Consider the following 72089-nt stretch of genomic DNA (forward strand, 5'->3'; position numbering starts at 1 on the left):
GGTCAAAACTCTTCAAAATCGTTTCATTCGGTCAAAATTGGGCATCATATCTTTACCTGACAACTCTTTCATCCTTCCCGGGTAAAGATGGGCAGTTGTTGATACCCAATTTTTTTCTATGTATTTTTATATACAAAATACTTTCCAAATAGCATGTACATACATATATAAGCATTCCCAAGAGTTTTGGTATTTTTTCCTAATTTTTAAGATTTTAAAATCAATTTATTGTCTATTTTAAGCAGTACAAAATCCAATAATTATTCCCAAGATTATCATTTTGGTGAATAACTTATTTTATTCTTATATTTACACCAAAATATAATTAAGGTGATTTTTTTATTTTTTTTACAAATCTATTTGGTATTTTTAAGCTAAATTACATGTAATTGCAATTATAGCCTATTATACGATTAGTAGCATTTTATAATTATAAAATTATTTCCAGTATTTTTAAATTAATATTTATATAGTATTTGTTGGCTCAGTTTTTTTAATTTACTTTTAAAATTATTATTACTATTTTTATAAAATAAAAAGTGAAAATAGGCTATTTAACACTTAGCCCATTTCTATTTCAATTACAGCCCTTTCACCTTTCAATTTTGGCCCTCAATTTGACCCAATTCCGCCCCCAAATTAAACCAGCCCAATCCCTAAATTACTCGACCCCGACCCGATTAAAAAAACCACCCGGCTCCCCTTTGATTCAGGCCGTTGATCATTTTGATCAACGACCGTAATTCACCCTTTCCTTTTTAATTCCCAAACCCTCTTGACCTAATTCATTTCACCTAGATTCCGCCTTTGAACCCCTTCGTCTCTCAAATCCTCTCGAGCCTCTCTGAAACCCTAATCGTCTCCCACCTTATCTCACCATGTTTCCACCGGAATCCATGGCGTCTCCGGCCATGGATGGTCTGTACACATCCTTTCTCACCATCAGACCTAAACTATTCAAGGTTTTGAAGCCCCACTTCAATGGCTCTCTTCAGATCCTTCTCAGATCTGTAGATCTATGGCTTCTCCGGCCATTACCCCAGCATGTTCAAGCAATATGAGTCTTTTCGACTCAGGATCTGACTTTCCTCAAGACCTTTCTCATTTCTAGGGTTTTCTCTGCAACTCTAAGTCGTCTGAGGTTCTGTACTCGCCTATGTTTTCTTAGATCTGTGATATGTCTGGGCTTTACTTGAACTTTTTAAAGGTTTTCCCCAAATTCTCTTTTCAAAATCATTTAATTTCAATTTTAGGGTTTCTGAAAAAGTTTCTTCAAATATCTTTCCGATTCTTTCTTTTCTTTCTTCATGTGTATTTACCTATGTTATGCTCGTATTCTTTCTTTTCTACTATGCTTGAGTTTGCTCTCGTGTTTCCTTTCTATTATGCAAGATTCTTCTACTTTTGTTGTTATTCCTGTACTCACATGTTAATCCGTGTTGTTAATCCTTATTCTTTTCTATACGTGTTTATGGTTGAGTTCTTCGATTTTGTTCACTTTATTTAGCTCTGTTTGTGTTCTTGCTACGCATATTTCACCTGCTTTTGTTTAAGCTCGTATCATCTCTTTCTTCTGAACTTGTTTAAACTCCGAGTTTTCTCAAACATGTTCTCATGACCTTGAATCAGTTCTTTCTATCATGTATGTTTGTTTCTCATAAAGTCTTTGGAAGAGACTTCTGAGCCTCTTTCAATGACCTGCTCTCTCACCTCTATGTCTGACTCAATTCGAAACCGTAAGATTTAGGGGTTTCTTTAGCAAGTGATATTAGGGTTCCACTTTGGGACCCTAGGCTTTCGTACTCACTATGAGTCTGTAACTGAACTCAATTCCCTTTTGTTGTGACTCTAAGGCTTTCAATGTTAGACTCTTTTTCTGAGTAACTTGGCGATTCTTTTCGTTTGATTGGTATGCTTTATATATGTGAAATTTCTCTTTCAAAAGGTTTTTACCAACTGATTGATTGATTCTGAAATCCTTTTAATAAGGCTGACGAATTGTCACTGATTTTTCTTCGATTGAACCTCCTTTACCTTTCTTGACTTGGTTCATTCGAATTGAACCTATAATTTTGGTTTCATGGCTGTTTGATTGATTCACTTGCCATATTTGGCACAAACCGTGTACTATTGATGGTTTTCCTTAAATAACTTCTATGTATTTACCCCTTTTGTGCTACTTTGAAAGGTTTTAATTAAAATTTATTTCCTTAACTGGCTTTTACCCGTTGGAATCAGAATCCCTTAACCAAAGGAAGATTGATTTCAATGATATTTCCTTGACTTTCTTACTCGTTTTCTGCACTATAAAAGGGACTACCCTTCTGCACTTTTGAAACCACTTCGAGTTCAATACACGACACCTTCACATTACCAATCTTTAAACTTTCAATTCAATACTTACAATACTGCTTTGAACTCAATACTTCTTTCAATGCTCTGCTTTGCTTGAGATCTTTTGGAACTGCTTTCCTTACAACTTGGATCTTTCAAGACTACTGTTTTTACTTGTTTTCCCTGAAACTAGTATGTTCTGGTTTAATTTTCTGTCTCACCCCTATGTGTTTACTTCATAGCTTCAGCATTCCTGTCTACTTTACTATTGTTGTTGAGTGCTTAAACTACGTATGTCCTTTCTTTGCATCTGTTTCTATTGTGAATCCCTACCCCATATTCCCTTCTACGTGTTTGAGTTAAGGTTCTTGGCCTGGCAGTATTCAAATTACTGCCCAGGTCATAACCTGATCCATAATGGATCCTAACTCCTAAGATTTGGCTAACAGGCTGGTCAGGGATGTGCCAGCATTCCCAATTGCTGGGCATGACCACCAGCCTGCCATGGCTTTCCCTGATCCCCCTATGAACTTACACTTACTCTTAGATTCTTAAGTTCTGCCCCCTCTTATGAGCCATGCTTTGGGACCTTGAGTTCCTTCTGAACTTGGACATCTGAGGGCTGGCCCTTCCACACTGCACTATGATCTTAATTCTGCAATGTGTTTGTGGTGTAAGCACTGCCCGGAGCCCCTTTGAGACTCTTAGAAACTTTGACACATCCCAAGTATGAGAAAGGCTTTTGGAAATCCGATCCTGGAAGTTGGTTTATCTCATATTGTTGGACTTTGAGTCTTAATTAGGCTGTTCGGTTGTAGCTGGAACTTCTAATGTAATTTTTTACCTTTTCTTCTAAGTCATTCGGGTCTGTAATAATTTGTAATAACTATTGGGGATGGCTAGTGGAAAGGGATGGGATGAATGTATGCAAAGGGGTATATAACTTGCCTATAGGATTTTCTGATTCCTGCATTCACATAAACAACATGCCTATAGGTTACTTATAAATTTCTGCATCTTAGAAATTATGCCTATAAGTTCTGCATTTCTGCATATAGAAATCCTGTATCTAGGTTTCTACATATAGAAATCCTGTATCTAGGTTTCTGCATTTCTGCATATAGAAATCCTGTATCTAGGTTTCTGCATATAGAAATCTTGTATCTAGGTTTCTACATTTCTGCATAGAGAAATCCTGTATCTAGGTTTCTGCATTTCTGCATATAGAAATCATGATCATATGTTTTCTGCACTTCTGCATATACATGTCATTAGGCAAACAATCATAGGTTTAATAATAATCAACTTCATTCTAGATATCATGCCTATAGGACTCTCGCATTTTTGCAATCGTTTAAAACCCAATAACGCTTAGAAATCATGCCTATCGAAGTAATCAATTGAACTAGTTTCGCTATTCCATATCAGAGTTTAAAATCAGTAGTAATATCCTTTACAATCTGCAGAACTCTTGTTTATAAAACCAGTAATCCTTTCTTTAAAATTAGTATTGTTAGATGTCATGCCTATAGGTATCACCTAGGCAAACCATTAGGTGATCAATTAATTGTGTCAGTTTTGATAAACTACAATCAAACAAGGCTAATTCGGACTCCTCATCTGAGAAATATGTGATAAATCAGCCTGTCCTACGCTTTAATTCAGACCATAACCAGTATTTGAAGTCATGCTATATATTTGCTCCTCTAGGTGAGAGGCTTGATTGAGCCTTAACTGCTATTTGTTTTTCCCCTAATTGCTTATGTGTTTTGTTTGTCGCCTAGATTTTTTATCCTTTTAAAACTCTGAAAAGCCCCAAATCCCTCCCTTATAGGATTAGTAGTCTCAAATGCCTCCGGGACTGATAAGATTGGGACGGGTAATAACATGCAATAAGAAACGATACTATTTCGCGCTTTAATACCTTAACGGGGTGGGAAGGGTAGATATGGATATGATGACCGGTGCGCTAATACCACGTGTAGCCCCTCTTTTGAGGAGTGATTACCGGGTATTGCATTGATGTGATCCATATTATTTGTAAACCTAGGACTCCTTTCCTTTATTTATTTATTTTATTCTCAAAATATTTCTTTAAAATTTCTGCTTTCTTTACTTTTGCCAAACTCTCAACTTGCTTGCAATATTATGTGAAAACCCCCCTCTACTTGAGACTTCTATTTGCTTACTTGTTATTCAATGACAATTGTAACATGGTCGGGAACCACACTAGTGGATCTTGGGGGGTGCCTAACACCTTCCCCTCGAGATAATTTCTAGCCCTTACCCGAACTCTGGTTTACCAACTCGAACTCTTCTTTAGTGTCCTAATGCACTTTAATCATTAGGTGGTGACTCTTCAGCCCAAAAAACCCAATTCCCAAGAGGGAACGAGTTGTGCTCCCAAATGTCATGAACCCGATTTCGCCTTAGAAAAAGGGGGTGCAACACGTTCGACTTGATTCCGAAAGGATACGTAGGTAGCCTCTCTCTGAGGTTCAGTCACACCAAAATAAAAATCCAAATTCCCCCAAAGTTGAAACTGGGGCAGAAGTTATAATGGTTCGGCGGTGGTTTCGCCTGAGAGGTTCCAAAGTTGTAATTCAGTCAAAATTCTTTTTACCCCAAATCCAGTTCAAGTCCTTCCGATCAATTAGTAAAAAATTTCAAAATTGGAGGATATGTGTAATGACCCGGTTGGTCGTTTTGAGAAATTAAGCTCTGTTTGGCGGCGTAAGGTCCGGAACATCTTCATAATATGAGTATCGACTTACGTACATGGTTGAATTCAGTTAATGGATGATTCAGAACCAAATTGGAAGAAGGAATCTAGTTTTGGAAGTTTAAACGGTGAGAATTTGACCGGAATTGGACTTTTCACTAAATGACCCCAGAATGGGTTTTGGGTAATCTCAATAGCTTTGTTTGGTGATTTTGGACTTAGGCGTGCACGAATTCGGATTTTGAGGTCCGTAGTGTAATTTGAGGCATTTCGGTGAAAGTTGAAAATTTTGAACCCATAGTTGACTTTTGTGATATCGGGGTCGGAATGTGATTCCAAGAGTTGGAGCAGCTCTGTTATGTCATTTTGGACTTGTCTGCAAAATTTGGCGTCATTCCGGGTTGATTTGATAGGTTTCGGCATACGTTTTCGGAGTTGGAAGATTTGAAAGTTCATAGTTTGATTCATGGTGTGATTCATCGTTTTGGTGTTGTTTGATATGATTTGAGACCTCGAGCGAGTCCGTGTTAGGTTATGCGACTTGTTTGTGTGTTTAGACGGAGTCTCGGAGGACTCGGGTGTGTTTCGGATGTATTTGAGATCATTTTGGGCTACTTTGGATGTTGATTATCTGATATCTAGTGTTGTTCTTCATGTTTGTGAGGAGCCTATCGCGTTCGCGAAGCAACTCTCACGTTCGCGAAGAAGGAAATCTAGGTTGTACAGGTCTGACTTCGGAGGCTCATATCTCATAATCTATAAGTAATTTGGAGATAATCCAAAAATGAAAGTTGTAGCCCTTTGTATCTACTTTTTAGAAATGTAAATTAATTGGAACTTAGATTTGTATGCAAAAAGATATGGTAGTTACACTACAGTCTGTCCGGGGAGAGTTCGAAAATCTCTGCTTCAGAGGGTTGACTTTGGAAGATTATATCTCACAATATATAATGACTCAGGAAATGAACAACCTATGTAACTATAGCCCTTAGTATCTAGTTTTCAGAACATTAAACCATTTGCCATTTGTAGTTGTGTGAAAATAGTTATGACCATTATACTAAAGGCTGTCTGGAATGAGTTTGGAAATCGCTGACGAGGAATTTAGTCATCGCGAACGCGAAGCACAATCCGTGGGCAGGCAGAATATGTTTCCAAATCAAGGGTTAGACCATTTTATTCATATCTTGACTTGTAGAGCTCGGTTTTGAGCGATTCTTTGAGGGGTTTTCACACAAATCGACTGGATAAGTGTTCTTCACCTAGAATCTAACATATTCCATGATTTTATCTTCAGTTTCATCATTTAATTTGTATTTTGGGTTGGGAAAAATGTTGGTTTTTGAGAAAAATTCCTAAAATAAAAAATCTTGATTTGAGGGATCAAATGGTATCAGAATTTGATAAATTTTGTATGGTTGAACTTGTATCAGAATGAGTATTCGGTTTTTGTAAACTTTGTCAAGTTTCGAGGTGCGGGCCCGGGGGATCGACTTTTGGACCGATTTTTGGATTTTGTTAAAGATTGAGACTTTATGATTCGGAATAGTTTCTTATATGTTTTATTTGTATGTTGAAGTTAATTTGGTTAGATTTGAGTCGTCCAGAGGTCTTTTCACCCGAGAAGTGCATTTTAGAGTATCAGTTTGTCGTCTTTGAGATAAATTTCTTGCCTAGCCTTCTGTGGGGGACTTACCCTTGGGATTTGAGTCTATGTTGATTGTAGCTCATGTACTCAAGGAGACGAATGTGTGCCCGAACCTATTTGTGGAAAAATTGAGCTTTTAGGGTTCTTAGGTCCTTATATTCATTGTGTATGAATGTGTACTTGATATGCTTGTGTTTTTCACTTACTAGTTTCACCTCTACATGTTCTAATTTGATTTAATTGCTTATGATTCATTCTTATTGCCTATTTCACTCTTATTTTGCTTAACAAAAGATTTTTTCCTCTTCTATTGTCATGTTATCTTTCATAATTACTCGTCTTTATTGGAAATCATTATTATCTCCCCTGTAATTATTTAGTCTTAATTGAGGTTATGCTTATCTTCCCGCTGTTCATCCTTAATTAAAATTGTTGTATATTCATCGTAAATTACCCAACCTTAAAAGAAGTTTAGATATCCTATATTTAGTTGATATTTCCTTATTTGGAATTATTTGATTCATGTTAGCTTCCTTGTTGTTGAATTACATATTGTGGGATCGTTGCTTCATATTATTTTCTCCCTTGTTGAGTTGTTCTTATTACGCTTAGTATTCTCTATTGTTGTTATTCCTTATGAGCTAGTTTTACCGTCTCCTTGTGATCGAAAGTTTTTGAGTTGATTTACTTATCGTGTTCTTCTATATATTGTTATTGTTGTTTTTGTACTTGTTATGGTGATGCACGAGGTTCCTGTCGTGCGTTTGTTGATATTGTGATGCACGAGGTTTCTGTCGTGCAGTTGTTGTTATGGGATTGCACGAGGTTTCCGCCGTGCTATTGCTACTATTAATATATTGCACATGCGGCGTGACAAGGTGGGGTATGTATATATATGCTTATATGTGGGTTGCGCATGTGGCAAGACAAGGTGGGAACATTATGATGCACGTGTGGCAAAATAAGGCGGGCACTTATTATGTTATTATTTTCACACGTGGCGAGATAAGGTGGGCTATGTCATGGATTGATTGTGATGATTTGTGATGGCCTGGGGGCATTCTTGTTGTTTGATATTATGTTGTGGTACGCTTACCTGTATGAGCTTTATCCCGTGGAAGTTGTGAGGAAACATCTTACGTGCTATCCGTTCTTTTCCTTATGCTTATTAGCTGGTAAGAACTATGTTAAAGCACTTGCACAAGCATACACGTAGTCTAACACTCCTATTGATGTGAAATCCTCCTGATTTTGCTGAGTATAGATGCACACCCTTGTTTACTTGTTATATATGTGAGAGTGGCTCTAGTTAGCAAGTGAGTTGTCAGCATGACCATGAGGTGTGATGGGGACACATGATGCCAAGTGTTAGATTTCAGGTACTGGGACTCGTGAGCTGTAATTTGTCCGAGTTTTGGTACTTCGTGGAAATTGTTGGATAAGACCTGATGTGAACACTGCCGTAGGATCTGAGTTATTGCTTACCTTTATTGTATTGTGAATTTAGGATTTGGATTTGTATTTTCGCTCGCTCTTCTATGTCATTATTTTGGTATTTCCATTGTTACTTGCTATTTTCTTCCCTTGTTGTGATTGTAGTATTGTTAGCCATTTCGTATAGTCTTTATGTATACATCATGTTCCGTTGTTCCTATATTTGTACAGTTTATTGGATCAGTAGGTGTCTTGACTGTTCCTCGTCACTACTCCACCGAGGTTAGTCTTGATACTTACTGGAAAACGTTGTGGTGTGCTCATGCTACTCTTCTACACATTTTTGTTGTGCAAATCCAGGTATCGATCATTAGTAGCTGTGCGGATCATTTCTGAGGAGACTCAAGGTAAACCTGATGCTGCATTAGCAGGCTTCAGAGTCACCTTCTTACTTATATTCAACCGTTTTCACTCTTTTCCGAACAATTATATTTAGAAGTGGTAGCTAACTCTGTAGAGCTTATGACTTGTACTACTGGGTTTTGGGAATTATAAATTTTGTAGAGATTTCTGCTTCAAGACTGTTAAAATTCATTTATTATTGTGGTATTTTAGTATGCGTTAGGCTATCCTAGTCCCTAAGATTAGGTTCCATTACGATACCCAAATGGAGGGAAAGTTGGGTCGTGACAATATGGTTACTTGGATCTGATACAATCAAATAAAAGAAATAAAATGAGAGAGTCTTACTGGTGAAAACCCACACGGGCATCGTAAGGCGATGAAAAGCAGAGAAATTGAAAATGAGAGAGCCTTGTCAGTGAAAACTTGAAAAGAGCACTATAAGGCAACAATGAGAAGAGAAATGAGAGAGGTCAGTTGGTGAAAACCCACAGAAGGCGGCATTGATCGAAAAGAGGATCCTCACAATCATCAACATCAAACAGAGTCCTGGTAAGGTTCCTCAGTTTCCATGCAAAGTTGTGATGAATTTTTTAGAGTCGGACGGCTTACACAGATCAGGCATCCAGTCCAAAAGACATGTCATGTTCATTGAAGCCCGCATACACTCTAGATAAGTCCTTTGTTCTTTTCCCCGAAAGGGATACCTCTCGCCTAAATTCATTATCTATTCCATTATTTATTTTTTTATGAATCCCTTCTGGTCTAACTCTATTCCGAAACTAAGACAAAGAAAGGATGGTTAGACTGATTTACAGGGCTTTCGTTTGATACGAGCTAATGTGAAAAAAAGGCACCCAGTCGTTAGGGGCATCAAGTCGACCTCGACTGGTCATGGAAGCCTATGCTTCGAAATTAGAAACTCTTGGAAGGAGAAAATCAAATTGAAGTGCCTATAAAGGCAAATGAAGTTGAAAAGGTTGAGTCCCACATGGCTAACCGTCTCGGCAAAGGTTTGAAAAGCCAATGTACCCCAAATGCTCTAAAATTGAAGTTAGAAGAAAGAAGCCAGAAATGAAAGGCCTATAAAGGCTAAATAAAGTTGAAAAAGGTTAAGTCCTACGCGGCTAGCCGTTGCGATAAAGTTTGAGGAGCCAAAAGTTCCCCATTACTTTGAAGTTTAAAAAAAAGAAAAAAAAAAGAAAAGAAAAACAACAAGTTAGAAGGGAAGGGCCTATAGAGGCAAAATAAAGTCGAAAAGGTTGAGTCTCATCGACCAATCATCATGGCAAAGTCTAGAAAAGCCAGAGTTTCTCCAGGATCAGAAATGCAATCGGTATTCAGGAAACAACCAGCTGCATATGAAGGGGGCCGAGATCAAGTGGTTGAAATAATCAAGGCCACAAAACCAACCACCGTTTCAAACTGATAAATTGTTCTTTGTTTGAAAAATAGGAAACAGGTGCAACGCACCAGCAACCATGCAAGAAGCAGGTGCTACCAAAAAGAAACTGCGCAAGAGCTAAAAAATAGTTTTGCACAACAACTCCAAAAAGGGAAGTCTCCTCCAAAATTCTTTCCCGCATTTACTCATTCTATGAAATTAAAAAAAAAAGAGAAAAAAATGATGATGAAAATGAAAAAAAAAAAAATTCCATGTCATGGTAGTAGAGGGTCTCCAATCCCTAGCTGCATTTTTTCCAACATAGGGTCTCATTCCCTAGTTGATGCCGGTATAACCAGATGGCTTTTCTAATATAGGGTCCCACTCCTTAGTTGATGCCGGCATAACCCGATGACTTTTCCAACATAGGGTCCCACTCCCTAGTTGACGTCGGCATAACTCGATAACTTTTCTAATCGAGGGTCCCACTCCTTAGTTGATGCCGGCATAACCCGATGACTTTTCCAACATAGGATCCCACTCGCTAGTTGATACCAGCATAACCCGATGACTTTTCCAACATAGGGTTCCACTCCCTAGTTGATGCCAGCATAACCTGATGACTTTTTCAACATAGGGTCTCACTCCCTAGTTGATGCCGGCATAACCCGATGACTTTTCCAACATAGGGTCTCACTCCTTAGTTGATACCGGCATAACCCGATGACTTTTCCAACATAGTGTCCCACTCTCTAGTTGATGCGAGCATAACCCGATAATTTTCCAACATAGGGTCCCACTCCCTAGTTGATGCCGACATAACCCGATGACTTTTCCAACATAGGGTCCTACTCCCTAGTTGATGCCAGCATAACCCGATGACTTTTCCAACATAGGGTCTCCACTCCCTAGTTGATGCCAGCAAAACCTGATGCCAACATAGGGTCACCACTCCCTAGTTGATGCCAAAATAGGGTCTCCACTCCCTAGTTGATACTAGCATAACCTGATGCTAGCATAACCTGATGCCAACATAGGGTCACCACACCCTAGTTGATGCCAATATAGAGTCTCCACTCCCTAGTTGATGCCAGCATAACCTGATGCCAGCATAACTTGATGTCACCACTCCCTAGTTGCTGATTTTCCAACAATAGGGTCTACAATCCCTAGTTGATTTCATTTTAGATATAGGGTCTCCAGTCTCTAATCTCTTTTTCCCAAGGATACACAATCTTGATTTTTATTGCTTTCAATAATGAATTAGTATAGAGTTTTGGTTATAAATAACTAATGAAATTTTCCTAGTGAAAACTAGGGCAGAAAAACTTCGTTTGTTTGTTTGTTTTGGTGTCTAAGCAGGTTTTACCTCGAGGCACAGGGTTCGAGATGACCAAAAGAAGGAGTCTTAATCCAAAATAAAAGAAAAAAGAAGAAAAAGAAAAATAAAAAGAAGTGAACTTAAAGTGCAGAAGCGGAGAAAAGATGTGGACTGCTCAAGACGTGATTGAAGTCACAAGCTTTGCATGTCCTGCCTTGATCCGAGAAGTTGAAAAAGGAATGAACCAGCACCTGCAGCTGAGAAGCATCAAGACTTAGATCAGAGTCCGCATGAAGAACCAACCAAGACTCAAGATCAAGCTTCAAAAGACTCATAGATAAAAATCTTGTGACTCGTAGCTAATAGGCTTAGTTAGTCTTTTTAATTTTAATTTTGATGTAATAACAGGACCACGGACCGGAGCCTCGACGGAACCTCACTCGACTCTTGAATTCATCACTCCTTCATTCACGTCTGAACTACACGTGGCCTGATTCCTTTATAGCCAAGGATATGTAGGCAGCTCAAATACCAGAGCTCGGTCACATTCTCCTTTCTTTTAAATTTTGGTCTCTCTAAATAAGGGTCGGGTCAAACATATCTCATCGTTCTTTGTCAGAAAACTCTTCGTATTTCCAGTCAAAGAGGGGCAGTTGTAGACATATAATTTTTTACCCTCCCCGAGATTTTACACATTTTAGCGTTTAAATACTTAATTTAGGTCTAATATTGCTATTTTAACTAGTTTTGACTCTTTTACTTTATTTTATCACAAAATAAAAATTACAAAAATATTTTTTCTCTTATTTAGCTAATTGATATTTTATTTAGTTACTTTTGGTTTATCTACCTTTCATAAAATTAAAAAAATATACAAAAATAGTTTCACTTTTAGTATTTAGTTTTATTTTAATAGTTTATTTTAATTAAGAGTGATTTCTATATTTTATAAATACATTATACTTCTTAGAATAAGATTTGGAATTTTAGCTAAAAGAGTTTGAACAACCCCAAAACTAGTCTCATATTTAAATTTTCTTAAGCAATTTTGGACCCACCCAATTACTCTTGGCCCAATTCAGACATTAGCCCATAAATCCAAGCCCAATATCCATTAAACCCAAAAAATAACCTAATATCCTAAAGTTAAAAACCAGATATTCTCCAACACCCTAACCTAGCAGCTAGGCACATACAAGAGAAAAAGGAAAAAGTTGGGCGCAACTCCTTTCTTCGAAGAACGAACATAGCAACAGAGAGAGGCGAACTCTTCTTCTTCCTTGATAAAAAAACTTAGATCTAAGAGTAGTAAAAGAAACGAGCAGTTATAGAAAAGGAAAAATACATTAGCTATGTTTTATTACACTGGAGAAATAGCATACCAAATACCATTTTTCATCCATCATAATATAGTCATGTGAGCAACTTGAAACCATCCAAGCACCACCATTGCTCACCCCAAATAAATCAGTTGCGAAACACCATTGTTAGCACTCCAAAACCACAAGTTCATTTGGCCGAAATCAGCCACCAAAAGTCTTGTGTCCACGAGCATTCTACCATTTCATTGTCCCTGTTTTCAGTTTGAGCTTGGGGGCGTCCATACGGGATTTTCGGTCCGGATTCGTGAGCTTGAAGACACTGTTAATGTGCACTTGATTTGGAGCTCTATTGTTTCATAAAAAAGGAAGATTCGTCAAAGACTTTCGATCTGGGTTTCTGTATTTTCACATTCAGAAGTTTGTTGGTTATATAAGAGGTCAATTTACCCTCTTCTCTCTTTATTTTAATATCGTTCTTGTGAATCGAAATATGATGCTGGACTTTCTCTTATTTGTTTGTTGTGAATCGAAATATGCGCACTATTTTTTTTCATTTTATGATTGCAATTCTTAAATCTTGATTGTTGCGGGAATTTTCCGATCTTTGTTCTAAGATAGCTTCAAATTGATGTTTTGTTGGATAATCGCTATAACTTTGGTGATTCTCGTTGAAATTTCTAGTCATAAAGTATTTGTTCATACCCATGAGTATTGTATCTAGTAGTATGATTTTCTCTTTTCCTTTCCAAATAACATTTTTAAGCTTCATTAATATACTACCGGTCTATATTCTCGTTAGTTTTGGTTCAAGTTTGCCTTTGTCATTTTCCCTTATTCTTTTGGTTAAAACAACGTTAGTTGGCCATGATTTTAAGTAATTTCCATCACTTCTTCATAATTTATCAATTCCTTTAAGTGATCATCTTTAGCTAATTTGTTATCCATAATCCATAGCCTCACAACAAATCCGAAACTTAGGAAAACAATTAAATACATCGAAGTTTGCTTTAGGCGCATAATTAAATCATCACGGCTATGGGTACGGTTCTCGTGGCATAATCATGATACATAATCCCTAATTCGGGTGTCCATTTCATGTGACCCGGCCATAACTTCAAATAATAATAAAATATACATGTTATAAATTGTGGGTACGATTCCCGTGACATGATTCGCAACGTGTACAAAAACAAACAAGTGTACGACAATTGTAACTTGTTTCAGAAATAATTCCATAAATAATTAAAAGCGGTATAAAAGGTAAAAATGCACAATAGGTTCTACATATGTAATTGATCAGATAATTAGGCCAATTATTAATAGTTAAGCGACCGTGCTAAAACCACGGAATCCGGGAATTCCTAACACCTTCTCCCGGGTTAATAGAATTCCTTACCCGGTCTTCTGTGTTCGCGGACCAAAAATAGAGTCAATTTCTTCGATTTGGGATTTAAAATAAACCGGTGACTTGGGACACCATAATTATTTAAAGTGACGACTCTGAATTTAAATTAATAATCCCATTTCGATTTATGTCACTTTAATTGGAAAAAACTCCCTTATATCCTTTTCGGGTAAAAATGAGGTGTGACATAGACAAAATACCGGGCGCCCCAAAACTCTTGACAAAAAGAGATGTCGGCCGGTTCGTCGAGCAACCGTATAGTGATAAAGCCACACCGCATACCATACCTAAGACCTTCAAAATGCCCCCATACTTAAAAATATACGATAGCACAACATACCCTGAGGATCATGTGACTCACTATGTCATCGCAGTAAAAGGCAATGACCTCGCCAAAGAGCAAGTAACCTCCATCTTTAAAAATGTTTGGCGAAACCCTCACGGGGGCGCGTTAATTTGGTATCCACAGCTGCCTGCATTCTCAATTGAAATATTCGAGGAGATGGCCGACAAGTTCGTAACAGCCTATGTTGGAGCCAAGAAGGCGGAGGCAAGAGTAAATGATATATTTGCCATCAAACAATCACCTGGAGAGGGACTGAAGAACTTCCTTAGTCGATTTAACCGCTTAAGGATGACCTTACCAAATGTGTCGGAATGAATGGCTATGGTAGCTTTCCAGAACGGGTTGAACAAAAGAGGTTCAAGGGCGACCAGAAAGCTACTGAGTCGGCACATGAAATATCCCCAACCACTTGGGACGAAATACACAATGCCTATTGCGCTGAAGTTCGAGCTGACAAAGACGACCTAAATGGACCGACCCAACGGTTGACTTCAGTACAAGCTGAGTCCAGAAAGGATCAGAGAAAAGACAACAGAAGAGATCTAGCAGGTCCCCGACCCAACCTAGAAATACATCAACCATATGTCAGAGGCTCCCACATGCCGCCTTCTCGCCACGAGGAAGGCCCATCCAGGCCAAGAACAGGTACTCACCAAAATGAGAGAGGTATGCCCCCTTTATTATCTGCTCACATTTTTTATGTTTCGCCTTCTGAAATAGTCTACGCATTGGAGAAGCTCAGCCCAAAAGTGAAGTGGCCATAGAAGATAAGGTCCGACCTAAGCACCAGGAAGTCAAACGCCCTCTGCGAGTTCCATTAGGAACGAGGTCATAAAATCATGGACTGCATCACTCTAAGACAAGAGGTCGTGAACATGTTTCACCAGGGGCATTTGAAAGAGCTGATGAGCAACCGAGGAAGAGCCAACTTCGCTCAAGAATGCGAATAGAACCTGGGCCCACCCAAACCACCTTACCTGACTCGAATCATACAAATGATCATCAGAGGGGGCGACGGCACTTCGATCAACAACGTGAAGTTCACCACCACCCACAAACTGAAACGGTCGTGTAACACCCCAAAAAATTTCGAAGTGGTTTAAGACCATTAAGGAGATTGACAGGTGCTAATTATATTAATTCGGGTATGAACAAGACTAATAATATGAATGATATTAATTGATGTAGTTAAAGTGTCTAATGGTAGATATTGAATTGTGGGTGATATTTGGACATTTTAATCAATTGGAGCATTGGAGCTTAAAGGTTGAGGTAAGTTGATTAATACTTACTCTTCTTGAGGGATTTTCTCTAAAAATCATATATGAGTAATTACGTGAGTTGGTTTGTAAATATGCATCCGTACTCGTGGGGACAAGCAAGAGAGATGTCACCACCAGCGCCTTGAGAATATTCATCTTCATACCAAGCGTCTTGCTCGATCCTGTCCACTTCTTCTTCTTCCTCGTCGTCGCCGATCCTCAGAGTAGCTGGGTTATAACCACAGGCAATCCGAGCTGCACGCACCTTAGCACGAGCATCCACAAAATCAGCCTCAGGAACTCTCCCCGCCCATCATCAAATTCTTGAATATGTCCAGTTAAGCCTCGGCGTGGATCCATATCTTGTACAAGTTCCGCGGAACATCGGGGTAAGCAAAAGTATGAGAGGAGGACAGCTGAGCCAAAACCTGCGCCTTCTCGGCCTCAAGAACAACAATCTGATCACCAAGGTTCGAGACCTCTTTTTCCAGCCCCCCAATCCGCTCATCAAGTCGTGCCTCCATGAGCGTGGCCATCTCTATATCATTCGCTTGTTCATATCAGAGGACGCGGATTGAGTCTCCAACGCGCCACCTTCGTCGAAGCCACTAACCGAGATTAACCGGCCTTCTCCAATTCCGCCATCCTCTCGATGACTTCATCACTCAAAGCATTAACTCTGATCATACACTGCTCTAGCTCGGCCCGCAAAGATGTCACTTGGGTCTGAAGATTCGCACACTCAACCTCAACTCTATTGCTCAATTCAAGCTCCTCTTATTTGTCCTTGAGCGCCCCCTCAAGCTCGTTGCATTTACTGGTGACCTTCATAAGCTCATCATCTTTTTGCCTCAGATCGTCTCTGATATCTTGGAAATTACCACTCGTAACGAACCGCCTGCAGATCTCGCGGTGCTTGTTGCGGTACTCTTGGTATTTCCTTTCCATCTTCTTGAAAGTAGCTATGCAGCTCTCATCTCTGCAAGCACTCTCAATCTCCAAGATGATAGTCTATAAAAAAAGAACAGAAAGAGTCAATCTAAAAAGAAAAAGGAGAGGAGGAAAAGATACAAGGCATAAAAACTAGGAAGATCGAAAAGTTTACCCTCAAAGCGAGGCCAGCTATGCCCATTGACAGGGCGGCATCATTGAACATCGTCAAGGTCCTGCCTTCTGCATTAGAACAAAGGTGACACAAGGAGGGGACTACGTCCTCCGTGTTTACCAAAAGGTCATCGTCCATGGGGATTGGGATGGAACGAGAAAACCCTTCTAGCCTCATCTCCACCCGATAAATCCTTCATTATACCTCTGCACCTCCTCGGGATCGATATCAAGACCAATTTCATAACCGTCCTCGAGAATGTCCTTTTCTCTCTTCTCGATCGATGAAGGAACGTCGACCGTCCTCGAGGATGATGGCTCGCTCACTAGCACGCCATCAGCAGCCTCAAACAGCCCTCAAATTCCATCTCCGACCTCGGGCAAGGGCGACCTTTCCCCGACCCCCGCGGACAACGACATCTCGGGTAGGATGGCGTCACTCTCCACTATAGCTATTGTCGACCCATGGTCATCCCTTGGAGAGTCCACTGCTCGGGTTACGCCGTTGCCCATATCCACCACTCTCCCTTTACGGGAGACCAAGTCTTCATCACTTGGCGACGACTCATCTATCAAATGGAGTACGGGAGAAGCGGGAGTCTCTACTACTGGAGCCGCCGATGGTTGACTCGAACTACTCAATGTCGGGGGATGAGAAGAAGTGATCGACTGGGCAGGCTTAGTTATAGCCGCAATATGAACAAAACCCGTAGCGACACCTGATTGGCGAAATGCTGGTATAGGAGCCCTCGCCCATCTCGAAGCTCTCCGACCTAACATCGAAAAACAAAAGGTTAGGTCAACTCTCCACAATTCAAAAAAAAGGAAATAACGACCCAAAGGTCGAAGCACCTAAAAACTCACCAGTCGTCGGAGGCTTGGGCCCGAACTTCTTGTAAAATGCCAGCCATTTACGGATCCCTATAGTATGAGGAAAAACCTGGCTAACCCAGTCATGAATGTCTGCAACCAACGGAGGAGGCTCTTTCTCGGCTGAATAATATATATATATATATATATATATATATATATATATATATATATATATATATATATAGAATAAATCTATTACACTACTACCGAAATAAGCAAAATGAACATTTGGGGAAGGTACTAACGAGCATAATTCCACGCCTTAGGAAAATTGTTAGTATTCCTCACCACGGACTCGGTCTTGACGTAGAAGAAGTTAAACTAGAACCGACGATTGGCCTATCGTCCATCTTCACCACCAGACTCTTACCTCCCTGATGACGAAGGTGTAACATCGTCCCCCTATGGAAACTGGGCACGTAGAGGTGTAGTAGATGGCGGATAGAGATCCCGTGGCTGGCCAATTCCGCATACTTCGTCAACATGAGAACGAGTTTATAAATATAAGGGGAAAATTGGGCCTGGCAAACACCGTAATAACGGAAAAAGTCCTCTGCCAATGAGGGAAGGGGAAGTGAATAACCCACTGTGAGCACGTGATTTTTGCCTTACGAAAACTACTCCAAAATAAATCAAAAAATAAAATAAATTTCTTTTACTGTGTAATTCTTGAATTTGCGTGGTGTTAAATATTTGTGTTATGTCCGTAAATGTTTACTTTGTCATAATAAAATGAAAATTAAAATAAAATACATGTTGCATGCATATAGGATTTAATTATGTATTTGAAAGATAATTTAAATAAAATCACCAAAATATGCATTTTGTTCTATTTTTTATATTCCACTATGTGATTAATGTTTTATCTGTATGTTGAATAGTTGTTATGAAGTGATTAATATTTTGTGTAAGGTTAAAAGTTGTTTCATAATTTTTGTTAGGATTTTTTAATGATAAATAATAAAATAGAATAAAAAAAAATAATAAGTTGTAAAATAAAAATTGGACCTGGATTAAAATCCAGGCCCAAATCAAATTACCCCCCCCCCCACAGCCCAATCCAACATCCCCCTGTCCGGTCCAATTCGAACAAGCCTAAACGACGCCGCATGAGATACCTCAAATCTGAGCCGTTGATTCGTTGCAATCAAACGGTCCAGTTCAGCTTCTGCATAAATGAAATGACGACATTTAAGGGCAACTAGATCTGAACCGTTCATCCATCTTGATCCCACGGTCTTAAAAACTCACCCAAACCCGATCCATTTCAACCCCGGGTTGACCCCTTTCCCCAACTTAAATCAAACGATGTCGTTTGGATAAGTGGATTGATCTCAACCGTGCATCTTAATTGATCCAACGGATGAGATCAATCCACCCCACCCCTATATAAGGCCCAAGCCCCTACCCCGGCCCCTAACTGAACACCCCCTCCTCTCACTGTTCATCATCGTCCCCAAACCCCACCCCTAACCCTAGCCGCCCTAGAATCCCACCGCCTGAAACCCGGCGGCATCAATGCCGCCGGTCACCAAAATAACACCCTAGAACCCCCTGAACATCCTCTACACAAATATGACCTTAGTTTCCTTCGAATCAGACCCCAACTCTTCGAATACTAAATCGAAGGTGGGTCTGAAAACTCAAACCTTTCCAATGGCTTCCAAAATAACACCATAGTATCCCCTAGCATGCCTCGTTATGGATCTGAAGTTTGTTTGGCTCGAATCAGTTCTGAGCTTTTCGAATCTTCTTTTGAAGATTCGGACCAAACAAGAACAAACTCAGATCCGTTCTAAACTGACACCAAATGACCCCTAGGCTACCCTCACCCTTGTGTCGTATTTGGTCCCCCTCGAATCTGACCAGAAATGGTTAAGTCCCAAATCGAACCTTCAAGAACCCTAGAAATACCAGACTTTTGGATTCTGTTCACTTCAGACGAAAGATTGAGGTTTAATCGACCTTAGTCAAAGTATTTTCAATAGAAAATACTTCGACTAAGGTCTGTTTGATTTCAAACAAAATCCGAAGCCAAGTTGAGTTCGAGTCTGATTAAAATTCAGAGGTACTTTTCTATTTCTGTTTGTGTATTCTGTATGTATTTTCGTTTGTTTTAATAACTTGTTAATTTTTCATATTTTTGTTTTGATTAATTCTGTCATCTTTGTCTCATGCCCGTCTATATGATCAAAATATGAAACTGTTTCTGTTGGTTGTGATTATTCACAATGTAAGTAATCGACTCGATTAAGTTCGTCGATTAGTTATATTATGAATTCTCATTTATGATAATGCTGATTGAAACAATCTGCTTCTATTGTTTTAAACTGATTATGGACAAATGTTGTAAATAATCAACTGATTAATACTCGTCAATTAAATCATGTTTGTTTACAAATCAGTAAATTCAAATGTATGATGTGTATGTATTGTTTTCTGAACAGGGCATTGTCAGTATATTGACAATGCTCCTGTGTGTGTTTGATCTTGGTTCAATGTTAAGTCCAGTCTGAATTGTTATAATAATTTCAGTAATATGTTGTTATGATGTTAGTTCTGAATTCAGTGTGATTTTACAAATGTTGATTAGATGTAATTGTGTTAGAAGGTTACATTCTTAGTTAGGATTCAGTCTAAAACTTTAGGATTGGTTATAGCTGCTTAAACAGATTTTAAAATCTGTATTGTTAGATTCTGAATTTAAGGCAGTAATAACAGTAATTACAGTAGGAAATCTGGGACATTTTTTGGGACAGAATAGTGAGGGTAATGTGATAGAATAGTGGACTGAAAGTGGAATGTTGGTTGGCTATAATTTAAGATACTAATGGGAAACAAAGGGTAATGGGCTGCTGAAAAATCAGGATAAGAGCACTTGGATTTAAAGTATTCAAAAGCAGTTTTAATGGAAAACTTTCTGATTTTTAAAAGGAGAAAAGGGTCCAGGCAGCACTAGAAGGGTACATGACAGCCCTGTATAAATAGAGGGGGATTGGGACTGATTTAATGGGAGATTTTTGAAAGAGAAAAATTTGGGGGGAGCTCTTTGAAGAAAGAAAAACAAGGAAAAAAGAGAGCTTTCAAGCAGATTTTAAAAGAGAAAAAGATCAGTCTTTGAGAGAGAAAGAAAGGAGAGAAAGACAGAAAGAAAGAAAGGAGAAGAAAAAATCAGATTTTAAGAGGAGAGTTTTAAAAAATAGGAAGAAGAAAACAGAAATAGAAAAAAGAAAATATAGTCAGAAACAGGAATCCGAAACAGGAAGAAATTGAAATCTGAAAAAATGTTATCCTCCTAGAATCAGTCCGTTGTTTGTGCAATTATTTTTGTGTGAATATTATTCAGTTTGAATCTGAAATCTTTCCCTCAAGTTTCTGTCACTGTTCATCTGGGTTAACGGGTCTTGTTCAGACTTGCTGTGTTATCGGTACATTCTACTGATTTTGTTATTGCTGCTACTGCTGAAATTTACTCCTTCTACCTTCATTTTCAGGTACATGTCTTTTAAATTTTATGTTGGAAAGAGATTCAACATGACTAATCAATGAAGCTTGAATTGCAATTCTGTTTTCCATTTGTCCAAGTTCATCAGTTTAAATTTCATTTTTGTTTCATGTTAGTTAATTAGTAGTGAATTCAATTTGATAGCTATGAGTTAATTGTCTTACTTTGAAATTCGTATAAAGCTTTGTAATAATGTTAGCCCTTCATCTCATTAGTTTAGTCATGTTTGAACTGTCAAGGTAGGAAACATGACATAAAGATTGGCCATTAACTAGGCCTTGTGACGTTGTTAGTTGAATAAAGAATAGCGTGAAAATGTCAAAACCATATTGCTAGTTTATTCTGATACCTGATTTAGTTGTGGAAGGAATGATATAAGTTGTACGTTCTTATGTGGCATAATAACAGGTATCTATAAAACCATTAGTGGATGGTAAGTTGAGTTGTTATGGCTCATTATGATGTTAAAGTGCTACGAATGTTTCAAGACATACAAATATGTGGCATGTAAGGCAATGTTGTTAATCAATTTGTATAATAATTCCCTCTCTTATCAATTTGATGCCTATTTACCATCCTAAATAAATAATTAGGCCTATTAGATTAAAAGCAAGTATATGAGAATAAGATGAGATATACAAATTGCAACACTTTATATCAACGACAATTAGAAATAGGACTTGCACTAAATAGAAATAATAAAAGTTCTTGAAAAATATTCTTCCCTTTATAAATCATTTTTAGTTTCATATACAATTCATTATTGGGCATATAGATATATATGTTGTATTTGCCGAAAATAGTGTTAATCATATTTTTACGCTTTTCTTTGAATTTGAATAGTCTGGCTGAATATAATTTATATCCGGAAATTATAATCGACGGGTAACATTTAATAAATTGCAAGTTCTTTTTCAAGAATTCAAGGGTATCTTAAATGGAGATTTCTCATGATATAATAAACAATTTGGGGAAAAAGGCCATAATACTATTAACAAAGATTTTGCGCAATCAGGGATGCGTTCGCGCACCCTGATTATATTTTAAAAAAAAACAAATTCGGATTATGCGTACGCGCAATTTCGAGCGAATATTTTAATAAAAATGATTTCTCCGCGGATGTCAAAATAATTTCATATAACCCGAGGTGTGCAGTTCATTATCTAAATAAAAAGGGTGATGATGTTCCTGATTTTATTTTTAATTTTCGAATATATATTTTTTATAAAAACTATAACATGGACAATTTTATTGTGTACACGTACGCGTGGCACGATCCCCGGTAATTATAAAAAGTATATAATACGAATATACGTACGCGTAATTCGTCCATATAATTGTAAACAATAAGTAAAAAGCGGTAGTAAAATCATGCAATAAAAACGTATTTAGTAAAATCAAGATAATTAAGCCAATAATAAAAACAGTTAAGCGACCGTGCTAGAACCACGGAATTCGGAAATGCCTAACACCTTCTTCCGGATTAACAGAATTCCTTACTCAGGATTTCTGGTTCGCAGAATAATAAACAGAGTCATATTCTCCTCGATTCAGGGATTAAAATTGGTGACTTGGGACGCCTTAAAATTCCCAGGTGGCGACTCTGAAATAATTAAATAAATCCCGTTTCGACTGTCCTTCAATTGGAGAAAATTCCCCACGCGCCCCGCGGGCGCGGTAAAAAGGAGGTGCGACAGCTCTGGCGACTCTGCTGGGGCGACTCTGCTGGGGAACGAACCCAGAACCATTGGTTCAGGGTTTAAAGAATTCGAGCTTAAAATATCTGTTTTTATTGGCTTTACTTACTATATAATTTTCAACTGTTTATATGCTAATATGCTAAATGTTTTTTTTACCGCTTTAATATTATTTGAATTGTGAATATATACAACTGCTACGAAACCCCCTTCTTTCTGAGTCTTCTGAATTTATGGTGTACACGTGCGCGTGACCCACCTTTCTGTTAAAGTCATACCAAATAAGACGGAGTTGGGACAAGTAACTAGGCCGGGCAGACTTTCGTGCTCCCGGTACGTTGCCCCCGCTTCGGCTCAAACTGTCCGTTTGGGTAAGCCAGGTTTAGAACAATCAACCTCAGGTTTTACACTTAGAATAACTCAGCCATGTACCGGATCCCTAGTAGGAACGAATATTTGCATCATATACATTTGGCCTTGGAGACTCAACACAGGGGTTGGGTCTGTCTAGGACAGGTGAACCCGAAACAAAAAGACCATCCTGATGCATCCTACTTACTACTTGTGCATTCATTTGCCTCGAACATGCTTGTTGACCAGCTTAAACGAAATCATGGTGAGAAGAGAGGAATAAAATGGGTTGTTTTTTTTAAAAAAAATAGTTTTAAATCTTGAAATAAAGATATTTAATAAATAAAATGATTTTTTTAGTGTAATTTTTCAAAAAATAAGTTTTGATTTTATTAAAATTAAATTTCAGATACAAAATGAGCACCACACAAAGCCCCTCATCCACGAGTACAGAAGAATTTCTCTTTCAGCTTCAAATGTGGTGGTATGATTTAGGCGAAGACGGTCAAAAATGGGTCGTCAAGCATTTGGGAAATCTCACGGACATTATGAAAGTTAAACCCCGTGATGATCTGATTGCGGCGTTAATAACCTTTTGGGACCCTGTTCACAATGTCTTTCGTTTCTCTGACTTCGAGCTGACTCCTACGTTAGAGGAGATAGCTGGATATGCTGGTTTTGACGGAAGTCTAAAAAATCAAAGCCTGATATTCACAAAGGCTCCTTCGGTACTTCGATTCTTCGGTCTTCTGAACATCAGCAGTCAAATCAGGAAAAGCAATGTCATCAATGGATGTTGTTCCTTCAACTTTTTGTATTCAAGGTTCGGAAAGTCAGATGGGTTCGAAATTCATGAGAAAGGCCTTACTAACAAGCAAAACAAAGACACTTGGCAGATTCACCGTCGCTTTGCCTTCATGGTGGCTTTTCTAGGAGTCATGGTCTTCCCAAACAAAGAGCGAACAATTGATATTCGCACCGCGAAAGTTGTGCAAATCCTCACCACCAAAGAAAATCACACCCTTATCCCCATCATTCTATCAGATATTTATCGGGCTTTGACTTTATGTAAATCAGGAGCAAAAGTCTTCGAAGGATGCAAAATTTTGTTGCAAATGTGGGTGATGGAACATCTCCAACAACAGCCCAAGATCATACAGTATGGGTCAAACAATGATAATTGCATCGAGAGCTATGAGGAAAGAACAAAAAATTATCAGGCTCCAGAAGGGATAGAAGCATGGGTATCTCATCTAAAGGCTTTAACGGCAAATCAGATTGAATGGACTTTGGGATGGCTCCCGATGAGGGAAGTAATACACATGTCAACCTCAAATAGTTATCTACTACTATTGGGATTGAGAAGCATTCAGCCGTATGCGCCACTAAGAGTCCTAAGACAACTAGGGAGATATCAAGTAGTTCCTGATGATGAAGATTTGAGTATGCAAGTAATCGAATTACACCCAGAAGCCACTATTCCCGAGGCTCTACTTCAGCAGATGTGGAATGGATGTCGATACTTGAAAAGTGATACTCAAGTCCCAGACACTACAAAGGGTGAGATAAATCCTGGATATGCAAGGTGGTTTGAAAAACGGTCTCGCGTGGATGATGTACCAGAGCCTGAGCTAAGAAGGCCAACAAAAAGACCCCATGTTCAAAACTTCAATGATAAAATCCAAGAGCGGTTGATCTGGGGAGAAAAGGAAAAAGGGTACAAAGCAACTATCCATGCCCTAAAAGAAAATCTGAGAAGCCTCAGTTTGGAGAAAGATTTGCAAGCACAAGAAGCCGAAGGCGAGAAGAAGAGTCTAGCTTGTGAGAATGAAAATCTTCATGCTCGATTCCAAAAAATGAAAAGAGTTTCTGAAACACCAAAGAGGAGCTGGAAGGATCAAAAAACCATCGCCAATCTTTTTGAAAGAATGCAAGATTATGATTCTATTCTTGCAGAAAACGAAAGGACGTTGAGCAAAGCAAAAGAAAGGATCCAACGATTAAACGAAGAAGCCATGTCTAATAAGGAACGCCAAGATAGGCAATCCGAAAAAGACAGGGCACAATTCAAGAAGGAAAAAGACCATTGGATACGATCAGAAAACCAGCTTCGTGCACAACTAGAAGAGGCAAGAAGATGCAACAGAGAACATCAACAAGCAGACCTCGACAGGGAAAGAGCGCAAGCAAGATTAGAGCAGGCCAGACTCCGAGCTCTGTTAGAATCAGCTCTAGATCGTGAAAACCGTGTTAGAGATATAGCCACCACTCGTCAGCAGCAATTGCAGGACCAAGACCAACGTCTCCAAGGTTTCAGGGCACAAATCCACGACCTGGCAGTCTTCACATCTCAAAGTTATGTAAACTGCCAAGGAATGGATTGTGAAAGGTTTACAGAGCATGCACCCATTTTTGCTCGTCATCTAGCAATAGAGTTGGAAAGGATGTATCGTACGCTGGGGGGCCATCCAGGTCAAGCCCCACATTGAGCAGATAATCCAATATTTGACAACAAAAGTGGAAAGTGGGGCATGTTGTGAGATGTTAAGAATTGTATCTTTTATTTTGATTTAAGTGTGTGTGTTTCAAACCATTTTCTTAAAAGTTTTCAAATGTAATTCCATCTTTGTATAATGAATAAAAGTGATTGCCTTTAGTCCGAACTACGCAAGGTCTGATTCATGTAAGGGCATGATACGTAGGCAATCTCTATAAGATTCGACCACCACGATAAAAGACATATATAATAAATAAAAGTGAATAACAATAAAAATTTCAAGAAAGCTGGGACGACACAAGCAGCCGAGCAAATGCATAATAGAAAGGGATTATTTGTCTAGGAGCATTGCATCTCAACGTGTGATTATATATGTGTTAAACTCTCAAAACTAACAAGTTTGTTCATTTTCAGAATTCAAGCAGTTAGTTTCTCTAAAGAGTATACTGGCATATTATCACTATCACACAAGATCAAAAGGACCAATACCCGAAAGTATGTCTATCCCAGATGTTGACACAGGTATGGAGCTAGAGGAGATGGATGTCGGGAAAATGAAAGAAGAGATGTTTAAACTCAAGCAGCAAATGGCTGAGATGTACCAAGCCTGGTCTACAGGACAGTTACCCCCATCTTACCCAAATAACCCTGCTCCATCAATGACCCAAACTCAGGATAATATTACCACTGAATTATCCCCAAACTTCCCCATTTACCAGCACTACCGAGGCACCACCTCTCAGACACCACAGTCTCCACCTCCGAAACCAGTTCCATACTTTCCTCCACCTATGACTCCTATTTTCGTAGCACCTCCCCCTGCTACATTTCACAAATCTCCTAGTGAGCCTACATTTCAGGCCCAGGACAACCAATATTATCCCCCGGAGCCCACCCTCAAAGCCTCCGAAATTAATTCAACTGCTCCTCGTTTTGATCTCCCAACCGAAATTGACAAGCCAGCCAAAAATGCTGAACAAGAAGAGATGTTCAGGAAGGTCAAGAGTTTAGAACAATCGTTCAGAGACATGCGAGGATTAGGTGGGCAAGTCAGTGTAGCATACAAAGATTTGTGCTTATTCCCCAATGTACAATTACCAGTTGGCTTCAAGATGCCCAAATTTGACCTATACAACGGGCACGGCGACCCAGTAGCCCACTTAAGGGGTTTCTGTAGCAAGATGCGAGGAGCTGGGGGAAAGGATGAATTATTGATGGCTTACTTCAGTCAAAGTTTAAGCGGATCAGCTTTGGAGTGGTATACACGCCAGGACCATGGGAGATGGTACACCTGGGATGACCTGGCACAGGCATTCGCATACCATTTCCAATACAATCTGGAAATCATCCCAGATCGATTATCTTTGACAAAATTTGAGAAGAAACACAATGAAAGTTTCAGAGAGTATGGTTTTCGGTGGAGAGAACAGGCAGCACGAGTGGATCCTCCTATGAAGGAGAATGAAATGGTAGACTACTTCCTCCAAGCCTTGGAACCAACTTACTATGCCCATCTAGTTTCAGCGGTTGGGAAATCATTCAACGAAGTGGTGAAGATGGGAGGTATGGTGGAAGAAGGCCTCAAAACAAATAAAATTATGAGTTATTCAGCAATTAAGGCAACTACTCAAGCTATTCAAGGCGGGGTAGGAGGAATCGGAAGAAAGAAGAGGGAGGAAGCAGCGGTAGTTGATTCAGGAATTTGGTCGGGACCCAGAGGTTCACCGCTTTACTATAATCAACAACGACCTCGCCAATCAGCTTACCACCATGATTCATCCCAACACTACTATCACCCTTCAGAGCCTCATTTTTCCATTAACCATGCTCAAGCATACAATCAGCCACCTGTTCACACCAATTGGCGTGCTCCTGTCACACCAAATACTTACCCACGAGCCTATCCCGGACCAGGTTTCAGGCCTAGGCCAGCATTCAGGGGAGAAAGGGAACAGAAAAAGAAAACTTACACTCCATTGGGAGAGTCTTACACTAGTCTGTTCCACAGGCTGAGACAGCTAGACATGCTAAGACCAATACAATCCAAGCTACCCAATCCTCCGCCAAAGAATCTGGATTACACCATTAGCTGTGAATATTGCTCCGGTGCACCAGGCCATGATACGGAGAAATGCTGGCATTTGAAAAATGCAATACAAGAGCTGATTGATACTAATAAAATCGAGGTTCAAACCCCCGAAGCCCCAAATATCAATAGAAATCCAATGCCAGCCCATCAAGAGGCCAATATGATAGAAATCATACAAGCTGATGGGGAGACAAAGAAGCCGTCACAAACTGTCATGATGATCAAGTCTCATGAAGCCAAACCAGATAAGCAGTTAACAGAGGAGAAGTCGGTACCTAAACAGAGCAGAAATGGCGATGAATCATCTGTGGTAGACAAGGAGGGATCATCGAGCAAAGTTGCTCCAAAACAAGAAAGGCCGAAAGTGATAGTACCAGGGGTTGCTAACAAACCCATTGTATTCGTGGAAGGAGCCCGTACAGATCGGGTTATTATCGCACCTGTAATCCAGTTGCCGGTCATCAATAACAAAGCCATCCCATGGAACTATGAACGGGTGACTGTAATGTACAAGGGAAAAGAAGTCAAGGAAGAAGTGTATGAGGTACAAGGCTTGACTCGTTCGGGAAGATGTTTTACTCCCGAAGAGTTAAGAAAAACTAAAAATAATCCAACACCAACAAAGAGAGCTGTGACGGAAGAAGAGGCTGAAGAGTTTTTAAGAAAAATGAAACTCCGTGATTATTCTGTTGTGGATCAATTAAAGAAGACGCCTGCTCAAATTTCATTGTTGTCATTACTGATCCATTCAGAGGAGCACCGTCTGGCTTTAATGAAAATCCTGAATGAGGCACATGTTCCTGAAAAGATCTCTGTAAATCATTTGGGAAGAATAGCCAACAGAATCTTTGAAACAAACAGAATTACATTTGCTGATGATGAATTACCTGTGGAAGGTACCGAGCATAACAGAGCTCTTTACCTCACCGTGAAATGTGAAAACTCCGTAGTAACCCGGGTATTGGTTGACAATGGGTCAAGTGCAAACATATGCCCTCTCTCCACTTTAAGCAAATTAAAAATTAAAGAGGAGAGGATCCAGAAGAATAGTATCTGCGTACGGGGGTTTGACGGTGGAAGCAGAGATTCATTTGGCGACATAGTGTTGGAACTAACTATAGGGCCAGTTGAATTCACAATGGAATTTCAAGTGTTGGACATAACTGTTTCTTACAACTTGTTGTTGGGTCGACCATGGATCCATGCTGCTAAAGCAGTCCCGTCAACACTACATCAGGCTGTCAAGTTTGAATGGGATCATCAAGAAATAGTTGTGCATGGGGAAGAAAGTTTAAATGCTCGCAGCAGTGCCATTGTACCGGTCGAGGGAATAGAAAATGACCAGGGACCATGGGTATACCAAGTGTCCGACACGGTGTCGGTAGAGAAAATTCCAGAAGGGAAATACCTTCCGAATCCAAAGATATCCTCTGCATCAGTCATGGTAGCTTATGAAATGTTAAAGAATGGCTTTATACCCGGCAAAGGTCTGGGCTTATCTTTGCAAGGAATTATACAACCAGTATCTCTCCCCGAGAACTGGGGAACATTCGGTTTGGGGTTCACACCCACTGTAAATGACGTAATAAAGGCCAGGAAGTTGAAACACCAAGCATGGGTTCTTCCAAAACCAGTCCCACGTCTGTCAAAGTCTTTTGTCAAGACCGGTGTTAAAAACCGCCCGATAACAACAATTCCTAAATCCCGGGTCAATCCTGAGGAAGAATTAATTGAAAGATTCGAGAAATTGTTTGATGATGTGAATATGTTGGAAAATGGAGAAGGGTGTAGCGACGCAGAAGTTCAATTCGTTGGGCCAGAAACAAAGCTTAATAATTGAAAAGCCACTCCTCTCCCCATTCGAAAGGAGTCTTGGTAGTTTATTTTGATTTTCTTTCAGTTTGTTTGGGTTACTTCAGGGTTGTAATCCTAAAGCTTATCTTACAGTTTGTTTGAAGTGTGCAAACCTTGTTATCTTTCATCATCCAATAAAAAGCAGTTTCCTTTTTATTGTCATTCCTGATAGTTTTCTTTTCTTTTTCTTTTTTCTGTACAGTTCTTTTTACGCTGGCTCTAGTGATATGGCATGCATGAGGAATCCTCAGCCCAGTCTTAAAAATCAATCTGGTTCCGAAGTAATAATTCAAGAAATATATTGTGATTATGAATCAGAATATGATGAAGATGAGGTTTTTGAAGAGATTAGTAAAGAGTTAATTCACTTTGAGGAAAAAATCAAACCTAACTTGAGTGATACCGAAGACATCAATATAGGGGACACGAGTAATGTCCGGGAAACCAAAATAAGTGTCCATCTCGAACCAAAGATCCGAGAAGAGTTAATTAAAGCACTCATAGAATTCAAAGATGTTTTTGCATGGTCATATGACGACATGCCGGGCCTGAGCACTGATTTAGTAGTTCACAAATTGCCCACCGATCCAACGGTGCCTCCTGTCAAGCAAAGGCTGAGAAAATTCAAGCCTGACATGAGTGTGAGAATTAAGGAAGAAATCACCAAACAATTGGAAGCAAAGGTCATTCGCGTCACTCGATATCCTGTTTGGTTGGCTAATATCGTTCCTGTACCAAAGAAAGACGGCAAAATTAGAGTATGCGTCGACTATCGCAATCTCAACAAAGCAAGTCCAAAGGATAATTTCCCATTACCCAATATCCATATTTTGATCGACAATTGTGCCAAGCATGATATAGGGTCTTTCGTGGATTGTTATGCCGGATATCATCAAATTCTAATGGATGAAGAAGATGCAGAAAAGACGGCATTCATCACACCATGGGGAACTTATTGCTACCGGGTAATGCCATTCGGTTTAAAAAACGCCGGAGCAACCTATATGAGAGCAATGACCACAGTGTTTCATGATATGATACACAAGGAGATTGAGGTATACGTGGACGATGTGATCATAAAATCAAAGCATCAGGCCGACCACGTTGGGGATTTGAGGAAGTTCTTCTTAAGACTTCGCAGGTACAACCTCAAGCTTAACCCTGCCAAATGTGCATTTGGAGTTCCATCTGGAAAGTTGCTAGGATTCATAGTCAGTCGACGAGGCATCGAGCTAGACCCATCAAAAATCAAAGCCATCCAAGAATTGCCACCTCCCAGGAACAAAACTGAAGTAATGAGTTTGTTGGGAAGGTTAAATTATATCAGCAGGTTTATTGCTCAGCTCACAACAACTTGTGAGCCAATTTTCAAATTGTTGAAAAAGGATGCTGCGGTCAAATGGACCGATGAGTGTCAAGAAGCGTTCGATAAAATAAAAGGGTACTTGTCGAACCCACCCGTGTTGGTCCCGCCAGAGCCAGGAAGACCTTTGATTCTTTACTTAACAGTTCTGGAAAATTCATTTGGTTGTGTATTGGGGCAACATGACCTCACTGGCAGAAAAGAACAGGCCATCTACTACCTTAGCAAGAAGTTCACAGCTTATGAGGTTAAGTATACTCATCTGGAAAAGACATGTTGCGCCCTAACATGGGTAGCTCAAAAATTGAAACACTATTTGTCATCCTACACTACTTACCTCATTTCTCGGTTGGATCCATTGAAATACATTTTTCAAAAGCCTATGCCAACGGGAAGACTTGCAAAGTGGCAGATATTGCTCACAGAATTTGACATCATCTATGTGACTCGAACTGCAATGAAGGCTCAAGCACTGGCCGATCATTTAGCCGAAAACCCGGTCGATGAGGAATACGAGCCGTTGAAAACCTATTTTCCTGATGAAGAAACAATGCATATCGACGAGGTGGAGCGAATTGAAAAACCTGGCTGGAAACTTTTCTTTGATGGAGCCGCTAACATGAAAGGAGTCGGGATAGGAGCCGTAATCATTTCTGAAACAGGGCATCACTATCCTGTTACGGCTCAATTGCGATTTTATTGCACCAATAATATGGCTGAATATGAAGCTTGCATTTTGGGGTTAAGGCTAGCTGCAGACATGGGTATCCGAGAAATCTTAGTCATGGGAGATTCGGATCTTTTGGTACATCAAATTCAAGGAGAATGGGAAACTCGAGACTTGAAGCTCATACCATACCGACAATGTCTACATGATCTTTGTCAGCGGTTTCAATCAGTGGAGTTCCAACATATTCCAAGAATCCATAATGAGGTTGTCGATGCATTGGCTACCTTGGCATCAATGTTGCATCATCCGGATAAAGTTTATGTAGATCCGATACATATTCAAGTCCACGATCAGCACGCTTATTGCAATATGGTCGAAGAAGAATTTGATGGTGAACCATGGTTCCACGACATCAAGGAGTATATCAGGATGGGGATATATCCCGCACAAGCCACAGGAGATCAAAAGAGGACCATTAGACGATTGGCAAATGGATTCTTCTTAAGCGGAGGAGTTTTGTATAAAAGAACACCAGATCTTGGATTATTAAGATGCATAGATGCCAGACAAGCTACAGCTGTCATGTCTGAAATACATTCGGGAGTTTGCGGACCCCACATGAGTGGATATGTATTAGCAAAGAAGATCCTCCGTGCTGGTTACTATTGGCTTACCATGGAGCGAGATTGTATCAGTTTTGTGCGCAAGTGTCATCAATGCCAAATACACGGAGATTTGATTCATTCTCCACCATCCGAATTGCACACAATGTCGGCACCATGGCCCTTCGTTGCTTGGGGCATGGATGTGATTGGACCAATTGAGCCGGCAGCATCCAATGGGCACAGGTTCATTCTGGTAGCCATTGATTATTTTACCAAATGGGTTGAGGCCAAAACATTTAAATCAGTGACCAAGAAAGCTGTGGTCGATTTTGTCCACTCAAATATCATATGTCGATTCGGAATCCCGAAGGTGATCATCACAGATAACGGTGCTAATCTTAACAGCAACTTAATGAAGGAAGTATGTCAACAGTTTAAGATTACACATCGCAACTCTACCCCATATCGGCCCAAGGCGAATGGAGCAGTAGAGGCAGCCAACAAAAACATAAAGAAGATACTTCGGAAAATGGTAGAAGGTTCAAAACAATGGCATGAAAAATTACCATTTGCATTATTGGGATATCGCACTACTGTTCGCACTTCAGTAGGAGCAACTCCTTATTTGTTGGTATATGGCACTGAAGCAGTAATTCCTGCAGAAGTTGAGATTCCTTCCCTTCGGATCATCGCCGAAGCAAAGATTGATGATGATGAATGGGTCAAAACCCGTCTAGAACAGTTAAACTTGATTGATGAAAAACGATTGACCGCAGTATGCCATGGTCAATTATATCAAAGAAGAATAGAAAGAGCATACAACAAAAAGGTGCGTCCACAGAAGTTTGAAGTGGGTCAGCATGTGCTGAAACGTGTTCTTCCACATCAGGTTGAGGCGAAAGGCAAATTTGCCCCGAATTGGCAAGGACCATTCATTGTGACCAGAGTATTGTCGAATGGTGCACTATGCTTAACAGATATTGAAGGCAAATGCATGGACATGGCGATCAATTCTGACGCGGTAAAGAGATATTACGCATAACTTTTGAATGTTTGTATTTAGCATTATTTCGAAGATTGGAATGACAAAGGCAATTTATTCTGCTATCCAAACACTATACCATTTGCTTTCCCTTTTGAGCCATATTTGTTTCGTTCCTACCCTCTCTTGGAATCGATGAAAATCAAATTGAAGTAACAATAATAATAAAAAAAAAAAAGAAAATCACTATTATTTAGTGAACTACGTTTGACCTGATTCCTCAAAGAAGGATACGTAGGCGCCTCACGGCTCGGGTCATAGGGTGCACAATATACATAATGTGCACAAAAGGTTATGTCAAGCGACCCCAATCAAAAACTGGGGCAAAGAAACTGTATTGCAAATAAGAAAAAGATTCCAAGAGTTGTAATTTTTAACCCATACCAAGAACTGTTTAGCTTTTAATACCTTTTCCATTTCTAACCCCATACCAAAAAGACCTTTCGATCAATCTTAGAAAAATGCTGAGACAAGCAAATGAAGATGGTTCATAACACTCTGGTACAAACAAGAAAAGAAAGTAAAAATGAGAGAGTCTTATAGGTGAAAACCCACACGGGCACCATAAGGCGACGGAAGTTGAGAGAAAAGTAAAAATGAGAGAGTCTTATTGGTGAAAACCTTCGTAGGCACCATAAGGCGAAAAGGAAGTGAGAAATGAACAAATGAGGAAGGTTTATCGGTGAAAACTCTTTGAGATATTGCAAGTCCAACAGGTCTGTGAAATGAAAAATGAAGTTGGATTATGGAAATTTTGGGGAAAACGAAAATAAGACAATTGAGAGGAGATTGATTAAAAGACTGGGTTGATTAATCCGAAATGCATACCTTGATCATTAGCGTCAGTAACTCCAATCAGATAAGTGTTATTCCTTCTCCGACAGTCATCCAAATTTGGATTTTTCTTTTCATTCTATAATTGTCGAAATCAGCGCGTTTCGTCACTAATAATCTTACTTTTCTAAAGCTTTGAGATAAGTTTTATTCCAAACAAATAAGAAGGAATGTCAAGGTATACTACCAAGATTCAAGGTTACATGATGCAAAATACGGCCATGAAAGGCGGGAGATAAAAAGATATTGGTGTAAGAAAAGTGAAATCAAAAGTGGATCAGCAAAGTCAGAAGGGACATATGATTACAGTTAAAAGGATTTGAAGGAAAACATACAGAGGGAAATCCTATAGTCAAGGATCAATTACAAGGACAAAACGGTCTTTTTCAACCATTCCAAGGCAATAAAAAAGAGACGAAGAGAAGCCTCACCATCGGCAAGAATACCCCAGTTAACCACCCTGCTTTAAACTAACGAAGTTTTCTTTGATTTAAAACAGGGGCAAAGACAATATTTGTGGAGAATGAGGATGAGAAAAAGAAGAAGTCAGGCGTCCACCTGGAGAATGAGGATGAGAAAAGAAGAAGTCAGGCGTCCACCTGGAGAATGAGGATGAGAATTAAAGAAGTCAGGCGTCCACCTGGAGAATGAGGATGAGAATTGAAGAAGTCAGGCGTCCACCTGGAGAATGAGGATGAAGAATTAAAGAAGTCAGGCGTCCACCTGGAGAATGAGGATGAGAAAAGAAGAAGTCAGGCGTCCACCTGGAAAATGAGGATGAGAATTAAAGAAGTCAGGCGTCCACCTGGAGAACGAGGATAAGAATTAAAGAAGTCAGGCGTCCACCTGGAGAATGAGGATGAAGGATTAAAGAAGTCAGGCGTCCACATGGAGAATGAGGATGAGAATTAAAGAAGTCAGGCGTCCACCTGGAGAACGAGGATAAGAATTAAAGAAGTCAGGCGTCCACCTGGAGAATGAGGATGGAGAATTAAAGAAGTCAGGCATCCACCTGGAGAATGAGGATGAGAATTAAAGAAGTCAGGCGTCTACCTGGAGAATGAGGATGAGAATTAAAAAAGTCAGGCGTCCACCTGGAGAATGAGGATGAGAATTGAAGAAGTCAGGCGTCCACCTGGAGAATGAGGATGAGAAAAGAAGAAGTCAGGCGTCCACCTGGAGAATGAGGATGAGAATTGAAGAAGTCAGGCGTCCACCTAGAGAATGAGGATGAGAAAAGAAGAAGTCAGGCGTCCACCTGGAGAATGAGGATGAGAATTAAAGAATTCAGGCGTCACCTGGAGAATGAGGACAAAGAATTGAAGAAATCAGGCGTCCACCTGGAGAATGAGGATAAGAAATTAAAAAGAAATCAGGCGTCCACCTGGAGAATGAGGATGAGAATTGAAGAAGTCAGGCGTCCACCTGGAAAACGAGGATAAGAATTAAAGAAGTCAGGCGTCCACCTGGAGAACGAGGATAAGAATTAAAGAAGTCAGGCGTCCACCTAGAGAATGAGGATGAAGAATTGAAAAAATCAGGCGTCCACCTGGAGAATGAGGATGGAGAATTGAAGAAGCCAGGCGTCCACCTGGAGAACGAGGATAAGAATTAAAAAGTCAGGCGTCCACCTGGAGAATGAGGATGAAGAAGTTTAAAAGAAGTCAGGCGTCCACCTGGAGAACGAGGATGAAGAAAGAAAAGAAGCAGTCAAGGCACCCACCTGGAGAACGAGAGAATGCAATTGAAGTGTTGAAATCAAAAGTCCGCTCATATGAAAAAGGAGCACACTTAGAATCAATAAAGCAGAGGAATCCAACAAAATCCCCAGCAAGAAACAACAAGAGTCCCAAACAGATGAAAAAATACGGGACGCAATGAAAAGGAAAACGAAATAAGTCAAATGCCCAAGAGTCACCAAGATATCAAGACAACAAGAAACTCAAGGGCATGATCTAGATAAGATTTTTTATAATTCCTGTACCATAATCTAGTTTAGCTTTTTGTATTACCTTTGAAGTAAGGTATAATAAGGAGGTCAGCAAGCAGTAAAAACAGCACGAAGCAGCAGTAACATCACAGCCCCAAGGTAGTCCCAGCTACCCAAAACTTCCCGAACTACATTGACCTGATTCCTTTATAGCCAAGGATATGTAGGAAACCTTTGAAGCAGAGGTTCGGTCAAATCTTTCAAAAATGCTTCCCACGGAGTATTTGAACGGGCAAAAATCGCTCGTATCCGCTCACTTTATCTTTGCACGAAAACTCTTCGAGTTTCCGCACAAAGAGAGGCAGCTGTGAGCACGTGATTTTTGCCTTACGAAAACTACTCCAAAATAAATCAAAAATAAAATAAATTTCTTTTACTGTGTAATTTTTTTGAATTTGCGTGGTGTTAAATATTTGTTGTATGTCCGTAAATGTTTACTTTGTCATAATAAAATGAAAATTAAAATTAAATACATGTTGCATGCATATAGGATTTAATTATGTATTTGAAAGATAATTTAAATAAAATCACCAAAATATGCATTTTGTTCTATTTTTTATATTCCATTGTGTGATTAATGTTTTATCTGTATGTTGAATAGTTGTTATGAAGTGATTAATATTTTGTGTAAGGTTAAAAATTGTTTCATAATTTTTGTTAGGATTTTTTAATGATAAATAATAAAATAGAATAAAAAAATAATAAGTTGTAAAATAAAAATTGGACCTGGATTAAAATCCAGGCCCAAATCAAATTACCCCCCCCCCCCACAGCCCAATCCAACATCCCCCTGTCTGGTCCAATTCGAACAAGCCTAAACGACGCCGCATGAGATACCTCGAATCTGAGCCGTTGATTCATTGCAATCAAACGGTCCAGTTCAGCTTTTGCATAAATAAAACGACGACGTTTAAGGGCAACTAGATCTAAACCGTTCATCCATCTTGATCCCACGGTCTTAAAAACTCACCCAAACCCGATCCATTTCAACCCCGAGTTGACCCCTTTCCCCAACTTAATTCCAAACGATGTCGTTTGGATAAGTGGATTGATCTCAACCGTGCATCTTAATTGATCCAACGGATGAGATCAATCCACCCCACCCCTATATAAGGCCCAAGCCCCTACCCCGGCCCCTAACTGAACACCCCCCTCCTCTCACTGTTCATCATCGTCCCCAAACCCCACCCCTAACCCTAGCCGCCCTAGAATCCCACCGCTTGAAACCCGGCGGCATCAATGCCGCCGGTCACCAAAATAACACCCTAGAACCCCCTGAACATCCTCTACACAAATCTAACCTTAGTTTCCTTCGAATCAGACCCCAACTCTTCGAATACTAAATCGAAGGTGGGTCTGAAAACTCAAACCTTTCCAATGGCTTCCAAAATAACACCATAGTATCCCCTAGCATGCCTCATTATGGATCTGAAGTTTGTTTGGCTCGAATCAGTTCCGAGCTTCTCGAATCTTCTTTTGAAGATTCGGACCAAACAAGAACAAACTCAGATCCGTTCTAAACTGACACCAAATGACCCCTAGGCTACCCTCACCCTTGTGTCGTATTTGGTCCCCCTCGAATCTGACCAGAAATGGTTAAGTCCCAAATCGAACCTTCAAGAACCCTAGAAATACCAGACTTTTGGATTCTGTTCACTTCAGACGAAAGATTGAGGTTTAATCGACCTTAGTCAAAGTATTTTCAATAGAAAATACTTCGACTAAGGTCTGTTTGATTTCAAACAAAATCCGAAGCCAAGTTGAGTTCGAGTCTGATTAAAATTCAGAGGTACTTTTCTATTTCTGTATGTGTATTCTGTATGTATTTTCGTTTGTTTTAATAACTTGTTAATTTTTCATATTTTTGTTTTGATTAATTCTGTCATCTTTGTCTCATGCCCGTCTATATGATCAAAATATGAAACTGTTTCTGTTGGTTGTGATTATTCACAATGTAAGTAATCGACTCGATTAAGTTCGTCGATTAGTTATATTATGAATTCTCATTTATGATAATGCTGATTGAAACAATCTGCTTCTATTGTTTTAAACTGATTATGGACAAATGTTGTAAATAATCAACTGATTAATACTCGTCAATTAAATCATGTTTGTTTACAAATCAGTAAATTCAAATGTATGATGTGTATGTATTGTTTTCTGAACAGGGCATTGTCAGTATATTGACAATGCTCCTGTGTGTGTTTGATCTTGGTTCAATGTTAAGTCCAGTCTGAATTGTTATAATAATTTCAGTAATATGTTGTTATGATGTTAGTTCTGAATTCAGTGTGATTTTACAAATGTTGATTAGATGTAATTGTGTTAGAAGGTTACATTCTTAGTTAGGATTCAGTCTAAAACTTTAGGATTGGTTATAGCTGCTTAAACAGATTTTAAAATCTGTATTGTTAGATTCTGAATTTAAGGCAGTAATAACAGTAATTACAGTAGGAAATCTGGGACATTTTTTGGGACAGAATAGTGAGGGTAATGTGATAGAATAGTGGACTGAAAGTGGAATGTTGGTTGGCTATAATTTAAGATACTAATGGGAAACAAAGGGTAATGGGCTGCTGAAAAATCAGGATAAGAGCACTTGGATTTAAAGTATTCAAAAGCAGTTTTAATGGAAAACTTTCTGATTTTTAAAAGGAGAAAAGGGTCCAGGCAGCACTAGAAGGGTACAGGACAGCCCTGTATAAATAGAGGGGGATTGGGACTGATTTAATGGGAGATTTTTGAAAGAGAAAAATCTGGGGGGAGCTCTTTGAAGAAAGAAAAACAAGGAAAAAAGAGAGCTTTCAAGCAGATTTTAAAAGAGAAAAAGATCAGTCTTTGAGAGAGAAAGAAAGGAGAGAAAGACAGAAAGAAAGAAAGGAGAAGAAAAATCAGATTTTAAGAGGAGAGTTTTAAAAAATAGGAAGAAAAAAACAGAAACAGAAAAAAGAAAATATAGTCAGAAACAGGAATCCGAAACAGGAAGAAATTGAAATCTGAAAAAATGTTATCCTCCTAGAATCAGTCCGTTGTTTGTGCAATTATTTTTGTGTGAATATTATTCAGTTTGAATCTGAAATCTTTCCCTCAAGTTTCTGTCACTGTTCATCTGGGTTAACGGGTCTTGTTCAGACTTGCTGTGTTATCGGTACATTCTACTGATTTTGTTATTGCTGCTACTGCTGAAATTTACTCCTTCTACCTTCATTTTCAGGTACATGTCTTTTAAATTTTATGTTGGAAAGAGATTCAACATGACTAATCAATGAAGCTTGAATTGCAATTCTGTTTTCCATTTGTCCAAGTTCATCAGTTTAAATTTCATTTTTTGTTTCATGTTAGTTAATTAGTAGTGAATTCAATTTGATAGCTATGAGTTAATTGTCTTACTTTGAAATTCGTATAAAGCTTTGTAATAATGTTAGCCCTTCATCTCATTAGTTTAGTCATGTTTGAACTGTCAAGGTAGGAAACATGACATAAAGATTGGCCATTAACTAGGCCTTGTGACGTTGTTAGTTGAATAAAGAATAGCGTGAAAATGTCAAAACCATATTGCTAGTTTATTCTGATACCTGATTTAGTTGTGGAAGGAATGATATAAGTTGTACGTTCTTATGTGGCATAATAACAGGTATCTATAGAACCATTAGTGGATGGTAAGTTGAGTTGTTATGGCTCATTATGATGTTAAAGTGCTACGAATGTTTCAAGACATACAAATATGTGGCATGTAAGGCAATGTTGTTAATCAATTTGTATAATAATTCCCTCTCTTATCAATTTGATGCCTATTTACCATCCTAAATAAATAATTAGGCCTATTAGATTAAAAGCAAGTATATGAGAATAAGATGAGATATACAAATTGCAACACTTTATATCAACGACAATTAGAAATAGGACTTGCACTAAATAGAAATAATAAAAGTTCTTGAAAAATATTCTTCCCTTTATAAATCATTTTTAGTTTCATATACAATTCATTATTGGGCATATAGATATATATGTTGTATTTGCCGAAAATAGTGTTAATCATATTTTTACGCTTTTCTTTGAATTTGAATAGTCTGGCTGAATATAATTTATATCCGGAAATTATAATCGACGGGTAACATTTAATAAATTGCAAGTTCTTTTTCAAGAATTCAAGGGTATCTTAAATGGAGATTTCTCATGATATAATAAACAATTTGGGGAAAAAGGCCATAATACTATTAACAAAGATTTTGCACAATCAGGGATGCGTTCGCGCACCCTGATTATATTAAAAAAAAAAAGCAAATTCGGATTATGCGTACGCGCAATTTCGAGCGAATATTTTAATAAAAATGATTTCTCCGCGGATGTCAAAATAATTTCATATAACCCGAGGTGTGCAGTTCATTATCTAAATAAAAAGGGTGATGATGTTCCTGATTTTATTTTTAATTTTCGAATATATATTTTTTATAAAAACTATAACATGGACAATTTTATTGTGTACACGTACGCGTGGCACGATCCCCGGTAATTATAAAAAGTATATAATACGAATATACGTACGCGTAATTCGTCCATATAATTGTAAACAATAAGTAAAAAGCGGTAGTAAAATCATGCAATAAAAACGTATTTAGTAAAATCAAGATAATTAAGCCAATAATAAAAACAGTTAAGCGACCGTGCTAGAACCACGGAATTCGGAAATGCCTAACACCTTCTTCCGGATTAACAGAATTCCTTACTCAGGATTTCTGGTTCGCAGAATAATAAACAGAGTCATATTCTCCTCGATTCAGGGATTAAAATTGGTGACTTGGGACGCCTTAAAATTCCCAGGTGGCGACTCTGAAATAATTAAATAAATCCTGTTTCGACTGTCCTTCAATTGTAGAAAATTCCCCACGCGCCCCGCGGGGCCGGTAAAAAGGAGGTGCGACACCCACAAGTAACGGAAACGCATAGAATGTGCAATATTCGGAGCGGTGAACCTGTACTACATCATGACCCGCCGGGATAAGGTCGATATGGGCCGAGATTCTAAACTTGGCCCTAAACTCAACAAGGGCAGCCACGTCCATTTCAGATTCAATGGGCTCAAGATCGTCCTCAGGCCGCTTCGAGAAGACCGACCTAGCATTTTCCTTGCGAGGGATAAGCTTCCATCCTCTACAACAATGGCAGCCCCATTATCGCGAGGGGGCATGCTCACTGTCAATGGAACCAGGCTAGAGGTCCCCTCAGGGTTGGAAGATGCACTAGCCATTTTTACTTATATATATGCAAAGGAATTACAAATACAAAGGAGGTGGTAATGGCAGAAATCGCTGAAAGCAGGAAAAACACAGATGCAAGGGCACTGAGAAGAAGAAAGAAAAGCCTGGAGGTTCGAATGTTTGAAAATGCAACAAATCAAATAGGGAGTTCCCATCCCTATTTATAAGAAACCCAGGCACCTTAATCGAGGATACAAAGCATCACTACAAAAAAATTGAAACGGTAGAGGCGCGAAAAATGATGTAATGTATCGAGAAAATGTGTAATAATGATGCATGATGTTATGACATCATTCTAAATCGACGTAACGGTCAGTTATGGCTCACAAAGCGCCACATCATCACCTTTCCGTGAGCATTATTACTCGACCTGCCCTCCTAAATCTCTCAAATTGTGACTACCGAAGTCCGCCCATCGAGGTCGCCAAAAATTAACCTCGATAAGCGGAGAGACTAACTGTATTAGCCAAATTTTGACTAAGGGAATTCGACACGAGGAGATATTATTAGAAGTGATTAGGCCAAGGTCGAATAATGAATAATAGAACTTACTGTCGAGCAGTCAGTTATGGTCGAGGTCAAACGTTTAAAGCAACAGTAACGGCTAGTTTTATAATAGGATATTTGGAAGAATTGCATTGAATATTCTCTGTGCTTGTAATTTCAGGTCTAATAGGAGCATGTCCCATATGAATAGAAAGGGAGAGATAAGGTAAAGGGCATGTATCATTGATTTTGATAAGAACACTCTTGAAAAGTTGACTCTCTAGATAAATACAAACATTACATTTCTAAAGAGATTCGATTCATTGTTTATTCTACACATTTCACATCAGATCCGAGAAAGTCTCCAAGTTTTCCATAGTTATTTGTCCCACATAATTGTCATAAAGAGGAATCATCTACCTCATTCAATATTGGGTGAATCATTTTCCTTAATTACATTTCGTGCCATTTATTGTTATTTAATGCTTGTTATTCTCATTCTATTATTAACCTTCAATATTTAATACATATTGCTTTAAATCCATTCTAACACTATCTTGCGTTATCCACGTAAATTGATTTCAGATCTAAAATCAGTATCTTTAACTAGAGTTAACCCCTTATTTTTTTACTTAATTAGTTTAACCGAAGATTCATAATTTTTGGTCAAACATGTATATATATTAAAAGTAATCTAGACTTAAGCTTGTTATGTGGCTAGATCAAATAGTATTTTGAAAAGAAAAATATGATCTCTTGTTGATTCAATTTATGTTGATGAACTTCAGTGTTGGTTGAATTTCCAACTAACTAATAAGGCTTAAGTTGAATGTTTTTCTTCAACAAACACACAATGTCAATTTCTAACCTCATTTGTCGAGTTAATCAACTTTGAGTATTGCCCTGGACTAATGTGAATGAGCGTGGAGCCCAAGAGTTGTACATGCACTTGGGATGGGTCCCAAAGATGTGTCTTACGCTAATGTTTTCTCATTTAAAACATACTCTAATTTAAAGTTTAGTTAATTTTGGTAAACTTCAAATTGCTCATGATGCTGCTTCTTCTTTTCCAGTTCAGCTCCTAAATTCTAATTGCATTTTAACTTCAAACTTTGGTATGAAGTTAGGATTTGACATAGTCTAACTTCAGATCTGAATGTCTAAAATTTGAAACTTTAGACTCGTTATTTCAGTTCCAAAGATAACAGTCTAAAGATGTGATTACTTAACGATCCTAGCTTGTTGTCATTAGGGTTGTGCACGGATCGGATTGGATTTAGCATATTTTGAATTCGGATTTCGGATTTCGAATTCTGAAAAGGGTAATCCGAATTCGATCAAAATTAACATTGGATCGGATTTTAAACTTTGGATCGGATAATTTTTTGGATTGGCGGATCGGATTGTCACTCATTGGAGTACTTGTTCAAAGTACATAAACAGATGCTAGCAATCACTTTCCAAATACAAATTAAGCAATTATATCTTTCAGTAAGAACGACCACTAATAATTCAAAAACAATTATACTCCACGGCATAAAAATAAGATGAATGACATGTCAAATGCTGGCAACACTAATAAATAAAAATAGGTTTCATTCTTTTGAATCAGAAAGGTTGGTCAACAATGTTCAATTTACACATATAGGAAATATTAGTGTATAATTATAAAAGAAAAAGAATCAGAAAGGGCTAATCCTCCAATAATTTTAAAAACCAACCATAAAATACATACGACGGAACCAAAGAGCATTTTCAGAATGCAAACAAAACATAATTCATCTCCATTCATCTCTAGTTCCCCACACAACTAGACAGTAAACACCATTCATCTCCAAACAAAACCACAATCTGAAATATTACATAATGCAACAATTATCTTTCAAAGTTTCAAACCAAACCAAAATGAAGACCCTAAACAAAACACAATCAATTGTCTTTCAAACCATACTGTCATAGCAAAATAAAACAAAACAAACTAAAGTCCCCAACAGTTCTTTAACAGATTACACAATATAAAAGAGTTCCAAGTTCCAACTTTTGGGAAGCCGCAACAATCAACACAAACCAGCAACCAGGCCAAATATAGCTCTCAATCTCAGTTTCTCAGTAGGACTGTGAGACAACCAGTTAAACATTTGCAATTTCAAATAATTCAAAGAGCATTTTTAGAGAAAGAAAAAGACAGTTCAAGGCTTCAAGCTATCCAGATTCCAGAAACATACAACAAAGCAAGAAGCAAGTGTATAACGAAATACCTGAGCTTGTACAACAAATGAAAAATCACTATATGTCGACGATGCAAGGCTCTCTTCCCATATTAATAAATTCTGTATAATAAGATAGTAACACAAGAAAATAGTTTAGAAGTAATCTAAATAAACATACAAATAAAGTATACATTAAACACAAGTAATAAGATAGGCTTACCAGCTTCAAGTTGTTTAAGATTATCTAAATCTTCTTCAATTTTAACCGGAGTTGTTGATTCATTCCGAAGCCAATCTTGGACACACACAAGAGCTTGAACCAATCGAGGAGTCAATGAACTCCTAAATGGATCAAGTATGCGTCCGTCGGTGCTAAAGGTTGATCCTGAGGCAACACTAGAAATCGAAATGGCTAGCACATCACGTGCCATCTCAGCAAGAGTGGGAAATCTAGGTGAGTTCAACTTCCACCACCCCAGAATATTAAACTTTTCATGGTCTTCCTCAACATCTTCACCCAAATATTTATCTAACTCCATTTTAGAATTAAATCCGTCACATTTCTTATGCTTCTTTAAATCTAGAATGAATTTTGAGAGCAATGATGAAGAAGATGGAGAAGATGGAGAAGATAGAGAAGATGGAGAAGATGGACATGAACCATTACCACCATTTTTCATTGTATACACATTGAACAAAGTATCACATCCTTTTGTATTTTCAAACCTACTGTTTCTCCAAACATAGCACCAAGCGCAAATGAAAGAGTATTAAACTTATGGTGTGGATCAAGCACACATGAGATAAAAATTATTTTATTCATCTTATGTGGATCCCCCCAATACTTGTCAAATTTCTCTTTTATATTCTTTGCTATTTCTCTCAAGAATGCATCTTCATTTTGCATTAACTCTTTCAAAGAAGAATCAACAACACACATTTCAAGAAAGTGCACATTAGATGTAATATAAAGTGTACCTGATACTTTCAAGGTGAGTTCATAAAAAATTTCTAGAAACTTCACAATACGTCTTACACTATCCCAATCACTACTTAAAAGTGGACCTGCAGGTTGTCCATCCTCACAAATGCAGTTAGAATACATGACATCAAACCATAATCAATATCACAATATTTTGTAAAGGCTTCCTCATAAACTGTAGCAACCTTCAATATCAAATATGTGGAGTTCCACCTAGTAGGAACATCCAAGCACAATGATTTTTTAGAAGTTATCTTATCAAGATCACAACATTCTTTAAACTTTTTCCATCTTGCGAGAGATTATCTTATGTACCTAACAGCTTGTCTTATTCATTCAACAGACACACTCCCTTCTCTCTACCCATCTTGAACAACTAGATTGATGATGTGAGCCATACATCTCACATGAACATGCTTACCTTCTATCAAGTTAGTGTTCCATCTAGTAAATTGCTTGGATAACTCTCTAACCATCACATCATTAGAACTCGTATTATTAACCGTCAGAGTAAATACTTTATCCACTCCCCATTCAAGTAAACACTTAGCGATACCACTAGCTAAATCTTGACCTTTTTGACTAGTAATTGGACAAAAATTCAATAACCTTTTATGCAATTTTCAATTCTTATCAATGTAATGGGCTATAACACACATATAATTTATTATTTGAATTGAAGTCCATGTATCAGTAGTAATACATATTCTCTGTTTTGATTCTTTAAGAATAGACTTAAAATCAAGTTTCTCTTTATGGTACATCTCAAGACAATCCCTAGTCATAGTAGTATGAGATGTAATATGAAATAAAGGTTGAAAAGTTCTCACAAAGTCTCTAAATCCATCTTTTTCAACAGAAATAAAGGGAAGTTCATCTTTAATAATCATACGAGCTAAAGCCCTCCTACATGTCTCTTGATCAAATTTCCAAGGGATAACTGAAACATCACCTGTTAGATCTTTCGGTTGAAAACCTAATGTTGTCTGGCTACCTTCTTCCTTGTAGGGATTGGTCGGACATTTGGGCATATGCAATAACAAATTGTTTATGTCGCTATGCTTGGTATCAGCTACATATTCTTCTGAACAATACTTGCATTTCGCTTTTTTCACACCCTCGGCATCAGTGAACTTGTTGAAGTAGCGCCAAGCAATTGATCTTTCTTTAACCATTTTTCGTTTCTTCGAACCAGATTCAAATTCACTATTGTTGGTTGTGGAATCAGTTGAAGCATTACTTTCACCAACTTTTTCAACAATTTGAAGTTCATTATGTGTCTCTGCCTCGTTTTCCATCTACCAAAACAAACAAAAAATCAAAATAAAATCAGAAGTAGAAGAATAGAACATGAAAGAGACATAAAAAATAGAACATAAAGCCAAATTGATACATACATACATACAAAAATTGGAAAAAAACAACATGAAAATTCAAAATAAAGATGTTGTAATCTCTCTCTAACTCACACAAAAAAAGACACAAAAAACACACATTATTTGATTTTTACCATGAAATAAAAGGTGAAAAATATCACATTTGAGCTCTAAGAGAGAGGGAAAAAGCAAAAATGAAACCAATAATAACTAATAGTTAGAGAGAATGCCAGGCTTACTGTCAATTAGGGTTTTGCGTCGTTTGCTCTTGATTGGAAATCGAACTGTGGAGACTTGAGAGTTGAGACTTCGAGAGGAGTTTTCTACTTCACTGGACTTTGGAGTTCACTGACTTGAGACTTCGAGAGGACTGAATTACTAAATAATGAAGAGTGAAGACGAGAGGCGGAAGCTTGGTCTTCACTGGACTGAACTGTAAATAGAGGCGGAAGAGAGGAAATATGTGAGAGTGAGAGAGAACATCGATATAACCTAGGGGTTGTCTGATAAATGAATAAGCTTACTTAACCCTAAAATTTTAATGTAGTATTTATATATAGGCCCATATAATTTCGGATTTTGGATCGGATCGGATTAAAATCATGCAAATTCGAATCCAATCCGAAAATTCAAAATTTTATAAAACATAATCCGTATCCAATCCGAAAATTCGAAATCCGAAAATTCGAAATAGAATGGATCAGATCGGATTTCGGATATCCGATCCAAATGCACAGCTCTGGCTGTCATGATGGAAGTTTGTTGTATATCCCTTTCCATGACTTTTTTGTGATATATATAAAGGTTGGGGTTTACACCTAATCCCCCACCAAGCTATGACTTTTCGAAATTGACTTAAAAGCCACCTTACTTTGACCAAGTATATTATATTTTTATCCCTTATAACTTTTCTTAATTTTGAAATTACCTCTCAGTAAAAAAAATCCCTAAAACACACGATAACCTTCTTTTCTCCCTTCTTGTTGCAGACTCTGCATTCTTCTTCCTCAGACTCTGCGTTTTTCTTCTTCTTGTTGCAGACTCTCCCCAACTTCAGCTCCAATTTGAAAGCCTCTTCGGTCCAGTAAGTTTAATCTTCCTATTGAATTTCAATTCCTAGTGTGTTTTCAAAGTTTTGGATTAATTTTAACGGGAAACCCCTTTAAAATTCAGGACCCTTTTTCAATTTGACAACTTTAAAGCCAACCTATTTTTCATAAAAGAAAGTTTAGTAATTTAACTCTTAAAAAGAGGAGGAAAGTGCATTCAACTACCGTAGCCATCTAAAAAATCATGTCTGTGCAGTGTTCTAACACATGAAACCATCTTTGTATGCATGAATTATATGATTTCCTTCACTTATCCTCTTTATGTCGTTCTTGAAGATTTGAGGGCATTTTTCTGAACTTCAAGTTTTGCACACTTGAGCCTACTAATGTCCTAATATTTGATAAATTTATGAGGTAATAGTTTTTGGACTTTATGAATGTCTAACAGGGAAATGCTCAAAGAGTGATGAACTCAGATAGTTTGAAATGGCTAAAGTTGTAGATATGCATTGCTCACAGATGTGTAAATGCACATAATACCTTTAATAAGTTTTTGATTAATTTATCTGCTAGCTAAATTGGAAGTTTGTATAGTAATCTGATACTAATATACTGATAATATATGTCACTTAGAGTAGCAAAATAATCTGTATTTCACCAAATATATTTGTTTCAATTGTTGCCTTCTTTAGCTTCTTGGTTGCTCTGCTTTCTTCAGATTATTTACATTCAATTATGCCCTACAATGCTAAGTGGGATGATGATACACATATAATATTTCTTGAGTTGTGTGAGCAAGAGGTTAGAAAAGGAAACAGACCAAACACTTACTTAAATAAAGATGGGTGGAAAAGTATTGTTGACGAGTTCTGTAAGAAGACGGGAAAACATTATGATAAAAAAAATGAAAAACCATTGGGATTACATGAAAGGCGAATAGACACTTTTTAAGCAGTGATGAGAGGGGAGATAGGTTTAGGATGGGATGCCATGAAAAATACGATTATGGCAGATGATGATTGGTGGGAAAGAAAATTTAAGGTACATGTCTCACATTATTATATGTGTAATTCTTATTTTTTTTCATTGTTAATTTTATCAGTTTGATTAAAGTAGTTTTGATTTTCTCTTTTTATAGGAGAATGCAAAATATAAAAAATTTAGGAACAAAGATTTTTCGCTAATATGGTTTTGCTATGATGCACGTTTTGCTGATGTTGTTGCCATAGGAGAAAGAGCACGTGCAGCAAATCAAGAACAATCATCCGGCATTGGACTTAATCTTGATGAAGAAGGAATAAATGTTATTGATGATTGTGACAAAGAACACTTTATTCATCTTAATGATGAAATGAGCGATGAAAGTGATGATCTACAAAATATAAATTCTGTTATGTTTCCAGAGCCATCACTAAAAAGATAAAAATCAACTGATGGTGTTAGCACCAGTAGTCAAGTAAGAAAGAGTAAGAAAAAAATAGCTGCAACACTAATAAAAGAGGATATACACTCTTTCATAGAGTTTATGTCTAGCAAAAGTACTGCTACATCTCCTGCAGTTGATGAGACATCCATCGAGAAGTGTATTGGCACGTTGGAATAAATTCCTGATATTCTAGCTGGGAGTAAAATTTATAGTTTTACTATGAATATGTTCTGCAAGACAAATAACCGACAGATATTTTTGGGGATGCCTACTGATGAAGCTCGCAAGTCTTGGTTGGAGTTTAACTCTCAGTTATAGCTCAAGAAAAATGTGGTTGAGTATTTCTAGTATTCTGTGTTCTAATATTGTGATTGTATGTGTAAATGTTATTATGGTTTTATGTGTAAACTTTATATATTGCTTCTTGTTTAGACGTTGTGATTGTATCATTAAACTTTTATTGAATTAAAGCTTCTGTTTGTTGAGCTTCTATTGTTAAGCTTCGGTTAAACTTACTATTGTTAAACTTCCCTTTACTTTATATTTGGAAAACTTCAGTTAAGGTTATGTTTAGAAAGCTTATATTAACTTTATGTGTTCATTTTCAGTAAAATGGAGAGTTTGAACTCTAGTGACATAGTAGATCCTTATCCAAGTTATTCTTCACAATATGAAGATGAAGAAGAACTGTAGGAAATACAGAGGGAGCAAGATGAGAAGGAATGGACGGCTTTATGTCAAATAGCAGGTAAATTGATTTTGATGTATTACGAAAAATACCTATGCAAGGAACCTTGTCATACGTTTAGTCGCTCTGGAAATGTATTTATTCAAGAGATATTAAGAGGAAACGAGACTCGTTGTTATGAAAATTTTCGATTGAGGAAGTCAGTGTTTGTTGATCTATCGAATGACTTAACTGGAAAGTATGGGATAAACCCACACGTGGAATATTTATACACAAGATGTTAGGCATGTTCTTGATGACTTGTGCACATGGAGCTGGAAATCTATTAATACAGGAAATCTTTCAACATTCGGGAGAAACAATTTATAGACACTTTTATAGTGTTTTAAAGGCTATTTGTGAGCTTGCAAGAGATATAATTAGACCACATCAAAATTATAATAATGGTGCAGGAGCTCATAAGCCATGTAACGGTCGATATCTCCCTTTCTTTAGAGTAAAAAATATTTTTACATAATTCTTTTTTATTAAACTTATAACTTAACTTTTACAAGTATTACTAACTTATGTTAAATTTATACTTGTAAATGTGTGTAGGATTGTATTGGAGCACTTGATGGCACACATGTTAAAGCAAGATTACCGCAAGGTCAAGAGATACCATATATTGGACGTAAAGGTTATCCGACTCAAAATATTCTTGTTGTCATAGATTTTAATATGTGTTTTACATTTGTATGGGCTGGGTGGGAAGGAGCAGCTCACGATAGTCGTATATTTGGTAAGGCCCTTCGTAGACCAGAACTCAACTTTTCACGTCCAATTGGAAATAAGTATTATCTAGTTGATACAGGATATCCGCATATGAAGGGATATATGGCTCCATAAAAAGGAGATAATGTGAGATATCACCTAGCACAATTCCGTCGCGGTGCAACAAGGCAATTGCGAGAACCAAGAGGGCGAATTGAAAATTTTAACTATTTGCATTCTTCTTGTAGAAATATTGTAGAGCGCACATTTGCGGTTTGGAAAGCAAGATGGTCTGTTTTGCGAGACATGCCTTTCTATCACATTTACACTTAAAGAGACATCGTACTTGCTACTATGGTCATTCATAACTATATTAGAAAGAAATACAATATGGATGATGCATTCCGAGCAGCTGAGAATGAGGAATATGTTCCATTTGTTGATCCTGATGTTGGTACATCTTTGAGAGCTAATAACAATATAAATGTGAAAAATGTGGAAGAGCAAAGTGATCTTGTTTAGATGGGTCTTCGCGATTTGATTGCTAATGAAATTTGTGAAGCTTGATACTTGTAATTGTATGAATATATTTTCCAATACTTGAATTTGTTGTATCAACAGTGTGTGGTTTTTTGGAAAATTAAAATAGTACTTCCTAGTAGGATAAACCTATGAGTAAAAAAATTACATTTCATGGTATTGGGCATATAATTCATACTTATATCTTTTGAATTACATTAGAATTAATAGTGTTCTTGGCTATCATGCAATAATGTTTCAGAACTATACTGTATCAAGCAGACTAATTGAGTCTGAATTCCTTTCTTTTGTATTGCCTTTGATAATTAATCACCTCCTTACATACACTCATCATGAGCTGAGCTTGTTAACTGCGCATCCATACACGTGACAATGACTATCAGGTCTATATATGTAATTTGACATTAACTAATTGAAACTTAAATGTTATTTTGTTTCGTTCTCTTGAAATATGCATATAATTAAGTGGTTGAAATTAGAACGACTGAAATTAAAGAATAGTAATACTTGATTTATTGAAATTAAAGAGTAGTAGGAACAAATTATTTTTCTTTCCTCTTTTGTACAAACTAAAAATGAGCGTTCAAGAATTATATTTGTAAAAACTATCTTAAGTAATCATTTAAATTGAAATTAAATTAAAATATAAATTATTTTTTATTTGCATTAATTATATGAATCAAATATATTGTAGTAATCAGATCCTTTATAATGTTAACAGTTTTAAGGATATTTCTGTCTTTTTAACAGAATTTTTTTTTTACCAGCACTTGTTTACCAAACACTTCAACAGCTTTTTTTAAGCTTCAACACTTTTATCCAAACAGGTAACTGCTTATTTATAAAACAAGTTTCAGCACTTAAAAGTTGCTTTTGCTGCTTAAAAGCTGCTTTTACTGCTTAAAAGCTACTTTTTTCCAGCTAATCCAAACGAGCTCACAAGTTGGGTTGGTTTTGGCTTTTTCTAAAGCAGATTTTAACTTTTTTTAAACCTTTTTTTGGTTGCCAAACACTACTTACAATTAAAAAGTGCTTAAAAGTTGGTCCAAACAGGCTCCTAGAAAGCTACATAGAAGCCTGCATTGCAACATTTTCCAACAGTTCAAACCCTAAATAACATTACTTGTAAAGTAAATAATTAGATATTCCTTTTCATAATTTGATACTTAAAATTACTTTGTTGAAATATAGGCCAAACATAAATGATTTCTCATGTATTAACAAAAACAGTTTCAAAAATAATTGGACCAAACATAACTTGCTAAAAGTACTCATTCGGATACTTCAATTGAAAAAGAAGTCATTTCCAAGCTCGGCATGTCTTTTTCTTTTTCTCGAGGGTTTTGCGAGAACGCAATAGAGTAGTTTTTCTTTTAATTTCATGAACAATGAGAAAGCTTTTAGGTAGTTGAGCCAGAATTTGGCCATTAGGTCGTGTAATTAGAACAGCTGTTCAATATGGTACTTTAGAAACTTGCAATCTGGAATCAGTTTTAATAATTCTACTATTCTAGCAATAATTATTACTTCATCCTACGAAAGCATTCAATATACTTTTAACTTATTTTAATCTTAGCTCTTCTGCTTTTTAATTTTTCTTTTTTTTTGTTATTCACAGGGAAGAGGGAAGGAAATCTTTGCTCTTTATTGCATAAGCTATTATTAATTATTAATATTAATATGTAATTATGTTATTTAATTTACAGCGCTGTACAGAATCCCAAATAGTATCAAATAAGAACTAGAAGCCCCCTGCAGGAGAACAGTTATTACACGTTTGGCCTTGACTTTGTATATTGTCAAGGATTTGGCAAAATCTTTCCGTTACCAGTTACAATCAAATATCACCAAACTCTCCACCAAAACGTCCTTCCTTTTTTCTTACATAATTTCCAAATTTATAAAATAAGGATAATGACGAGAGAAATAGAATTGCTTACTATCTTACCACAGATCTATATGAGAAAATTTTCTTTTTATTTTAATATTGAATATAGTACTACTACTTAATTAGATCTTTATAATAACAAGGACAGCTGCGCGGCAAATAAATAGTTTGCCAACCCCCACGTTGAACCCCAGACCGGTCGTTGGTTAACCTTAAAGGTTGACTTTTCCTTTGGGATCGATGGGCTTAACCGCTAGAGCTTCCAGATTTCATTCTTCTATTTTTCGACCCAAATCTTTGCTACCCAGGCACCTTCACACCATGAGGTTATATTTCACTCTTATTGTTTCTTTATATTGTACTTGTTTGTTTTTCTGTTTCAACCGGCTTCAAATGGAATGAAATGGATATTAGAAATTGGTATACACGGTCTGAACTAGTTTGATATTGAGGCATAGGACTAATTGTTCATTTGGTTTTTTGGTTTTGGTTTTTTGTTCCACTATGTGATTGTAGTTTCGTGGAGGTTATTAGTTTCTTAATGGTTTTTGGATTCATTATGGATATTGATACATCTGCCATATGACCAGGAGGCCACGGGCCTCTTGCAGAGATGCAGGGTGAGGTTGATAGACCCTTGTGGTCCGGAACTTCCCTGAACCCACGCATAGCGGGAGTTTAGTGCATCGGGCTGCCCTTTATAGATATTGATACATCAGCACTTCATCTGTTTTATTTTAAACAGTGGTTTGATATTGAGTTTAGGGTAAAAACTAAAAAGAAAGGCTTTTTGCACATACCAAAAGTTTAATTTGAACTTGTGCTTTTAAACATGTCATGGCGTTGTTAAGACTATAAAAGCACACCATTAAGGTTAAGTTTAAAGTTAAAAGAGTTTCAAAGTGTGGAAAGATATCTTTTTCTTAAATATAAATTAACACGGAATAGTGTTATATAAAATGGAATACACCACAACAACAACAACAAAAATATACCCAGTGTATTCCACAGGTGAGGCAAGTGTTATATAAAATGAAACATAGGGAGTATTTATTTACATGTAGGACCTTCTCCTCTGTCAGCTTTTGTTTGCAGGATTCAGATATTTTCTGCAATTACAGTATTAGAGTGGTTGTTAGATCAAGGTTGTTGTTTTCCTAATTTTGTAGGTGTTAGAGTTGATTCTGGATGTTGTCCACAAGCTTTCTCAAGAAATGCAAGTTTTAGATGAGAGGATGTTGATAGGTTGAGAGTTTTGTAAGTGAGATATCAATATTGATCCCCAGGGTATGGGTGCAGATAGAAAACAAATGAGCTTTAATTGATCATTAAGTCTGAATTTGATGAAGTTAATTGCTACCAAGTGGAAACACTTTTCTCTTTTGTTGTGTTTAACGGCAGTTAAGTAGAGTAAGTGACACGGGGAAGATCAGCCAAATCCCCAGCAAAAGAGGAAGAAAAACTTTTCCTTAAGTGGACCTGCTAAAGGGAAAGTCTCGACTCCATTTGAGTTGGAGTAGATGCAATTGATTACATAGACAAACTTGTAAAATTAAAATACAAACTGAGTTTTAAATGGAAGGTGATTTGCCTTGAGGAACACATGCAGCTGCATTTAGTTAGTAAACATGTACTTCTCCGCTTTCTGTTGAATGTTATAAGCTTTCATGCTACTCCTATAGTTCTTTCCATCGGGGCAGAACATATTGCAGTGTGATCCTTGGGGTTATAGGGTTTGATACTTTTTCAATTGGAAATCAGTGCAACTGCTCCTTTGATGGAAGTTATGGCATAGATTGAGATTCACTTTCAATATGCCGCTATACAAAGCTTCAGTCGTCTCATTTCGAACTACATCGAGATGGAGAACTGAATCCTCTTGCTGTGTATCCAAAACTGTGAATTTGGACCTCTTAATCATTCATTTGCTTTTAAACGCGACATGTTACTTACTCATACATGTTTTCACATCAGTTGGTCGGATGAATGGTTTTTGTTTGACAATTCTTCAACTTATCTTCTGCTTGTTTGAATCTCTGCACATGATAATGCAATGACCTCCTGAAAATTTCGACTTTTCAGAGAATATGTTGATACTTGATAGCCACTCATTCGTTCAATTAGACCTAGTTGTCCTGTACCCTGGTTTAGATGGGCTTTCAACAGTAAATTTCTAAGTAACGGCATCAATCTTTTTTGTTATTGTTTGTTCTTTGACCTTTTAATGTAAGGCCTTAAAGTGATCCGTGTGTTAAACGTTGAATACTGTAGTTCTAGTGAATTTAGTGATTGAAAGACTTTCAGATGGATTAACATGCCCACATGACCTGTAGAAGAAACAATTCTTTTAAGCAGTGTTGTCATTTGGATACTGCAATGTAAACACACATAAGCAATGAGACACAAGATGGGTGAATTTATAAGCTATGTGGGGCATAATTCATGAAAATGATGTCAAATTTCTGATCAAGTAATCCACACATTTTAATTGAGTTTATCGCTCTTAGTTTTCATCATCCTGAGACTTGGACTATACATCTATCCTATTTCATGACGCTAAGTGGTGCAACAAGTTTGGCTCTTAGCATGACCTGAACCTGTTATTCTCGGTGTCCATTAGATCCAAATGCTTTGTGATTTTCTCCTAAAACTGCAACTTATACAGATAAGACGCTGATTGTATTGAATACTCAAATCTAGCAGCTTACAACTCACACTTACAAGTTAGAAGGCAGTGATTTCTATTGCATGTTTTATTAAGCGTCAGTTTACCTTATTTTATGAACCTGTCATATAGGTCTTCTACAATGTTACATCAATCAACTGCAGGAGTGCTTTGTTCAAGCATTTAGGTTCTGACTGTTGAAAGATGTATTTTTATTTGTATTACCCTTTCTACTGATCATGTTCATAGCTTCTATAAAATTTACCCTTATCAAACAACAAGAAAATTACCTTTTCCTCGGATCAAACTTTTGATCTTACCATAAGATATTTCCTGCTAGAGAAAATGTGATCCCCCTTTGTTTCAGGTCCTAGTATATGCTGATTATAATCCAATAAGAAAAACTGTTTAGTCCCAAAAGAGATGTAATGCGATCTTATTCAATCCATTTGATTTTTGAGAGAAGATTCTTCCTATACATATTTACTGTAGCATTTCTACTTTAGATTTTAATATGTTGGCCCACTACAGAACAAGGACAATTTTTGGGATTTCCCTTTCCCTAATCATCATCAACATGGCCGCTATAATGGAGCGCGCTGATGAGAATCTCCTTCCAGCTGTTTACAAAGAAGTCAGTGAAGCTTTTACAGCAGGACCATCTGATCTTGGGTATCTCACATTCATAAGGAACTTTGTGCAGGGAATTGCATCACCAGTGGCAGGTATTTTAGTTTTAAATTATGACCGTCCCACGGTTCTTGCAATTGGTATCCTCTTCTGGGCCTTATCAACCGGTGCAGTGGGTGCGAGTAAGTATTTTCTGCAGGTTGCTTTCTGGAGAGCAGTAAATGGTTTCGGTCTGGCAATTGTGATACCTGCACTGCAGTCCTTTATAGCTGATAGCTATACGGATGAAGTCAGAGGAACGGGATTCGGATTTCTTAATCTAATTGGTACTGTGGGTGGGATAGGAGGCGGAGCTATAGCTACAATTATGGCTGGTCATGAATTCTGGGGCATACCAGGATGGCGCTTTGCCTTTGTCGTGATGGCAACTTTGAGTACTTTGATAGGAGTTCTTGTTTTCTCTTTTGTTGTTGACCCAAGGAAAAAAGGCAGCGTCCATCGTGATATTTCAAAGCATTCTGATAGGTAGTTACTTGTTTATCCACTTTTATGTTCGTTAGTTGTTGCTCCATTTCCTATTCTGTAGTTAAGCAGATTCTACTCTTTGTTGTTATTTTTGAGCTTTCCTTTCTCATGCCTTAGGGAAGAATTGATAGAGAAGGGACGTTCAAATATCAATTCAGTGTCAATTTGGATGGAGTCCTGGACAGCCATGAGAAGTGTCATCAAAGTCCAAACATTTCAGTTCATTGTTTTGCAGGGTCTAGTTGGATCCCTACCTTGGACAGCCTTTGTTTTTTTTACATTGTGGTTTGAATTAATTGGTAAGTGGCCTGTTTTCTGGATTTAGTATGTAATTTCTTCTTATGCTGATATTCATTTTACTTAATCTTTTATGGGTGTTAGCTGCATCAACTGTCATCATGAATATATATGATGCAGGTTTTGATCATAATAGTGCAGCAGCACTTGTCGGTCTATTTGCTGCTGGATGCGCATTAGGATCCTTTTTCGGTGGAGTAGTTGCAGACAGAATGTCTCGAATATACCCTCATTCAGGGCGTGTCATGTGTGCTCAATTTAGTTCTTTCACGGGCATCCCATTCTCATGGTTCATTCTCCGAGTTATCCCCCAGTCTGTAAGCAGCTACTCCACATTTGCTGTGACTTTATTCATAATGGGCCTCACAATCAGCTGGTGTGCTACGGCTACAAATGGTCCAATGTTTGCAGAAGTGGTGCCTTCAAAACACCGCACCATGATATATGCTTTTGATCGTGCCTTTGAGGGTTCATTTTCTTCATTTGCTGCTCCAATTGTAGGAATTCTTGCCGAGAAAATGTATGGTTATGATGCCAAGTCAGTTGATCCCTTATTAGGATCTACAAGAGAGGCTTTAGCATTGTCGAAAGGCCTATTTTCAATGATGGTTGTGCCTTTTGGTTTATGTTGCTTGTTTTACACCCCTTTGTATTGGACATTCAAGCAGGACCGTGAAAATGCAAGACTTGCTGCTGCAAAAGAAACAGAGATGATATGATGATCCCACACTTGTCATTTCTTTGTTAATTCATTCTTCTTGGACTCTGTGTCCATCTGGCAAGTTCAGTTCATTTGGATTTGGAGTTTCTCTCTGTGACCACATAGATGAAAGCCTACTGCACTGCTAACAGTTTTCCTGTCTAATTTTGCAGAGATGTCATATGGTGGTCGCAGCAGGTTACTAATCTCATCTAACACAAAAATGTACTGGTGCCGGAACAAGAGGATGCATTTACTTACCAATGCACGCCAATGCTCAAGTAGTTGCTTCTGTAATGTCAGACTGGTTAGAGGGGGGAGGGATGGATTTCGCATGTTTGTCTATGTTACGCCTAAAACCTACCACTTTTCAAGTTAGAAGAAAGCAACACACTAAATGTATCCTCTTCAAGATCGGTTCAGTGTCTAATATTAAAGTTGAAATTGTTTATACAAAACAATAGGGTTTTAACGTGACATCTTTTTACCTTCACCCTTTGCAATGGAGGCGGGATAGATAGTTAATTTTGTTCTCGCTTCTCTTCTACTTAGACAATGCATTTTTCAGACATGCCATCTTTCAACTGTTTTTTTTTTCTTCTTTTTTCATGGCATGCTGTTTAAGCTAATATAACAACCCATTTCTTGTGGAAATGAGAAGAACTCCCAACTTGAGAATTGACGGTTGTTACACATCGTTTCATAATGTATCGTATTGTATTGTATTGTACTGTATCGTGTTTGGATAGATTGTATCGTTTGCCGTTGTTTCATGATATCATGCACTAGCAATATGAAGAATAAATTTGTAATATTATAAAGATAAATTATGATACGGGGTAAATTTATTATATAAAAAGGTAGGATAAATGATAAAATAAAATAATTTAATAATAGTGAAGGGTGAGATGAGAGAAAAAAGCAAGATAACGATGCACCCACACCAAATCGGCCGTTACATAAAGTGGCACATTTCGTCGTTACGTAACGACGGATTTAACGATACGATACAATAAAATTTAAGTAACAACCAAAACAAACATCGTATTTAAAGTAACAATACGATATGATATAATAGGTAACGACCATCCAAACAAGCTGTAAGTTGTATATGTTACAACTTTATTCTTTTCAAATCAAGTTACTTGTGCTTGTAATAAGCGGATTATTTTGACTAGTCTTTCGGGGGTGGAGCACATCTATGTATATTTTTCACTTATTTATAGTTTTTTTCAATTTTTATGTAATTTTACCTATTTAAAAATATTTACTGTAATTATAATATTTTATGAAATATTAAAAATTAAATAAGCCCCGAGGCTTACGCTCACTGAGGCATTTACCTCGTCTTATGCCCACGCCTTTTAAAACACTGCTTACAACATCGACTAATAAGGTTAAACTTGAGTTTCTATTGTTTAGTTGTTATGTGATTAATATGGTCACTGAAATTTATTACCCTAAATTTAATATATATATATATATATATATATATATATAAATTTGATAGTTCATGACATTTGGCTTCTAATAATATGTTATGCGTTATGTTTTTACTTTTCTTATTTTTTCAAGCAAAGAATGAGAATCTTGTTTTAGAATGAAACACCATTAACGTTTTAGTTTAATTTGTTCTCAATTAGTATTTTTTTTTCTTTTTCTTTTTGCTCGAGTCTGAAAATTCAATTTCACGAATCACGATTACAAGAGTGGTTGATAGTATGTTAGTATAAATAAAATACCGAAATTATCTGACCATACAAACTGAAACCAAAAAGGTTAAAAACGAACCATACCAAACTTATCTTGATATGGTATTGGTATAATATTTAATATTTTTATAAACGAAAACCAAAAATACCAAATCAAATCTTTCAAAACCGTACAGACTGATGAACACCCGTAGGCTACACGCATCGCGCGAAGCTTATGTTGTCCACACATCCACCATACATAGCCTTTCTCACATTTGATTTAAACAACTCAGGCCTGTCTCTCAACACAGCAGCAGCATCAGTATTAAGAGGATCCTCGGGGTTTGGTTCCTGCACAGGTGTTGTACGGGATAAGTCAGAGACGAAGCTAAGATTTCAAGCTTATGAATTCGGAATTCTAAGCATTTTAAGTCACTGAGTTGTAAATTATTAAATTGTAAATAATTAATAAATTGTTCTAGACTAATACAGGGTTTGAACCAAAGTAAAGCTACTGGATTAGCTGAACCCGCCGCCAGAACATTGGCCTCGCCCCTGGGATAAGTTGACTGTGTATTTACATGTAACAAATAAGATGTTGGAGAGAACAAAACAATACCGTAAAAAGATGATATAATCCATAAACAATTGTGTTGATGTTGAGAACAGGTTTCCAATCTTCTCTAAGTACGTTGAGGCAGACACTACCCTCCAAATCGATATTAGGATGGTATACCTGCATCTCATACAGAAAGCTAATGAAAAACAGAATCTCAGTGTCTGATGTATGCCAGAATATAACGGAGAGGGAAATAGCTGTACCTTGGTCTTGCACTTTACTTTTGGTGGTTCGTGTGGATAGATTGATGGAACCTCGAAAGAGAATAGAAATTTTCCACCACTGCAACACCAAATCAAGTTGTTGTTTAGATGAGAATCACCATGATTGTGCAGTAATTATATAAACTGAAAGTGCAGAAAAGTGAATGCACCTTGTTGAAACAATTATGCTCGATATGCAGTTGTTCTAGATTCTACATTAAGAAGGGAGAAAAAACAGTTGTGCAGTAGAAATTACTTACGCATAGTATCCGTCATATGGCTTAATTGTAATTTCAAAATTCATCAGCTTATCCTTCCCACCAGGAAATGATATTGTACAAGTACGGGGCAGGTTCAGCTCGGTAATGTCTGCAAAGAGTGAGTTGAAGGGGTAAGTCTCAAGCGAGAGTACTTTACCATAACAAAGATTGAGAGGGAATTTCCAATCAAATAACCTCATGATAAGACCATGAAAAGAATAGAACAGTGGAAAAATGCAATCACAGTTGAGCATTCACAAACAAATTCAGCCCCCCACCCCCAACAAAAAATCAAAAAAAAGAAAAAACAAGAAAAAAAAAAGGCACCACGTCGTTAAAAAATATTCCGAAGGAAAAGGACAACATAACACAGCATATTTTTCTTGATCAATCACTCAATGTATTTCTATTCGAAAGAGAACAGGCACCAAAATATTTTCAAAGGACGGAAGATAGTGTGTTACGTATATAAAGCATCTCTTCTTTTTAAGACACAGTGATTAGTAACACATTAGTTACATCCCTGGTGAAATTGAATCAGCATGTATTTGCTAGAGGCCCTGCCACACTGCTCGTACACCTCAATAATAACCATCTTGAATGCATAAAGCTACAAGATCATCAACATCATCCTTGGAAATCGAGTAATGGTTAATGCTGGAAATCAGGACCACACACGTTCACATACAGAAAAGTAATTGACATCAGTTTGCTCCTTCACATCCATCAGCACTCAATCTACAAAATATTTTTCATCCTCCTGGAATTGGAAGAAAGGCGAAGCTATGTGTGGCCAAGGGTGATTAACTGAACACCCTTCGCCGAAACACAGGATAAAATATTACTTGTTATTGATAAACAAACAGACTTTGAAGACCCTTGAATAGCCCGCTGGCCTTATTGAGTGGAGGCCTGCGGTTTGACATCTATAGACCAAAACAATCCTCATTATTTTTCCAATTGAGCAATCTACGGAGTTCTTTTCTCCAAGGAGAAAATTTTCAAATTCAATTTAATGTTCTTTCATCATTCACGTTAATATCACCCAGTTTCGAGATATTTCTATACTGATTACTGCATCAAAAAACATGTTGCTATGATTGCTGATTTAATTTCCAACAGAACCAATGTGTGATGCTCAAATAAAACACTCCAAACAAAATTATATTGCAGAAACAACAATAGAAGAGTTAATATATCAAGCAAAAAGAGAATATCAAAACCTTTGTGTAGACGCAGTTCCCCAGCGGTCTGCTTGTTGCAAGGGCCCTTCCCATTGCCATTCTCATTAGCCTCTTTTTGCTTCTCTTTTACTTTGAACAATTTGATCATTTTTCCTAACACAAGTACTAACAATCAGTTCCAGGGGCATAGTTTTCCAGCAATAACTTGAATAGTGAAAAGGAGTTCACAAAATGCAAGTATTTTTACATTAAGATCAACAACCAACGAGTAATGATGACAGTTAAAGATAATCCAATTTTGTACTGATCATGAAGAGCAATGTAAGTAACTTGTAGAAACGGCTGTCAAAGACAAAGAACGGAAGGACTAAAAGAGCAAAGATTTAAAATAGCTGCACTCCAGAGATTTCATCCAACTACTTCTATGCTAGTCGTTAACCTACCGCAACTCCCTCTATTTTTATATTTATGTAATGTATCTAAATGACATGTCTAATACACCTATGAATATGTCAAACATAAAATAGTAAAGTCAGGTTCTTTGAAAAGAGCCAGGCACTTACTTAACTATGCACAGGAAGCAAAAGCCGAGAGATGAAAAACATTTTTTTTTCCTTGATAAGTAAGAAAGAATGAGATGGAGCACACTGTTTAAGTAAACAAACACCACTTTCAATTCAAGTAATAAGTTACACTTTTTATTTGTGATAACTGAATTACAAGTAATTTGAGAGATCAATACTACTCTACTAGTAATATATGCTTAGACGATTCGAACAGTAGTATATTTACTTTAACATGAACAAGTTCATGATTTTGTATACACCTTTCTGAATATGATTGGGAGGCTCCTACAACATATTTCAACATCTACACGCTTATTAGAGCAAAACTCTTCAAATTTTATAGGAATCCAGATTCAATTTTGCTCCAAATTCAGAATAAAGACAATGTAGCTATCAACCAATACAGTTCTAAAGTCGTAAATTATGTGAAAAAGAGATGCAAAAACTAAACAGATAAATAAATATATTCAGTCTAATGCCATCAATATAATAAAACAAAGAAACAGTAGAGAAAACAAAACTTTTTCTTTGAAGAAATTCCCCTAAAATTCAGTATCAGTTAATTAAACAAAGAAAGACACCAACCCCACAGAAAAATAACGCAAAGGGTAAGAACTAGAACATAAGTAAAAGTTCAATGTTTTAGAATAAGAACAGAGTGATGAACCCAACAGCAAAAGGAGGCCAAAATTAGTACATGCATATAAAAAGATTCAATTTTGATTTTGAAGAAAAGGAAAAGAGTTGGAGATCCTGATAATACCTTTTGATTTTTGAAGAAAGCGCAGAGAGAAAAAAAGAACAACCTTAAACGAGACAAGGGTACAGAGGAAGTACAAATTGTTTATAAATATATATATAGTGCGGTTTGAACAAAGGAGCACACGGATTTTTCCCAATCCCACAGTTCAAAGGACACAACTAGTTTATGTTTTTGTGTTCTTGGGCTTTGCTTATAACGCCGCTTTCTGTTATTTCTTCCTTCACCTCCACTAAATATGAGTTCTATTCTATAATATTGAAAAAGGAATATATTCCACTCGATATAACTAAAATTTTAAAACTTGAAATTTTACTGATATTTATATTTTTATTCTTTTTAGGTAGAATGCTATAATTTAAATCTTCTTTAGGCACTATTTGATGATCTTATTAATAATATATTGTAATAGTTATGGTCAAACCATTCATTAAAAATAATTGAGCCTAGTATACTTGAAAATATTACTTGTATAAGCTATACCTCAAAATCACTAAAATCAAAAAAATATATTATATCCACAATTTGGGGTCAAAATAAAATATACAACCAGAATTATATTTTATAAAATAAAACAATCCACTTTAATGTTTGATCTTGTTGGTTATAGTAGTTATAAGCTGATTATTAATCATAATTATTTAATAGAGTTAACTTTAGAGTGTATAGTTAGTTAGTTAAACTCAAGTAGTTTGATGGTTAGAAGTTAGTTATTTACCGTATATAAACAGTGTACACTTCATTGAATCAATAACAGATTTCATTTTCTCATTTTTGAGTTATTCTTCTCTTCTCTGAGATTCTCTCTTCCTCTGAATTCATCTCCCGTTCATTGCTGGTAGTCATGACAGCGAACATGGTATCAGAGCCACCGGCTTAGATCTAGATCGCAGCTCTAGTTTCGTCTTAGTCTTCTTAGAAATATCAGTTCAACACTCTTTGGTTGTCTTAGAGCTATTTGAGCAAGAAACATCTTGGATTTGTGAATTGGATGAAATTTTTCAAAATTGTTCACTACAATTTCTCTGCAATTATTTTGCTGCAAAAGAAATATGGTGGTTGGAGATGAATGGAGTTCTACGAATGGTCTACCTATTTCCCCGACCATAGAAAATGGCAATTTGGCCACTGGTACAACAAGCTTTCCAACTATCAATTACAATCATCCTTTGTTCTTACAGCCAACAGACACTCCAGGTAGTACACTAATCTCTCTTCAACTTATTAGATCTGGCAATTATGCTCTATGGAGTCGTGCTATGAGTTATCCTTTTAGGTAAGAATAAATTAGATTTTGTTGATGGTCGATTTTCTAAAAGCATATTTGAACCTGAATTGCATGATCAGTGGAAGAAAGTTAATGTTGTTGTCCTATCATATATCATGAACTATGTTAGGTCAGGTATATTGAGTAGTGTTCTGTATGCTTCTGATGCTCATAAGGTATGAGAGGATATTAAGGAAAGGTTTTATAAAGTCAATGGTTCTAGAGTCTTGTACCTTCATAGAGAAATTCATACTCTGACTCAAGGAACCATGATAATAGCTGATTACTTCTTAAAATTGAAAGACATATGGGATGAATTTGATGTACTCATGCCATGTCTTGGTTTTCCTTGTTCTGAATCTAAGAAACATGCTCAACATTTTGAAGCTCATACACTTTGTAGTTTCTGGTAGGATTGAATAAAAACTATGCTTAATCAAAGAGTCAGATTATGATGATGTCTCCAGAGTCTAGCATCAACAAAGTATAATCCCTACTTATTGATCAAGAAAGTAAGAGGAGTCTTGCAAACATTCAGCAATCTATGAAAGTTACTGAATGAATAGAAAGTACAACTTGTACAACAATAAGGGTAATTGAGGTCCAGGTGGTAACTACATGTTCAATGTGAATACTGTCATTTCAAGGGATACACCAAGGAGAATTGTTACAAACTCATAGGGTATCCACCTGATTTCAAGACTAAAAAATGACTTGCACCTACTCTTGGTCTATATGCAAATGGTATCACTAGTGTAGATTTTTACTGCAGAAAAAACTGTTAACCAGAACCCTCATTGTAGAATCACTCAAGCTAATGTCTCATATCAATAGAACAAGGAAGGATATCCAAGTGTTTATCCACATCAGCAAGCTGTGTATACACAACAACAGCTTCCTAATTTTGGACCTCCTCCTCAGTCAACCTCAACTCTTGCTTTCTTCACTAAGGAACAGTATCAGCAAATACTTCAGCTACTATCTAAGGGAAATGAAGAGGCTCCAAGATCATCTAGCAGGCTGGCTGCAATAGGTAATCTGGTTGCCTTTATGATCAATTTTGTCATTAGGAACTGGATCATAGACACCAGTTCCTCAAATCATATGACCTCTAGACTTGACATGCTTAAATCACACAGTTCAGTTCAAAATATAAAAAAAATGCAGTTCATTTACCAAATAGAAAGGTGGTGTTGTTTCTCACAAAGAGAATTCTACTGATCTTAAAGATCACATTATATCTAATGTGATGTACATACTCAATTTTCAAGTACAATTTATTATCAGAGTCTCAACTCAGCAAGGAGTTTCAGAGTTTTGTTGCATTCTTCCATGACTTCTGTATTTTCCAAGATCTCTACAGTAGTCAGGTGAAGAGGATTGATAGAGAGGATCATGGACTGTTTATTTTACAAGGAGAATTAGGCCTTGTCCTGGTAGATATAATAAAGAGATCAATATAATTAGTGATTTGAAGACATGTACTCATGAACGTTGTACTATGTGTCCTTTGGCAAAGCAATCCAACTTGTCTTTTTCATTGAGTAATTCAACTACTAAGTCTGTGTTTGAATTTGTACATTATGATATCTAGGGATCCTACAGGGTGCCAACCTATGATGGGAAGAGATTTTTTATCACATTAGTAGATGATTACACTAAATATACTTGGGTATTCCTCATTAATTTTAAGTCTGAAGCAATAGTAATGTTGAGAAACTTCTTACTCAAAGAAAAACAAATATGTTTTCTACTGGTGTAAAGTGTTTGAGAACTTATAATAGTAGTGAGTTCTTCAGCAATGAGTTTGTGTCTTTTCTAGCCACTTTTGGAAACATACATCAGAGTTCGTGTGTGCACACTCCACAACATAATGGAGTGGTGGAAAGAAAGCATAGAACATTTCTAGAAATGGCCAAGTCTCTCAGATTTCAACCCTCAATCCCACTAAGGTTCTGGGGTGAGTGTGTCATTATAATTGTATATCTCATCAATAGACTTCCTTCTAAGGTGGTAGGGTGCAATACCCCCTTTAAAATATTTTATTTGCACTCTCCTTCGGTACGAAACCTGAGAGTTTTTGGGTGTTTGTGCTATGCATCTAAGGTTCTGGGTGAGTGTATCATTATAGTTGTATATCTCATCAATAGACTTCCTTCTAAAGTGATAGGGTACAATACCCCCTTTAAAATATTTTATTTGCATTCTCCTTCACTACAGAACCTGAGAGTTTTTGGGTGCTTGTGCTATGCATCCAGTCCCAAAGTACATGACAAGTTCTCTCCTAGAGCTATACTGGTAGTTCTTATGGGATACTCCTCTACTCAGAAGGGTTATATTTTATATCATCTCTACTCAAAAATATTTCTAGCCAATATAAAAATTACGTTCCGGGAGGACATTCACCCTTTTAAGCACATGAAACAAGTCAGTAATCCTTTATTTCCTGTGCCGGAGTTTGTTGCTTCTGATCCTGGCAACACAATTCCTTCTACCACAGATGTTCACAACTACTCACAACCTTCTACATCCGTTTTAGAAGAGAACATTGTACCTGATCGGTCTTATCATCTAGACATAATTGAAACTCTTCCTGTAAGTGAAGCATCACAAATTGACACTTTGAGCACACCAGCACTCAGAAAGTCCTCCAGAACTAGCAGACTTCCTATATTGCAACAGGACTATGTAGTCCAATCTAAAGGGTCCAAATGTACTTATCCTATCTCATCTCATGTGACATTCACATATTTCTCCATTGTACTATCAGGTCCTATCAGCCTACTTGGCATGCACTGAGCCTTAATCATTCTTTGAGGTAGTAAAAGATCATAAATGGGTGGATCGCATAAAACTTGAGATAGCAGCCTTAGAAGACAAGCACGTATGCAGCATTATGGATCTGCCTCTTGGGAAGAAGCCTATTAGCTACACGTGAATTTTTTAAGATCAAACATAAAGCTTCAGGAAAGATAAAAGGTTCAAGACCAGGCTAGGGGCCAAAGATTATAGTCAGAAGAAAGGCTTAGACTACAGTGAAACCTTTTTCTCCTGTGGCTAAGATGGTGGCAGTTAGGTCCATCATTGCTTTTGCAGCCTCAGAGCATTGGTTCATTTATCAGATGGATTTGCATAATGCATTCCTCAATGGTGATCTCCTAGAGGAACTCTACATGGTAATTTGTAATGGGTTTGCTAGACAGGGGAGAGAACCAAAAGTCTGCAAACTAAACCAATCTTTATATGGTCTTTAAACAGGCTCCTAGGCAGTGGAATTTAAAACTGACGGAAGCTCTGGATTTAATGGGCTTTGAACAAAGTCATTATGATTATTCTCTATTTACTAAGAAGGTTGCAGGTGATGTGGTGATAGTCCTTGTATATGTGGATGACTTATTAGTCACTAAAAATAATCCATATCTGATAAATGACACTAGGAGCAAGCTGTAGTAGCGTTCAAGATGAAAGATCTAGGGGAGTTAAAGTTCTTTCTAGGTATTGAGTTTGCAAGATCGAGTAAGGGCATTTTTATGTGTCAAAGAAAATATGCTCTTTAGCTAGTTGTTGAGGCATGCCTAGGAGGTGAAAAACCAGCTGAAACTCCTCTAGAACTAAATCAGAAGCTCACATCGGTACAATATGATGAATGTATTAAAAATAAGGAATCGAGTGGGGATAAGCATATTGAAGATCCTAGTAACTATGAAAGATTGGTGGGAAAACTGTTGTATCTCATTATGACTAGACCTGACATTGCCTTTGTAGTACAGGTACTAAGTCGATATATGTCGTGTCCCAAAGTCTCTCATATGAGAGCAACTTTAAGGGTAATGAGTCATATTAAAGAATCCACTGGCTTAGGGTTGATTATGCTTATAAGAGATACTGAGCAACTTACGGCCTACTGCGATTCTGATTGAGGAGCCTGTGTGGAAACTAAAAAGATAGTCACATGTTATCTGGTAAAGTTTGGCAAGTCCAAGAAGCAGCATACTGTGTCAAGAAGTTCAACAGAAGCTGAGTTTAGAAGCATGATTGCCTGTGCAGCAGAAATCACATGGTTGGTAGGCTTATTTAATGAACTTGAAGTCAACATTCAGGTGCCAGTGAAGATGATCTCAGATAGCAGAGCTGCAATTCAGATAGCAGCTAATCCTTATTCCATGAAAGAACAAAGCACATTGACATAGACTACCACAAAGCAGTTTGTAAGAGAAATAATTACTCAATGAATATTGCAAACTGAATATGTACAAACAGAAGATCAGCTTGCCGACTTATTCACTAAGAGTCTAGGAAAGGCACAACATGACCATTTGTTGAATAAACTTGGAGTTGAGAATTTGTTTTGAGTATCAGCTTAAAGGGGAGTATTGATTATAGTAGTTACAAGCTGATAATTAATCGCAATTAATTAATAAAGTTAACTTTAGAGTGTATAGTTAGTTAAACTCAAGTAGTTATGTGGTTAGAAGTTAGTTATTTACTGTATATAAATAGTGTACACTTCATTGAATCAATAACATATTTCATTTTCTCATTTCGAGTTATTCTTCTCTTCTGTCAGATTCTCTCTACATCTGAATTTGTAGTCATGGCAGCTAACAGATCTCACTTTAGATAATATTTTGCCTAAACATATCAATCATGTCTTAACTTTATACTTACTAACATTTTTTTCTATGTGGCTTCCATAGTATCAGTTAAATTAGACCAATTTCTATTGTGGGAGGGGGCATTTTTGGGATGAAAGACAATGGGCACGACTCCTATGAGCAGAAAGGTAAACGGAGGATATATATAAGACACAAATCAAAAGGGTTAAGAGTACATTTGAATCTTTTCAAGTATAATACTTTACACTGTAATTAAAATGGATAAATGAGTCGAAACTATGGATAATTGAATGAGTTGTGATTTTAAATAACTTGTGTATATATTTTGTATTGGGATTGAAAGTCACCGGGTGAAATTCATATTTTCGATGAGTTGTAGTTTAGATATATTTTAGTTACCAAATTTAGTTTAGGTAATATTGGTGTAAAAAATCGATAGTTATGGTACCATCAATTAAATTTACCCTTAGTATTTGCAAATACCGAGCTTTAATATTTGAAGGTACTGATAAAACTTTGAAAAACTTGATTGAGGACTATTTTGAATAAAATAATTATTTTAATTCTCAAATCTTAAAACTTCCAAATTATTATTTTGTGACCTAATTTCAAATACTTTTTTCCAACTTTAATCAAATATGATTCAAATACTTAGCTCTTTTTGTTTCTGGCCAAAATAATTCCAGCTTTCATGCTTACAACACTTGTTCAAGATACTATCTTGTAGTTAGAAATTACAAACCTGAAAACTTATTTCATTGGACATCGATCTAAGTCATTCCTTTATTTCGAGAACAACTGGGACTTCTAACTATTGTGGTAGTGCCGAAAAGAGCAGATGTAGAATGTTAGTTATATGTTCACCCAAACCTACTAATTCTGGCTCGAATTTATTATAATTCCATTAAATACTCTATCTGTTTCAAAAAAGATTGACTACATTTTCTTATTAGTCTGTTTAAAAAAGATTGGCACCATTCAATATTTTCTTAATAAAAAGTCTTTCTAGCCACACAAATGCTATAATATGTTTCAAATCACAAGTTTCAAAAGTTTTACAGCCACACAAATGTTATGACTTATTTGAGACCACATATCTCAAAAGTCTCCCCTTCTTTATTAAAGTTTGTGTCAAGTCAAACTAAGACAATCTTTTTGAAATAGGGTGTTAGCCCAAGTGAAGGTTAGTTCTGAAGATTGACAAAGGAAGCTCAAGCATGAACCAAGTTCATCCCTTGTAGTGCATAGAAACGGGCAGATTCGAACACGTGGAATGCACGTGAAGGAGATAAGTTTAACTTGGAATATTTTATATCTCCTGATCGAAAAGGTTACATAATTGATAAGGAGAAGGACTCCTTACTCAAAGAGAATATTGTCCAAGATAGGAAGAAGTTAGAAGTTGAGATCAACTAGAACTCTTCCACCAAAGAAGAGTAGCATTAGAACTCTAGTTATTTCTTCATCTACTAACTCTATAAATTACAGGATGTTCTCACTTTACAGAAAATGCACATATACAGAAGTTAAACAGGAATTGAGAGCAAAATAGCAAGGCATTTTTGCAATCAATTCGTGTATGATTCAAGTGTGCAAACCTGAAGCTACATGAACCAGATAGAAGAACCAGTTTCAAGTGTCTGTCTTTTATTCTAGTTCAATTGTAGTAGGTGATTTCATATTGTACCTTTCAGTTTTATCTAGAGGCAATTATAATAGGCACTCAGAGTATTCAAGTTAGAGTTAACTTGAAGTTGTCGCAATAGTTAGAGGTTGTTTACCACAACGGGATTAGAGTTAATCCTAGGTTTACAAAAGTATTTTGTAAATGCAGTTTTTGGCTCAGTTATTTAGTGGAGAGTTTGGGAAAATCTTACTGGGAAATAGGTCGTGGTTTTCTTACCTTTTGAGCCAAATATTTTCCACGTAAAATACTTGTGTTCTTTACTTTCTGCATTTACTATTTCTGCAATAGTAGACTAAGGAACACTTAGAAGAACCAGGTCCTTCCATAATCAGTTAAGTGAAAAATTGGGCACCACACAAATTACCCCCCTCTTGTGTGGTATTGAAGTTAAAACATCAATTGGTATTAGAGCAGGTTATCCTTGAAGAGGCTAACACCTTAGGAACATATCAAGATGAGCGCACCACCTGGAAACTGGGAAGGGCAATCCACTGCTAGGCCTTTACTCTTTAATGGCCAACACTACTCTTGGCGGAAAAACAGGATGAGAGATCACATCATCATAGAAGACTATGAGCTATGAGACATTGTCACTGATGGTCCCCTAGCTACCATGAAGAAGAATGTTGAAGGGGTATATGTTCCAAAAATGAGAGTTGACTGCAGTGCTGAGGACTTGAGGAAATGGGAGAAGAATGCTAAGGCCAAGAAATGGCTTGTGTGTGGACTTGGTCCAGACGAGTACAATAGAATTCAAAGTTGTACCACTGCTAAGGAAATCTGGGACACTTTACAAGTGGCTCATGAAGGAATACCTCAAGTGAAGAGGCCAGGGGAACATTACTGTATTCTCAATGTGAGAATTTCACCATTAAGTAAGGGGAAACCATCTAGGAGATGTATACAAGGTTCACCATACTGACAAATGAACTTAAGTCTCTTGGAAGGATTATCCCTCAAGAAGATAGATGTTGATACCCAATTTTCTATATATTTTTTATATATGCATAAATAACTTCAAAATAGTATATATATATATATATATGCATATATAAGCATGCACAAGGTTCTTATAATTTTTTCCATAACTTTAGGAATTTAAATTGATTTATTTCCTTCTCATTTATTCATAAAATCCCCAATAATTATTTTCCAAATTATTTTTATGATGATTTATTCATTTAATTTCTATACTTATACCAAAATATATTTAATATATTTTTATGCATTTTTATAATTGCATTTGGTATTATTTAAGCTAAATTGCATATAATTGCAATATTAGCCTATTTAATGTATAATTACATTTTATATGCGTAAAATTGGTCCCTATATTTTTAAAATAATAAATATATATTTTTTAAATTATTTTGGTACATAGAATTATTTATTATAAATTAAATAGGGGAAATTGGCTATTTAAATGGTAGCTAGATTGGCATTTCAATTACAGCCTAAATTGGACCCAACACCAACACAATTTCTTAATTAAATACCCGACCCAGACCCTATACACATCTACCCGACCCGAAATCCATTAAATCCTGGTCGTTGATCTCCCAGATCAACGGCCCGTATCACTTCTTTCTTTTTTTAATTCCTAAGACCCTAACCCTAGCCTCATTTCCAAAAGACCGCCACCCTTAGATTCTCTCATCTCCTCTGCTCTCTCAACCTAACCCTAAACCCCTTTCAACCGCCTCCCT

At 37.1% G+C, this 72089-nt stretch overlaps 4 protein-coding genes and 1 long non-coding RNA gene across 8 annotated transcripts; 3 read left to right on the forward strand and 2 right to left on the reverse strand.

Moving 5' to 3' along the window:
• Window positions 1–17041: 17041 nt before the first annotated feature.
• Window positions 17042–46288, reverse strand: LOC138885213 (zinc finger BED domain-containing protein DAYSLEEPER-like). The gene is made up of 5 exons (XM_070166124.1): window positions 45753–46288; window positions 45412–45572; window positions 44854–45073; window positions 44229–44734; window positions 17042–17457 (listed from the first exon to the last, which is right to left on the reverse strand). Exons 1-5 carry the CDS (start codon window positions 46286–46288, stop codon window positions 17042–17044), a joined length of 1839 nt encoding a protein of 612 aa, XP_070022225.1.
• Window positions 46289–47308: 1020 nt separating this feature from the next.
• On the forward strand, window positions 47309–50900 carry LOC104224662 (uncharacterized). Its single transcript, XR_710400.2, has 3 exons — window positions 47309–47450; window positions 49450–49589; window positions 50127–50900. It is a non-coding gene; the product is annotated as an uncharacterized lncRNA (long non-coding RNA).
• LOC138886358 (uncharacterized) lies at window positions 47464–49326 on the forward strand. Its single transcript, XM_070167439.1, has 2 exons — window positions 47464–48456; window positions 48554–49326. The coding sequence occupies exons 1-2, from the start codon at window positions 48373–48375 to the stop codon at window positions 48836–48838; spliced, it is 369 nt and encodes a 122-aa protein (XP_070023540.1). The 5' UTR covers window positions 47464–48372; the 3' UTR covers window positions 48839–49326.
• Window positions 50901–52656: 1756 nt separating the features above from the next.
• Window positions 52657–58052, forward strand: LOC104224661 (uncharacterized). Of its 3 annotated transcripts, XM_070168064.1 has the most exons (6): window positions 52657–53036; window positions 55907–56100; window positions 56179–56530; window positions 56648–56829; window positions 56948–57605; window positions 57701–58052. In XM_070168064.1, the coding sequence occupies exons 1-5, from the start codon at window positions 52951–52953 to the stop codon at window positions 57544–57546; spliced, it is 1413 nt and encodes a 470-aa protein (XP_070024165.1). In that variant the 5' UTR covers window positions 52657–52950; the 3' UTR covers window positions 57547–57605; window positions 57701–58052. The 3 variants fall into 3 exon arrangements, with proteins under 3 accessions (XP_070024165.1, XP_009774647.1, XP_009774646.1); XM_009776345.2 differs by having other exon boundaries at window positions 55907–56530; window positions 56948–57609; XM_009776344.2 differs by having other exon boundaries at window positions 55907–56530.
• A 1176-nt stretch (window positions 58053–59228) lies between these two features.
• On the reverse strand, window positions 59229–63057 carry LOC104224660 (probable NEDD8-conjugating enzyme Ubc12-like). 2 transcript variants are annotated; one of them, XM_009776342.2, is made up of 6 exons: window positions 62817–63057; window positions 61527–61640; window positions 60304–60412; window positions 60044–60122; window positions 59841–59957; window positions 59229–59572 (listed from the first exon to the last, which is right to left on the reverse strand). In XM_009776342.2, the coding sequence occupies exons 2-6, from the start codon at window positions 61633–61635 to the stop codon at window positions 59435–59437; spliced, it is 552 nt and encodes a 183-aa protein (XP_009774644.1). In that variant the 5' UTR covers window positions 61636–61640; window positions 62817–63057; the 3' UTR covers window positions 59229–59434. The 2 variants fall into 2 exon arrangements, with proteins under 2 accessions (XP_009774644.1, XP_009774645.1); XM_009776343.2 differs by lacking the exon at window positions 62817–63057 and adding an exon at window positions 61735–61823.
• Window positions 63058–72089: the final 9032 nt, after the last annotated feature.

Source organism: Nicotiana sylvestris, chromosome 2 (genome assembly GCF_000393655.2).
Source record: "Nicotiana sylvestris chromosome 2, ASM39365v2, whole genome shotgun sequence".
Lineage (NCBI taxonomy): Eukaryota > Viridiplantae > Streptophyta > Magnoliopsida > Solanales > Solanaceae > Nicotiana > Nicotiana sylvestris.

Bases quoted from the DNA above. Each gene is read 5' to 3' on its own strand.
- LOC138885213 (XM_070166124.1), bottom strand. From the start codon at position 46,288: ATGGAAAACGAGGCAGAGACACATAATGAACTTCAAATTGTTGAAAAA. The intron at 45,573-45,752 runs GTACCATAAAGA...TCCAATTACTAG, and splicing joins ACTAGGGATTGTCTTGAGAT to TCAAAAAGGTCAAGATTTAG. The intron at 44,735-44,853 runs GTATTGGGGGGA...GAGAAACAGTAG, and splicing joins ATAAAAGAGAAATTTGACAA to GTTTGAAAATACAAAAGGAT.
- LOC138886358 (XM_070167439.1), top strand. From the start codon at position 48,373: ATGAGAGGGGAGATAGGTTTAGGATGGGATGCCATGAAAAATACGATT. The intron at 48,457-48,553 runs GTACATGTCTCA...CTCTTTTTATAG, and splicing joins GGTGGGAAAGAAAATTTAAG to GAGAATGCAAAATATAAAAA.
- LOC104224661 (XM_009776345.2), top strand. From the start codon at position 52,951: ATGGGCTTAACCGCTAGAGCTTCCAGATTTCATTCTTCTATTTTTCGA. The intron at 53,037-55,906 runs GTTATATTTCAC...GGCCCACTACAG, and splicing joins AGGCACCTTCACACCATGAG to AACAAGGACAATTTTTGGGA. The intron at 56,830-56,947 runs GTAAGTGGCCTG...TATATGATGCAG, and splicing joins ATTGTGGTTTGAATTAATTG to GTTTTGATCATAATAGTGCA.
- LOC104224660 (XM_009776342.2), bottom strand. From the start codon at position 61,635: ATGATCAAATTGTTCAAAGTAAAAGAGAAGCAAAAAGAGGCTAATGAG. The intron at 60,413-61,526 runs GTTTTGATATTC...CACTCTTTGCAG, and splicing joins GGAACTGCGTCTACACAAAG to ACATTACCGAGCTGAACCTG. The intron at 59,958-60,043 runs GTACAGCTATTT...TATGAGATGCAG, and splicing joins AAGTAAAGTGCAAGACCAAG to GTATACCATCCTAATATCGA.